Source organism: Labeo rohita, chromosome 9 (assembly GCF_022985175.1).
Source record: "Labeo rohita strain BAU-BD-2019 chromosome 9, IGBB_LRoh.1.0, whole genome shotgun sequence".
Classification (NCBI taxonomy): domain Eukaryota; kingdom Metazoa; phylum Chordata; class Actinopteri; order Cypriniformes; family Cyprinidae; genus Labeo; species Labeo rohita.
The window spans coordinates 41,753,703-41,825,578 of record NC_066877.1 but is presented as its reverse complement, the minus strand read 5'-3'; the positions used below and the strand labels follow the sequence as shown (position 1 = coordinate 41,825,578).

Sequence of the window (71,876 nt, the reverse complement as noted above, 5' to 3'; positions counted from 1 at the left end):
TCCTGCATGTTAGTTAATAAGTATACTGTGCAGCTCTAGTGTATTGTTATACCTTTAACATATATTAAAAAAAAATCTTTAATATGTTTTCACTTTCTTTTTATCAACAGCCAGAGTATGCACTTATTGAAAGTGCAGCAAGGAACTTGCTATCTCTCATAACAGGCACACTTGGTCAGGAACAACACTGAACCTGCACCTGTTGTTCCTAAACAAATGTGCCTGTTATGAGAGATAACAAGTTCACGTATTAATGCATGATCATTCATGTACTGTTATTGTAAAGTGTTACCTGCTGAATGTTCTGTGCAGCAACAAAAAATCGTATATGGACAAATTACATAAAAGTATATTTTTTATATCCCGCGATCCAGCATAGGTACGGTGAATGGATAAATGTTAAAAAGGCCTAGCTTAAATGTTTAGCCATGCCAAGCCATTAACTGATCAGTAGCGTTAACAACTTTAAAGCAGATATTGTGAATTTTACTGACATTGTGGTAGAGTCAGCATTGTGAAAACATCAAATGGTTAATTATAAATATAGTAAGACAGAAACTCACCTGTTCCCCACTCATATTCCTCTGGGACATAAGGGTAAACCATATAAACACGTAGTTTGAGGTCTCGGGAGAATAGAGTAAATTGACCGATAGTGCCATCTGCTGTTTTGGAAGAGGAAGTTGCTCCATTGCATTTGTGAGAAAATACGTTGGGCGCATTTGTGAGAAAATCTGTCTGCACACGTGTGAGAAAGCCAATTTTTCTTCATAAAAAAAAAAAATATATATTTGCAACACACAATGCATATATTTGTTATACCTCTGCATTTTCTCTCAAATTGACTTGTGTTTGTGCATATTACTTTTTGTTTGTTTGAAAGTCAATTTTTTCTTTGCAAAGCATATTGTGTTTGTTTGCAAAACACTGGATTTGTTTGTTTAATTTTGGCACATAAATAACTCCATACTTCAGCTTCTTCTTCATAATTTCTTTGTCTCTGTTATGATTGTCTGTTTGCAGTTTCATTTCCCATTTTCTACATTTAGACAAAGTAGCAAGAATCTAAGGGATTCGCCTTGATTCTCTGGTTTTCATTCTTTTAATTTAACCCCATGCTTTTTTGATGTCATTAGGCTCCCAAAGACCGCCCTTTTGCACCCTAATTTTATATTTCGCAACTATTTCTTGTTCTGCTTCTGTGATCTTAAAGCGCTCTTTTAGATGTTGTGTCAGCTTTCCAATTATCTCATCTAGCTTAACATCTGCCTCTTCCATAACTGAAGAAATAAATTAATTGAGTAATATATGAATAAATGATAAATACTTAAATAATCAAATAAATAATTAAATATGAATTATGTGGATGACTAATGATTGTAAAATGATTATGAATAATTATGTAAATAAATGATTATAAATGAAATTAAAAACAAACATAAAATTTAAACACAACACAATAATTTGCATGGAAGGATCTAAGGATGCTTCGAAGACAATAAGGGAACAATAAGACAGTAGCGTATTGTTTTTTGTTCCCCCCTCACCCATAGATACAGCAGTGTCACAGTGAGGGCCGGATTGTGAGTGGAGGATGTGTTCATCACACTGAAACTAAGCTCACAGGGAGGGACTTTTGCCTGCTCTCATTCACCTCGACTGAAGTTTGTTCCTCTGTCATCGACAAACATGGAGCTGTATCTGGCCATTCTTACCCTCACTGTTTTTCTCTCAACTGATGCTCAATGTAAGTTCACACTTTGTATATTAAACTATTTACACAGAGTTCTGATATGAAAAGCCTTTGCAAGGATGTATGATTTCATGAAGTGCACTAATTCCTAAGTAAGCAATATACACTACCGGTCAAGTTTGGCATCAGTATGATTTTTAATGTTGTTGTTGTTTTTAAAGAAGTTTCTTATGCTCATCATGATGCATTCATTTTATTAAAAAAATCTGTGTGAATATGTTGAAAATGTAATTGATTGCAGTGATCAAAGCTGAATTATCAGCATCATTACTGCAGTCTTCAGTGTCACGTGATCCTTCAGAAATCATTCTATTCCACCTTAATCTTCAATGTGGAAGTAAGCCTATGTGTGAGACTTTCAGTTCATTAGTCGCTATAGGGAAATTATGAGAAGAATAACAACATGCAGTAAACGGTGAAACAGTTTGAACTACAAACCAGTGTGTTTGTAATTAAGATAATACATTAAAATAATATGGTAGCCAGGGGCGTAGCAGCCATTTTAAAAGTGTGGGAGGGGAAAACTGTCAGGTGACGTGACCCTCAAAAGCAAAATAATATCATAACGTGGAAATATGATTGGGTGATTTGTGTCATCGCGACATAACACATACTTACAGTGTGTGTTTGAAAAAAGGACATAGCCTAAATTGTTTACCCCAGACCACCAAAGACCAAATAAGTGAATGAATGAAAGTAATCAAAAAGAGCCACAGCGGATTTGAAGCTCATGGCAGACGTGCCCAGAGATTCGCAGGTTTCTAACAGTGAGGCTGTTACGCCCCTGATGGTAAGACATACCAGCAAATATCAAGCAGGAAAAACGGTTGTATGAGTCACTGTCATAATCTCTTTGTGTAGTGTCATTGTTGGACATCCCATACACTTGCGTTTGTTACGGAGAGACCGAGGCGAGAAGCAGGTGGACCCATACGCAAAGCTTTACTGAACAAAGACACAGTCAAAACAGCAGGCAGGGTCGAACGTCGGCAAACAGGTATATTCGGGCAAGACGCAAGAGTAATCCGTAAGGCAGGCGAGGGTCGATCAGCGGCCAACATAATCCAAAGGACGAGGCAAACGGGTGTCCAAAAAGACAAACCAGAGTTCATTTGAGGGGCAAACAGAGTCAACCAGGCAAAGGGTTCAATCCACGACAGGAAGTCGTGAGAAGTCCAGGGCAGGCTGAAGGCAGACAAGACAATATAACCAGGCTAGAAAACAAAACTGGGAGAAACTAACTAGAAACACAACTGAACTAGACTAATAATGAACAAGGTGGCTCTGTACGACAGCTAACACAAAGAGAGTGCTAAATGCAATGCAATACTCAGCCACTAGGGAGGAAGTACAAGGCTTATATAGTGTGCTTGATTGGTTACAGCTGTGTGTGTGTGTGTGTGTGTCATCAGCGCAATGAATGATGGGAAATGTAGTCCGGGGTGTGGTGCAACAGTCTGTGTAATGTGAAATGTACAGGCGACCTCTGGTGGCGAGTGGACTGGCGTTCAGGACCAGATTCATGACAGCATTATACGAAGAGAGATGTTTTCTTTTCTTTTTTTTGTGTTCATCTGATAAATGAAAGTCATATATATATGGGATGGATTGAGGGTGGAAAAGATAGTTTCCTTTTAATCCATTTCCCTGTATTGTGTGTGTTCCGCTGTGCTGTGCTGCATTTTATTAGTTGTTGTTGCGCTAGATATATGTGTTTGACCTGTGCCACTGCATTTTGTTTCGTTTTCTGCATCTGTCAGAACAAGCACTTCTACTTTTTTTAACACTTGAGTACAATTTAAAGTTGCACTTTTTTTACTTTCACTCAAGTATGTTTTTGGCCAGATACTTGTACAGAGTATCTGTACTTTCATTTGAGTAAAATATTTGAGTATGTTTTACACCTCTGGCTGTTTTATCATACTCTGTGCATTCATCACTTGTCTAATAAAACACATAACACAAATAAAGTGCCTTTGGTATTTTTGTGTTTTCCACAAAATAAAACTGAAATCAAGGGTTTATAACGTCATTGGAACGTGATGCAATGACAAGGGTCGAGCCACTACTTAAAATTGCTATTTCTTTTTTTGAAATTTTTTATTTTGATGTAGCAGCATAAACAACTGTACATTATTTCAAACAAATGTAGTTACATTCTTCTCTGCCATTCAATTTTCCTTTTTTAACAAAAAACAAAACAAAATAAATTAAAAATAAACCAAAACTAAATACATAAATAAAAATAAAATGACATCATTTTAATAACAATGGCCATTTGTACAATTTGGGGAAGGTCAAATATAAACTTAATCAAACTCCATGCTAAATAATGTTAAGTGTTTACTCTTAGTCTGTGATAGGGACTGCATGAGAAAAAGTCTGCTGGTGTCCGACATGGAAAAGGCATACAATGGAGGTTACAGTATTTTTATTCAGACGGGAAGGGTCGTTTGTTTTAAACCTCCACAAAGTCCGGCCATAATGGTCGTACATATTCAACCCACTTGGACCAGACTTTTCTGAACACATTCTTCTGAAGTCGAAGGGAAAATGTAATCCTTTCCATAACATAAATATTGTTTACTATATCCATCCACTCTTGTATTGTGGGGGGTTCAGGAAGCAACCAACGCCTTGTAAGCGCTTTCTTAGCAGCAGATGTTAAAATGCCAAATAGGTATCTCTCAGGACATTTTGTCTGAGGATTAGCATTTCCTAAAAACAATGTGGAAAAATGCAAAGGCAGTGTAATATTAAGTATGCTTTCCTCTGTCCCACACTGTCTCCAACATTTGGTGTCCCCTCCATCAATATGCGTTTTCTGATAAGGCACTTCCACCCAAACTCCCGCCATATGTGAGAGTTAATTTACATACATCAACCCACTCCTCATTTGATATCAAAAAATGACCTTCTTTTTCACATTTTTCTTTAATGTATTCTGTAGAGTGAGTGTTTTTTATCCTAAGTCCTTCATAAAATTTAGAAATGACACCTTTTTTAAAATCACCTTGGTAAGCACCTATAAAAATCTTAAGTATTGGGTCATCAAAGTCTGTTTTATTTTTGATGTTGTTTTCAAAATGATTACGTAGCTGGAGATATTTATAAAAATCAGCTTTCTCAAGACAATATTCTTTCTTCACACTTTCCAAAGTCTTTCAAATCTCCCTTTTCCGTAAGAGCATAGAATGTTGTTATTCCGTTTGAAATCCAAGATTTAAATCTATAATCCATTCTGTTTGGCTTAAATTCAGGGTCATAAGCACACCATTGAATTATTTGTAACTACGATCCAGTTTATATTCTTCTTTTATTGTATTCCAGATTTTTAATTTGGTTTTAATCCATGAGTTTTGCACCTTATCTATAAATCCTCTCAAGTCTTTATGTGCCAATATTGCTAGAATTGGGGGATCATTCATTATTAAAAGTTCAATATCTTTCCACCTAGCTTGATATGTTGGATTACTTATGTTAATTAAACATTTAGTCTGGGCCGCATTAAAAAAATCCCTAAAGTGGGGTAATCCCATACCTCCTTCCTCCATTGGAAGCTGTAATGTTTTGAATTTTATCCTAGGTTTTTCCCTTGCCAAATAAATCTGGAAATTATCTTATTTAATTCAGACCAATGTTTTAAGGTAATTTCTATGGGAAGTGCTTGAAATAGATAGAGATATCGTGGAAGGATGTTCATCTTTATCGAGTCAATTCTATGACTAAGGCCAAGGAAAGAGATGGCATTCCATCTATGTATATCATCTCTGATTTTTGTTAAAAGTGGGTCAAAATTGACCTCTGTTAGTGTTGAAATGTCTTTCATTAAATATATTCCTAAATATTTCAGTGAATTCTGATCCCAACTGAGATGGAATTTATCTCTAACATGTTTTGGAGGTGTATAATTAAAAGTCAGAGTTTGCATTTTTTGTATATTTAATTTGTATCCTGCATATTTGCCAATTTTTTCTAGAAGATTCATTCATTCAGGAAATGAGTTAGTGGGCATACTTAAATCAAAATATCATCCACATATTATACCAATTTGTGGTCTTCTCCATTTATACAGATACCTTTGATGTTTTTAGTCTGTCTTATCCACTGTGCAAGGGGCTCTATGTAGAGCGCAAAAAGCAGTGGAGAGATCGGGCACCCCGTCTTGATCCACATTCTAATATAATGGTATCTGAAAGGTAGCCATTTATTTTTATCCTGGCAGATGGTTTATTATATAGCGTACGGATGCCTCTAACAGAAGTTTCATGCATGCCAAATCTTTCAAGAGCTTTATATAAGAAAGGCCAACTTACGGAATCAAAAGCCTTTTCCGCATCTAAACTATTCAAAATAGAACTCCTTTCTACCAGTGGAAATCTTTACCACCACTTTTTATTAATCCAGTATATTTTTTTCTGAATAAAAAAGTATTGATTTATTTCAAAAAGAAAACCGTAAATAAAACAAAAACATACTGATCCCAAACTTTTGAATGAAATTGTATATTGTTACGAAAGATTTCTAAAGGCTCTTCTTCATAACACTTTATTTTAAGGTATCCTTGTAACACATGACATATACTTACTATAAATGATGTAATAATAATAACTATAAATAATATTATTAACAATATAGTTATTAATAATAACTATAAATGATGCATATTTTGCATGTCTCTCTTAGTTAACGCACCAGAGTCTTTGTTGAAAAAAAAAACAGCATATGCTGGTAGGTAGGTTTTGATGCTGGTTGGTCCTATGCTGGTTTATGCTAGTCCTTCAACAGGGTGGTTGACTGTCCACACCATTATAGATTTACTTTGATCACTATATTAGTTTTGATCAGTCAAACAGCTGATAACTAGTTAACTATCAATGGTTGATTATATTCATTTAGCATATTGGTTGTTAAAAACAGCTGTATAGAACATCTTCACATTTAGAAAATACTGGTTCTTTAAATAATTAACAAAAAAGAGGTTTTAAAACACATTAGTTATGCAGTTTATTTGTCTGTTTATTTATAATTTGTCTTTTGATGTTTCTTCCATTTCAGTAGAGCATGACGATTTCTTAATTACTGGATGTTCTGAAACAGAAAAAGAATCTATGTATGCATCTGATGAAGAGGAGATTTGGCATGCTGACTTCAATCAAAAGACAGGAGTAGTTACATTACCTGATTTTGCAGATCCTATAAGCTTTCCAGGATTTTATGAAGGAAGTGTTGCAAACCTTGAAGCATGCAAAGCCAATTTGGCTTCACTCATTAAAGTTTACAAGAGCCCACCAGAGGAAATGGGTACGACATGAATTTGCACTGTAAAGCTACACTGTAAAGTACAGTTTGGCACGAGTTTAGAAATTATGCAGTAAAACATTTAACAGAAATTAAATGAGCTACATGTTATGTATCCAGTTTGATCAATGTTTTGGTTAAACATTAGATTTAGCTCATAATTGTGTTTGAGGTCAGATTTATTACTGCAGAGTTCAACACAGTCACGTGTGTTCACAGAACCCCCTGAGACATCCATCTATACAAGGAACGATGTGCAGCTGACTGTTGAAAACACCCTCATCTGTCACGTGACAGGCTTCTTTCCTCCACCTGTCAATGTCTCGTTCGCTAAGAACAATGTCATTGTGACTGAAGGAGTGAATCTGACTCAGTACCGACCGAGGAGCGATGGATCCTTCCACGTGTTCGCTTATCTGAAGATCACTCCTGAAGAGGGAGACGTTTACAGCTGCACAGTGAACCACCGAGCGCTCCAGGGCCAACCGCAGACTAAAATATGGAGTAAGAGCCATGTTCAAAAGAAATCAAATTAGATGTTATTTTCTATGATTGATGTATGTATAAAAAACAACAGTATTGATTCTGTGATGAATGAAATACCAAGCGCTGAGAGGAATTTTACAATGAAAAGCTGTTCTAACACTCATAGTCATATTTATACTCTAATCACCAGGCGTCCCGGTGGCAGCTGCTGTCCTGCCCAGTGTGGGTCCGGCGGTCTTCTGTGGAGTGGGATTGACTCTGGGGCTGCTGGGAGTCGCTACTGGACTCTTCTTCCTCATTAAAGCAACTACAACTGACACGCCAGATATGGCCAAAAACATCAAACATTTAATGCAGTGGACCCAATCAAAGAAAGTTTCTCCACGATTCTGAAGACAATAATACAGTGCATCATTTTTGCTTTTAAAGCCTTTTTGCTTACACATTACATTTGCATTTCTTCAAAAGTAATCTAAAGAAATCATAATCTTGATACTGAGTAACTTAATAATAACATAAGACACTTTTGCTGCCTTAATGCTAAATGTAGCTGATTTTGTCATGGAGTGAAATGTTTAATTTTTTGTACTTAAAATTATGGCAATAAAAATTTAACATGTTTGAGAAACTTTTATAATTATATTTTTTATGTTTTGTGGAATACATTTCAAATAAAGATTTGAATGTCTTGCCAAGACAGAACTGCTTGTGGTTCCATCAAACCCATTGCTTCATCACAAATTCACCATCCGGTTAGGCACATAAACCATAGCTCCTTCAAAAATAGCTAGAAACCTTGGAGTTTTTCAGACTACATTGCTAAACGTGTCTAGACCTGCAGATTTGCTTTATTCACCATCAGGAGGATCAGGGGTCTCATTTATAAAACTGTAGTTTTCATTCTCAAAGTGTACACACGCACAAAAGCTAGGTTTTGCATACGCACAAAAGTTTTCAGATTTATAAAACCATGCGTACGCCAGAACCTGTGCAAAAATCACTTAATAAATTCCAGTCAGGGGAAGATTGTGCATACGTGCATCTCCACCCCGTCTCCTCCCCGAAATCATCATATATGGAGCTTACAATGCCTAGTTTTACTATGCATAACCTCATTTGCATATTATTTCCATGTATATTCCCATCCATGTGACCCCATGTTTAACACCATCAAAGGTACAAGACATTAGGAAAATATAAGATACGGACTATAAATGCAATTTGTACCATACACAAATTTTTTTTTATTGCCAAAAATCACCCAGTATCCTTATGTTTTAGAACACATAAGCCTATATCAAAATATCCATTAAAACAAAACGGTTTATAATGGTTCTGATAAATATTTTAGAATAGAGTTGATCTCATTTTTTTCCATTGGCCAAGTAGTAGCCTATTTAAATTGTTTTAAAAAATTAAAATCAATTTAAATATATGCAGTCTTTGCTGATAAGGTGAACATCATTTAGCTATTTTTATTGGAATCAGACAGGCCTATATTTATTGCAGGTGTAGGCTACTGTCTGACTTGGCACATCACTGACCTCAAACCTCAGAGTTTGTCTGTTTTGCTATTGCAGGAGATTTTAAAGTTAAGAATGTCATCGATGACATTGCACCAATGAAAGTCAGTAAGACGACTGGCAGACAAAAATCATCTTGGAGAAAATCAACAGCAGTACAGAGTATGAAAAGACAATGCAGAAAAGCAAGCAGATGTGGCAGAAGACGAAACTTGAAATTCACTATAGCATCTATAAAGACAGCCTTCAAGCTGAATGAGTAATGTGGAACTAGCTATAGCAAGACAGAAGTTCTTCTTAAACCTTATAAACAGTAACCTAAACAACACTCGAACTCTTTTTGCTACTGTTGAGAGACTAACAAACCCCCCAAGTCAGATTCCCAGTGAAATGCTCTCCGACAGCAAATGCAATGAGTTTGCTTCCTTCTTTTCCGAGACGATCAGTAATATCAGAAAGTTGATTAGCACATCCTCAAGTTATGCAGAGGTTAGACAGATTCAACCTCAGTTTCAAAAAGCAGTCACTTTGTCTGTTTTTGAAGCAATTGATAGCAAAACTTTGGAAGAAATAGTACAGCACCTTAAATCCTCAACCTGTAACCTTGACACACTTCCCACATCTTTTTTCAAAAGTGTGTTTAACTGTTTAGAAGCAGATCTCTTAAAAGTGGTAAACACCTCACTTCTTTCTGGGACTTTTCCAAACTCCCTGAAAACTGCAGTTGTTAAGCCTCTTCTGAAAAAGAGAAATCTTGATAACATCACATTGAGCAACTATAGACCAATATCTAATCTTCCTTTTATAGGCAAGATTATTGAAAGTGGTAGTTATTGGTAGTTTTCAATCAGTTGAACATCTATTTAAACTCAAATGGATACCTGGACAATTTTCAATCTGGTTTCTGACCGCATCACAGTACAGAGACAGCGCTCATTAAGATAATAAATGATATTTGCCTAAATTCTGATTCTGGCAAAATATCAGTGCTGCGTTTGACACTGTCGATCATAGCATTCTTCTAGAGAGACTGGAAAACTGGGTCGGGGTTTCTGGGATGGCTCTCAGTTGGTTCAGGTCATACTTAGAAGGTAGAGGTTATTATGTGAGTATAGGAGAGCATCAGTCTAAGTGGACGTCCATGACATGCGGAATCCCTCAAGGCTCAATTCTAGCGCTGCTCTTGTTTAGCCTGTATATGCTCCCACTAAGTCAAATAATGAGAAAGAACCAAATTGCCTATCACAGCTATGCTGATGATACCCAGATTTACCTAGCCTTATCACCAAATGACTACAGCCCCATTGATTCTCTCTGCCAATGCATTGATGAAATTAACAGTTGGATGAACTTTCTTTAGTTAAACAAGGAGAAAACTGAAGTCATAGCATATGGAAACAAAGATGAAGTTCTTAGGGCAAATGCTTACCTTGACTCTAGGGGTCAAACAACTAAAAATCAAGTCAGGAATCTTGATGTGATTCTGGAGTCAGACCTTAGTTTCAGTAATCATGTCAAAGCAGTAACTAAATCAGCATACTTTCATCTCAAAAACATTGCAAGAATTAGATGTTTTGTTTCCAGTCAAGACTTGGAGAAACTTGTTCATGCCTTTATCACAAGCAGGGTGGATTATTGTAATGATCTCCTCACTGGCCTTCCCAAGAAGACCATTAGACAGCTGCAGCTCATCCAGAATGCTGTTGCCAGGATTCTGACTAGAACCAGAAAATCTGAGCATATCACACCAGTCCTCAGGTCCCTACACTGGCTTCCAGTTATATTTAGAATTGATTTTAAAGTACTTTTACTCATTTATAAATCACTCAATGGCCTAGGACCTAAATACATTGCAGATATGCTCACTGAATATAAACCTAACAGACCACTCAGATCATTAGGATCGAGTCAGTTAGAAATACCAAGGGTTCACACAAAACAAGGGGAATCCGCTTTTAGCTATTATGCTGCCCGCAGTTGGAATCAGCTTCCAGAAGAGATCAAATGTGCTTAAACATTAGCTACATTTAAATCTAGACTCAAAACTCATCTGTTTAGCTGTGCATTTACTGAATGAGCAACATGAGATCTGCAGTTTTGTTTAAAGATAAACTATTGTGCACCTACTAAAACAAAGCATGCCACATGAAAAGGGCATCCACTACAAATATGTCTAAATATAATTTAACTTCTTTGAAATGACTATATGTCATTTCTGCTTATCCTCATTAATGAGAATGTAGCGAATTAGCTCAAAAGGTAAATGTGTATAAATAATTACAATTAAATATGATTAATTACAATTATTTATATCAGCTGCCAGTAGTAACTGTAGCAGAATTAAATTTCCATCAACTAATCTGTTCATCCAGTGAACATTCAGAAATGACATGAAAATATCTTTCCTACAGTACTAAAGCATTAGAGCATGCAGTTTGAATTGGAATCGTAAATAAGAGATTAAATTTACAAGCAGTGACAGAATCAAAACTATAATCTGTGCACCAAAAGATTCATGACAGGGGTGCCCAACCCTGTTCCTGGAGATCTACCTTCCTGCAGAGTTTAGTTCCAACCCTGATCAAACACACCTCCCTGTAATTATTAAGTGCTCCTTCAGATCCTAATTAGTTGCTTCGGGTGTGTTTGATCAGGGTTGGAGCTGAACTCTGCAAGAAGGTAGATCTCCAGGAACAGGGTTCAGCACCCCTGATTTATTAACTAAGCACTAACTTGGCACAAACTAACCTAAACAAACATACAATCAATCATACATGGGGGAAGGCCAAGTGAGATTAATGAAGCCATTAGAGAAACCAAGAAAATGCAGCTATGGAAAAAGGAGTCAGTTAACTTTTGAGTGAAGGGGGAAGAACAATGGTGCAGTAGAGTTTAGACACAACTCGAACAAGCTCCGGGAAATTTTTGAGAATGAGATTAGAAGATTATTTTACCAGTAGCAAATCAGAATCAGAATCAGAATCAGAATTAGCTTTATTCGCCAAGTGTGCGCAAACACACAAGGAATTTGTTGTGGTTTTTTAAGGTGCTCCTGGTACATACATACATACATACATATATACAGTACATACATATCTGACATGAGAACAGAGAAAACATTTAAATAAAATAAAAATAAAAACTTAAAATAAATAATAATGTGTATAAATCTGGAACAGAAGATTTATGTACAGATTTGTGCATTATTTACTCTATATACAGCTGTATAAAGAAGAGATGTGCATATGTATTTACATAATAATACTACAGAAAGAGACAATAATTAGAAATGAAGAAAAAAATACAAAAAATGAATTGTAGAACCCAGGTAATGATTCATGTTTATCTGTTTAAGGTGGAGATGGCATTTGGGAAAAAGCTGTTTTTATGTCTAGATGTTTTAGTGCTCAGGAATCTGTAGTGTCTGCCTGAGGGGAGAAGTGCAAACAGGTTGTGTCCGGGGTGAGAAGGGTCTTGGGTGATGTTTCCTACCCGTTTCTTCACTCTGGAGATGTATAAGTCCTGAAGGTTGGGCAGGTGCACACCAATGATCTTTTCTGCTGTCCTAACAGTCTGTTGCAGTCTTCTTATATCTGATTTACTGGCTGCCCCAAACCAGACAGTTATAGAAGAGCACAGAACTGACTCAATGACAGCAGAGTAAAACTGTGTCATCAGTGCCTGTGGTAGATTGAACTATTTCAGTTGACGAAGAAAGTACAACCTCTGCTGGGCTTTTTTCACAAATGAGTCAATGTGAATGTCCCACTTCACGTCCTGGGAGATGTTAGTTCCTAGGAACTTGAATGAGTCCACTGCAGCCACAGTGCTGTTCATGATGGTGAGAGGGGTGAGTGCAGGGGAGTTTCTCCTGAAGTCCACCGTCATCTCTACAGTTTTGAACGTGTTGAGCTCCAGGTTGTTGTGACTGCACCAGAGAGACAGCTGCTCAGCCTCCTGTCTGTAAGCAGATTTGTCGTCATCCTGGATGAGACCGATAACTGTGGTGTCATCTGCAAACTTCAGAAGTTTGACAGAGGAGTCTTTAGAGGTGCAGTCATTTGTGTAGAGGGAGAAGAGCAGTGGGGAGAGGACGCAGCCCTGGGGAGCTCCAGTGCTGATGGTGCGGGTGCCGGATGTGAGTTTTCCCAGCCTCACCAGCTGCTGCCTGTCTGTCAGGAAGCTGGTGATCCACTGACAGATGGAGGTGGGTACAGAGAGCTGTGACAATTTATTCTGAAGGATATCTGGAATGATGGTGTTGAAAGCAGAGCTGAAGTCCACAAACAAGATCCTTGCATAGGTCCCTGGTTTGTCCAGATGTTGAAGGATGTAGTGCAATCCCATATTGACTGCATCATCCACAATCCTGTTTTCTCAGTAAGCAAACTGCAGGGGGTCCAGCAAGGGTCCAGTAATGTCCTTCAAGTAGGCCAACACCACTCTCTTGAATGACTTCATGACCACAGATGTTAAAGCAACAGGTCTGTAGTCATTAAGTCCTGTGGTTTTTGGTTTCTTAGGTACAGGGATGATGGTGGAATATTTGAAGCAGGATGGGACTATACACAGCTCCAGGGATCTGTTGAAGATCAATGTGAAGATGGATGATAGCTGGACAGCTCAGGCTTGATGCTTGATGCAAATCCAAGAAAGCGTAAAAATCGACAAAAACTGGGACAGTCGAGGCTGGAACGGACGGAACAAGCTACCATGGAGGCCTGCACCTCAGCTGACGAAATGGAGCCAAACTTGTTAATGGCAATGGAAAAGATGACTGGCAATGGAAAATATAATGAGTGCCATAGACGCTAAAATTAGCATGGTCCTGGAAGCGATACATCACCAAACAGTCCAACTTCAAACGAGTCAGTGAATTGGTGACACGGAAGAGAGGATCGCTGCTGTTGAGACCCTGACTTCATCTGTGGATGTAAAAACAGTGGCCTTGGAGAAACAGGTCCGTGACTTGGAAGACCATATCGATAACCTGGAAAACCATGGGCACAGATGCAACGTTCGATTTGTCGGATTACCTGAAGGGACTGAGGGCACCAACCCGGTTAAATTCTTTGAAAATTGGATTCCTGATCATCAAGCTGGATCAGGTGCTTCGATCGCTAGCACCGAAACCGGGTCTGAATCAACGCTGAATCAACAATGTAATCAGACTTTAGCCATTAATATGTTTTTAAGATACTGAAAAAAGCACAAATGTGAGGGCATGTCAAAACTTCTCCAGGGCCCCAAAACACCCTCAGACCCCAGAGGGTTAAGGGTTCTGTTCAGGGACACAGCATTTCTTTGATGAATGTGTACTGCTCTCCAGCACACCCATCAGATTTCCTTACAATAAATTTTTCTAGAATTCGCAGCAATGAATAGTGAATATTCTATAGTAGGGGGGATTTCAATTGTATGTTAAACCCTATTATGGATAGATTTCTCCAAAGAATATCCCCACTCTCCCCACAAGCAAAATCTTTAAATACAATTTGCAGGGAATTGTAGATGTCTGGAGATTTTTCCATCCCCTGAGTAAAGAGTTTACCTATTTTTCAGCACCTCAGGTGTCACGCAAGAAAAGATTAGTTATTTATTCCAAAGACCTCACTGGACATTATATCTGATAATCGTATTGGGAAAATAGTTATATCAGACCATGCTTGTGTTACAATAACTGTGAATTTGAAAGGAGATTTTGGACAGATCAGACACTGGAGATTTAATTGTACCATTTTGAAGGACAACAATTTCACATCTTACTTTAGCAATGAGTTTAGATATTTTTTTGATATAAACCAAAAATCCCAAAAGCCCATCTCTTTTATGGGAGACAAGTAAGGCCTATGCCAGAGGTTTAATTATCTAATTTTCTGTTAATATGAAACAGAAAAAAACAAGAAAAACAGGAAGTGCTGGAAAAAGATTTAGCGGAGAAAGAGAAAGTGTATTTTAAAACTCCTTCTCCCATATTATTGAATGAGATTACAGCTCTCAGATCCACCTTGGATTTCCTTTTTAACACAGAATGCTGAGAAAAAAGTTATATATGTTAAGCAAAAGTATTATGAACATGGAGACAAACCAGGGAAGTACTTGGCATATCTAACCAAGAAGAGGTCTGTCTCTCAGTACATTACATCTATCACTGACTCCAGTGGTAATCAGTATTATGATAACAAAAGAATTAATATTTGTTTTAAAGACTTTTACACTGATCTTTATATCTCAGAATGAACTAATACTTCATTAAGGGCAATGGATGTTTTTTTTCTAGTATTAATCTACCAACAATTACAGACGAGCAAAGATATATTCTTAATGCTCCTATTACTCGAGAGGAGATGTTAAATGCAATAAAGACACTAGAAAATGGGAAAGCCCCAGGACTTGATGGTCTTAATAGCAAGTTTTATAAAGAGTTTAATGATGTGTTATTAGAGCCAATGTTTGAGATGTTAGAAGATTTACTGTTAGGTAAAGGTTTGCCTCAAACATTGCAAGATGCAAATATATCAGTTATCCTTAAAAAGGGGAAACCCCCAGAATCCTGTTCATCATACAGACCTATAGCCTTGTTGAATGTCGATTGCAAAATACTGGCTAAAATTTTGGCTGTTCGTTTGGAAGGCATATTACCAAAAATTATTAAAGCGGATCAAACCGGCTTTATAAAAAGACGAAATTCATGTGATAATGTTAGGTGTTTTCTAAATATAATTCAGGTGTTTAAGCAAAGAGGGGTGGATGGCTTGGTTCTTTCATTAGACGCAGAAAAGGCCTTTGACCGCATAGAATGGCCTTATTTGTTTTCAGTACTGATTAGGTTTGGAATAGGAGACAATTTTGTAAAATGGATCAGAATATTGTATGATTGTCCAGGGGCTGCGGTCGTTACTAACTGGCTTAGATCGGATAGTTTTATTACACACAGGGGGACTAGGCAGGGTTGCCCCCGGTTCCCCCTCCTCTTTGCAATGGCACTAGAGCCACTGGCCAAGGCTATCAGATCGTCTTCAGCTGTTCAAGGTTTGGCTATAGGTTCTCCACAGCATAAAATCAGTCTTTATGCTGATGATGTTTTGTTAATTTTATCCTCACCTGAGTTATTAATACCTCTTCTCAACATTATTACTCAATTCAGTTTGTTTTCTGGATACAAATGTCACGGAGGCAAGACAGGAAATGAAAGATCGAGGAAGGGTCCCTGTGTAGCGTGGCGGAGAGCTCGAACGCGGATGTGCACGAACAAGCAGGTTAACCACGCAGTTTATCTGAGAACGCTCCAACAAAGGAGTTGAGATACCCACCAGGAAATCCGCGTTCTCACACGCACACAGACAAATACACTGTGTACACTGTGGGTGATCTTGAAGGGGCCAATGTAACGAGGGGTGAGTTTTCTGGAGTCCGTTCGAAGGTTAATGTTCCGGGTGGAAAGGTAAACCCTGTCACCTACGTGGAACAATCGTCCCGGAGGGTGTCGGCGGCGGTGCTGCGTGATGTAGCGTCGATTGGTCTTAAGAATGGCAGCCCGAGCGTGGTTCCAGAGCCGCCGACACCGGCGGACCAACTGTTGGGCCGACGGGACTTCAACCTCCGGCTCCTGATGTTCGAATATGGGAGGTTGAAACCCGTAGCATACCTCGAATGGGCTTAGGCCGGTGGAGGTGGAGGTGTGGAGGTTGTTTGATAGTTCGGCCCAGACGAGGTAGCTGGCCCAGGAGCGCTGGTGTTCACTGGCAAAACATCGGAGGAAGCGCTCCAGTTGTTGGTTGGCCCGCTCCGTCTGGCCGTTAGTCTGAGGGTGGAAACCGGACGAGAGACTGGAGGTGGTACCGACCAGACGGCAGAAGGCCTGCCAGAACTTGGCCGTGAACTGGGGCCCTCTGTCCAAGACGATGTCCTTGGGGAACCCATGCAGGCGGACTACATGTTCGAGAATTAATTCTGCGGTGGTTTTAGCAGAGGGGAGTCCGGCGAGAGCCACCAGGTGCACAGCCTTGGAGAAACGATCCACAATGGTGAGGATGGTGTTCTTTCCCTGGGAGTCGGGGAGTCCAGTGACGAAATCGAGGGAGCGTTTGGGTGACGTCCAGGGGCGTTTGGGTGCGGGGAGGGGCTGCAACTCCCCAGTGGAGGGCGCGTTGGGGTTCTTAGAGCGGGCACAGGTGTTGCAGGCCTGGACGTACTCCTGTACGTCCTTCCTCAGCGTCCTCCACCAGAAAGCCCGGCCGATGAAATTGATGGTTCTCTGGACTCCCTGGTGCCCGGCCAATGTGGAGTCATGTCCCCACTGGAGCACCTCCTGTCGAAGGATGTTGGGGACGAAGAGGCGTCCAGCGGGCGTGTCCGGTGGTGGTGGTTCTTGGCCGTGCGCCTGGCGTACTCTCTCTTCTAACCCCCACCGGATAGGAGCCATGATGATCTGGGGGGGTAAGACAGGCACGGGTTCGGAAGTGATGGTGTCATGTTGGTGTTGTCGGGAGAGAGCATCGGCTTTAGAGTTCTTGGATCCGGGGCGGAATGATAGGTGGAAGTTGAAGTGTTCAAACAAAAGAGCCCACCGCGCCTGTCTTGGGTTCAACTGCTTCGTCTGACGAATGACTGTGAGGTTCTGGTGATCGGTCGGATAAATCGCCTATAGAAATTGGCGAACCCCAGAAACCGCTGTAACTGTTTAAGCGACGTGGGTAGGGGCCACGCACGCACAGCCTCCAGCTTCTGGGGATCCATGGCCACACCCTGGGCAGAGATGACAAAACCAAGGAATGTGGTGGTGTGCTGGTGGAAAGCACATTTCTCCAACTTATAGAACAACTGGTGGGCCAGCAACCTCTGTAGCACTGCTCGGACATGCTGGGTATGCTCCTCTTGGGTCTTCGAATAGATTAAGATGTCATCAAGATAGGCGTAACACCATTTACCCAGCATGTCCCGGAGAACGTCGTTGATGAAGTGTTGGAAAGCAGCTGGACTATTGCAGAGGCCGAAGGGCATAACGAGGGTCTCGTAGTGACCGGTGGGGGTTATGAATGCCGTCTTCCACTCATCACCCTCCCTGATGCGTACCAGGTTGTAAGCGCTCCGTAAATCCAACTTCGTGAAGAAGTGGGCACCAGAGAGGGCGTCCAGGGCGGTGTTGGTAAGAGATCGGAGGCCTAGGACTCCCCCGAACACGTCCCAACCTTGGCCCGGAGACAGAGCTTCTGACAGGTCGCACCCCAGTGAATGATACGGTTGGAGGTCCAGGAAATGAGAGGGTCATGAGTGATGAGCCAGGAATGTCCAAGGATGATGGGTGGTGCAGGAAGCTTGGTGACATAGAGGTGGATGTTCTCGGAGTGTGAGCCGATGATCAGAGTTAACTCTTGAGTGCGATGAGTGATGGGGCTAAAGCTGAGGGGGCGACCGTCGAGGGCGGTGACGTTCAAAGGTTGGGATAACGCCTCGGTTACAATCCCCAACTGGGCAGCGTAAGCCTGATCGATGAAGTTCCCAGCCGCACCCGAATCAACGAATGCGGTGGTCTCGATCCGTTGGTGGCCCATGAGGATTGATACCTGTAGCAGCAGCCGGGAAATGAAGGACTTAGGGTTGGTTTTCGCAGCGGTGGGATCAGATGAAGACCTCCCCCTCTTCACCTGGTCTGTCCGTTTCCCGGCCGAAGAGGGCAGATAGCTCGGTGATGGTCCGGGGAGGCACAATAGGCACACACGCACACAGGTCCCTCGCGGTAGCGTCTAGCCCTCTCTGCCGCTGACAGGGAGGTGCGCCCTATTTGCATGGGTTCCCCGGCTCCGGTCGAGTGGGCCTCTGAGGCGACTGGTGGAGGTGGTGGAGACGCAGCGACAGCATGGGAGGCAGATGGTTCTGGAGTCTTCTGATAAGCGGTGGATCCTGTGAAGGAACGGAAAACAGATTTAGTGGAATGATTCATCCGCTGATCCACCCGGAGGGCCAGCTGGATCATGCCCTCCAGGGTGTCAGGGAGCTCCCGCACAGCCAATTCGTCTTTGAGACGGGTGGAGAGTCCTTCATAATAGGCTGTGCGGAGAGCTGCGTTTGACCAAGTTGTCTGTACGGCAAGGGTGCGAAATTCAGTAGTGTATCTGCTGACGCTGCGACTCCCTTGCTTGAGGTGGTAGAGACGTGAGTCGACCTCCACCTCGCTCTCAGGATGCTGGAAGACGGTTCTGAGTTCGGTGGTAAATATCGGATACGAGTGTGCGATGTCCCCATCGGCCTTCAGAACCACCGTAGCCCACTCGGCTGCCTGCCCCGTGAGGAGGGACGTGAGGAGAGCGATCCTGCTGCGGTCAGTGGGGTAACATGATGGCTGAAACTCAAAAACCAGACTGAGATTAGTGAGGAAAACATCACATTTGGTCCCGGACCCATCCCATTTGTCCGGGAGCGAAATCTTAGGATGACTGGCAGGGGGAGGTTGGCGGATTGGTTTGGCAGGAGGAGCCTGAGCAGCGGCCAGGTCATCATGGTCTGCCTGCAGGGCGGTGAGATCTGAACGGAGGCCCTCGCACTCCGCCCGAAGATCTGCGGTCTCTGTGCACAGTGCGGTAATCTCCGTCCGGAAATGCACCAGCTTTTGCCGCAGACTCATAATTTCCACAGCCTGCTGCCGGATCACTCCCACCAGCTGTTCCAAATCCGCCGGGACCATCTCGGGACCAGACATTCTGTCACGGAGGCAAGACAGGAAATGAAAGATCAAGGAAGGGTCCCTGTGTAGCGTGGCGGAGAGCTCGAACGCGGATGTGCACGAACAAGCAGGTTAACCACGCAGTTTATCTGAGAACGCTCCAACAAAGGAGTTGAGATTCCCACCAGGAAATCCGCGTTCTCACACGCACACAGACAAATACACAAAAGCTCCGAAGAGCGGTACTCACGTGAGTTGAGACGATGTAAGATTAGACGACCTTCAAAAGAGTCCCGCATGAACTCAATGTCTGGTGCCAACCAACCTTTACTTCCTGTTTATATACTCACAGAGATTACTTCTGGGACCTCGTGACCTCACGTGATCCGGTGCGTGTGACAACAAAATTAATCTGAAGTAAGTCTGAAGCCATGCCTCTTGGTAGCTTAAGTGATATGCCAAGTACTATATCTCCATTTCCCTTTAAATGGTCTGCTACAGTATTTAGGTACCTGGGAATCTTTGTGACCCCCAACTTTAGCCAGATGCATAAAATGAATTTCACGCCCTTGTTTGAGAAAATAAAACAAGATCTTGATCATTGGAACTACCTTCCAGTTTCATGGCTGGGTAGGATATCATTAGTTGAGATGAACGTTCTGCCTAGGTTGCTTTATCCCATTCAGCTGATCCCAGTTGTGTTTTCTAAAAGGGTCCTAAAAGAGTCCTAAAAGATTTGAATGGATGGTTGAGCTCTTGTAAAACTGAAGATGTCAGTTTTACAATTGCCAGGATCTAAAGGGGGTTTAGATCTACCCAATATTAGATCATTTCAGTTAGGTGCCCATTTGAGAAATATTTCTAACTGGATAACAAAAGATGTCTCCTCAGTATGGTTAGATATTGAAACAAGTTTATCTAAATATTCATTACAAGACCTATTGTAAGTTTTAAAACAATTAAAGAAAGTTGTGTTAATCCTGTTACTCTTAATACACTTAGAGCTTGGCGGCTAGATAGACGCCTGGAGGGTAAATCTAAATTTACCTCTATATTCTCTCCAATATTACATAATCCAGATTTCCAACCAGGAATAATGGATATTGGCTTCAGGCTGTGGTGTGATAAGGGCATTATTAGGCTTCAAGATTTGTTTATTGTTAATAATTTAATGTCATTTCAACAAATAATGGATAACTACAAGTTATTAAAGTCAGATTTTTTCCGATTTTTACAAACTCCTGATGGTTTCAAAGTTTGGGCTTGCGATCATGTTCTTCTGGGTTTGAGTGATGAACTCCAAAAATGTTAATCGGACTTGGTGGTGATTGGGAGTTTCTTCCCAGGTGGAAATTAAAGAAGAGCAAAGCGCTGAGAGAGAGAGACCCAGCTGAAATCCTGGGATCTTTGGGGAATGGAAAGACAAGGCTGCAAGGCCAGGCACAAGCCTAGGGGTCCCGAAGAGTTCTAGCTCAACCTCCTCATCCTCTTAGGATCTAAAAGAACCACAGACTGACTGAGGCAGGTCACTCATGTGAGAGCTTTATCTCATATCGAGGTCACACCTCTGGGGAGGGGGTTAGAGAACCAATGGTGACTTTAATTTTTGGAGGGAAAGTTTATGACTTTTTGTCTTAGAACATGATATTTTGCATATGTAATTTGATTGGGTGTTCATGCAAAAACTACTAAAGATTCTTAGCACTAATATGTTACATGGGTATCAACATGTAATATACACACTCATTTGGATAATCAGAATACGATCGATAGGTGAGGTTATATTAACTAGTAATCTATCATAACACATGCATAAAACAGTATACAATACAAAAGACAATATACAAGAACAGTAACAATATACACAATGACCTGAGGTGTGTGTAGTGAATGTGTTTGTTCACAGAAAGGTTTATCTAATAATTAATGAAAGAAATCATTTCCTATAGCAGTATGTGTCTGTTTTAGAGAGACTTCAGTAGGGGGAAAATTCTCTCTACATACTTTTAGGTCATAAAGGTCGTAAAGTCTGGCCAAGGTGTCCTGGTTGCCATAATAACTAGGGGCCTGGTGGGCCATCGGAGACATCCCGGAACCCAGTGTGGTGGATTGGGTGTGGGAGTCTGTGATTATTTGTTAATTTCATGAATAACTGAGTTGGTAAATCTACACTCTAAAAAATGCTGCGTTGTTTTTTCAACCCAAATGCTGGGTTGAGACCGCTGGGTAAGAATTTGGGTTAAAACTGGTCTTAGGTGAAGGACGATTTTCGGCAAGTAAAGATTAAAAATGTAAAGTCATTATTCATTATGTCTGTCCAGGAGTATTTTGAGATTTAATGGAACGCGGGAAAAGTCGGAAAAGAGATTTTATTGGAAAATACGCTGACACGGTTTTTGCCTCAGAAGTAGTCATAACGGCCTCTTCTACTGAACGGAAGAGATAGCTTTAATACAACGTCTGTGAGTTTCATATGTCATATTTACACAAGATTTAGGTGTTAATAGAGGGTTATTAACAGATTTACATGGTAATTCGTAAACTTTTTTTCCCGCGATTAAACTGAAAGTAGTTTCCTAAAGAAAACGGCGTTGCGTAATGAAGACTAGCTTAATTATTTTAAGGCTGATTAAGTTTTAATTGTTGAAAGTAATGTTTTTCATGTAATATTTCAGACTTGTTGTGAGACTGTGTGTGAGAGGAGGCGATCGGCTCAGCTTCTTCAGAAGAGAGGGAAAGACTGTATAAGGCAAGTAATGGTCATAATTTCTGTATTATCATTTTGGACTATTATTAAAAGAATGTTTACTTTTTTGTAGATGTTGAAAGCCAGAGACTCATTACTGTGAGTTATTTTTAGAAAATACTTGTTTCTGTTGTCTCCTGCCTGTTTACTTCACATTTTGATGCAACAACAGTATGATGACAAATTTTATTTAAACAATTGACGTCCTTTTTTGCAGAACTCAAACCAACTTTGAGGCTAACACCACAGAAGCCTACTTGTGTGAGGAGGCTGATTTTCTGAGCTTCTTCATAAGAGAGGGAAAAATGGTTTAAGGCAAGTAAAGGTCATAATTCCATATTATAATTTTTTTTGACTAGTTGCAAAATAATGTTCACTTTTTTGTAGATGTTGAAAGCCAGAGACAGGAGAGCTCCATTCTTTCAGGATTGATGTGAGTTATTTTAGAAAATACATGTTTCTGTTGACTCCTGCCTGTTTACTTCACATTTTGATGCAACAACAGTATGATGACTTGTTCGCATTTTAATTAAACCACTGATGTCTGTGTTTTTAATTGCAGAACCTAAACCAACTTTGGAGTTAATGACACAGAAGCCTGCTTGTGTGAGAAGGTGATCTTCTCAGCTTCTTCATAAGAGAGGGAAAGATGGTTTAAGGCAAGTAAAGGTCATAATTTCATGTTATCTTTATTTTTTTTTGGACTAAGTGTAAAAGAATATTTTATGTAGATGTTAAAAGGCCAGAGACATGAGAGAGCTTCATTCTTTTAAGATTGATGGGAGTTATTTTTTAGAAAATAAATGTTACCGTTGTCTGCTATTGTAGTATTCTAGAGCACTGTGGTAGACAAAGACAATAAACCACCACACAATATGGCTGAAACTATAAAACAGTCTAGTTACCTATCCTTACAGAATTGGATGCACCTCTGTTTGAAAATGGTTACATTGCTGTTTTAAATGTTTTTCTCTTTTAGGCCACTGATGAAGAGCAGGTGGTGACTGGCATGAATGCTGGACAAAGAGGAGAAATGGTCTTTCCCCCAAACTGATGCAACAGTGGTTTTAAAGGAGGAGGCCACCCTGGATAATGTCAAAGATGTCACACACCTTTGCTGAGCTGAAGAGGCTTCATGACTACATCAATTATTTTAAGAGATAATGAAAATTGGCAGTGATGCATGTTCTGTATGCGATCATGGACTATGAAACAAACTGTAAGTGTATAGTCTGTAAAAACAAAATGTCAAATGCTTGTTCTGTGTTGTTCAGTAGAAATGGAGTTCACACTCATTCATACACATGCTCACAATACTTCACATATTTGCTTGTGTTAAATGTTATAATATCAGTGTTAATTTTGTGGTTTATTAGTGCACTGTCATGCCATAATAGTTTGTGTAAAAAAAAAAGAAACTATTAACTAATCGTACAATTATTGTAAAGTAGTGTTTTTGTATAGTATTGTATAGTTTTATACAATACACAAAATTTACCAAAAAAGTAAAATTTTGTCATAAAAGTTATAGTCAGCAAATGTTCAGTGCTTCATTTATAAACTCTGTACCTGCTAATACCATACTTTTTCTGCATTTCTTTTCACATGCATGTAACTTTTGAATGTTTTCTCTTGTTGTAGTTTTTAAAAAACATTTATTTTTTGATAGTAATTCTGTGTGTGTTAAAGTGATTTTATAATGAACAAGATTTGTAGATTTAATGCCTAGCTCAATTTTGGGTTCATTTTAGCCTAGCAGTGTAGTAATTTTAAACCATAAAAAAGCAACCCAGCATGCTGGGTCAATAATTCAACCCAAATCGCTGGGTCAAAACAACCCAGTGTTAGGTTCATCCCTTTTTGACCCAGCGCTGGGTTGCCAAAATAACCCAAATTGGGTTGTTTTTAACCCAGCGTTTTTTGAATGTGGAATTAACAGTTGTGTGTCTGATTGGCCCAAATGCTACAAGAGTGAAATATTTAATGTAAATGTGAATATCAAAATGAAAACGGAATTTAAAATCGTTTATTACTTTTCTCGCTCCAGGAAAAAGAGTTTGTATGCATGGTCTAGAATGTTTGTACGATGTACGTTTTTTATACATATACTTCATGTCCATTTTGTGCATATGCAGCGTTCAGCGTCCTAGGTGTTTGAGCCAACAACACTATGCATTGCTGTGGGAGTCCTTTTGAAGATTGAGGGAAGCCCTGCCCACACCTTTGGACACAATATTGAGGAGCTGATGGACATCTTTAAAGAGGACTTGATAGACTGGGTTGGAGAGGTCCTGTCCAGCTCCCCTTTGTTTCCTGAACCTCTGCTGGTTCTGTCCAGCTCCACTGCATCTCCCCACCCACCCAGCCTCCTCCTAAACCAGCCAGTTCCTCAGCCTTGTCTCTGCTGGTGCCTGTCTGTCCCTCAGCTCACCCTCAGTCTGAGCCATCTGGGCACTCTGATCTGCCTCGGGACCTCCAGGCTTCAGCTCGACCTAGGCGTGAGACCTCCAGGTCCTGGACATCACCTTGGTCCCCTGACCCATAGTCTCCGTCTTGGCTCCTAGCTCCCTTGTCGCCAGTCATCGCACCAGCTCCACCAGGCTCCCTCGTCCCTCTAGCTCCACCTTGTTCAGTCATCGACCATCTGCTGCCTCGGGATCCCACTCCAGCTTCGCCTCGTCACACAGTCCCTCTGGCTCTGTCAGGCTCCTCTGTCGCTCCGGCTCCACTGTGGCCTTCCAGTTCCCTGGTCTTGAGTTGGTTGTTGTTTTGATGTTTATCTCCTGAATTATTCTGCCTGTGGATTTACTAAAAGACTTTCTTGTCCATTTAAACTCTGGCGTTGTGTGCTTTTAATAGCAAAACGTGACAGTCTCTTATTGCATCTACTAATGATTATACATGAATATACTTTTTCATTGATGCAAATATGTTAAAAACAATGCATTGTGATAGAAATGCCAAGTTAATTCATATATTATAGAGTTGTTTGGGGTGTGGGTAAATTTAAACACAATCTGCAGTGACGTCATAATCATGTTGGATTGTGGTCTATGGAGCGGCCTGAAGTGCGTGTCTAAAAGGGAAGTGAGTGCGTGTCTAAAAGGGAAGTGAAATGAAACTATATTAAATTATAGGAATTAGCTACTGCGGTTCCCAGATGACTATATTTCCCCTAGTTTTCCCCTAAAAAAATACAGAAAAAGTGTTTGTGTCCTCCAAAGTTGGAGAGGTTTTTGAAACTTGCAGGTTTTAATGGACAAGAAAGTCTTTTAGCCATCTCCAGTTTAAACAGATAAACATGAACATTACCTGGGTTCTACAATTCATTTCTGTATTTCTTTCTCCATTTCTAATTATTGTCTCTTTCTGTAGTATTATTATGTAGACTTCTGTAGTATTATTATGTAAATACTCATGCACATCTCTTATTTATATAGCTGTATATAGAGAAAATAATGCACAAATCTGTACATAAATCATCTGTTCCAGATTCATACATTATTATTTATTTTTAAGTTTTTATTTTATTTAAATGTTGTATGTATGTATGTATGTATGTACCAGGAGCACCTTAAAAAACCACAACAAATTCCTCGTGTGTTTGCGCACAGTTGGCGAATAAAGCTAATTCTGATTCTGATTCTGATTTTTTCAGGAATGTAAATTAAAAGGTCATTGTGTTTAATTTGTTTGATCTAACCATTGTTTACATTTTTTGAAGCGTGATTTCAGAATGAAAGCAGGATGTGGCTTAGCAACATGTGACACATATGCAAAGAGTGGTGGATTGGACAGTTATTTTAGACCTTCACCTCTTCAACATGAACAGAGTATTGGCTGCACTTAGTTTTTATAGTCAGAGCGAGTGAAAATGTCTCTGCCAAATCTCTGGAGTTTCCATCACATTCTCATGCTGTCTGCATTCACCAGCACAGGTGAGAGAAATTGTCTACATTAAGAGCCATTGAATAAATTAGCATTATTATGTAGTAGTAGTGGTGGTGTGGATATATTGGTGTTTTTGGTATTTCACAGTGTTGGTAAGATTTAACAGCAGCCTTTTCTTAGACACTGTTAGTTATGATGGTTCTCTGCTAGTGGACCCTCCAATGTAGTAATATTCCCCCATATTTTATTAATATTAACATGACATGATGCTTTAGAAAGGACATCTCATTAAAAACATTAACTGGCTGATGTGTCCAAATGCTTGTTTTTGTTTTATTGTTTCTCTAGCTAATGGATATTATAATTACCAATGGACACAGTGCATCTACAGCTCCAGTGATTTCAGTGACATGGTGTTCTTGGATGGCTATTACTTCAATAAATATCTGTACTTACAGTTCAACAGCACCGTGGGAAAGTTTGTGGGGTTTACTGAGTTTGGAGTGAGATATGCAGAGATCTGGAACAAAAATCCAGCGATCTTGCAGCATTATAGGGCTGAAGTTGATAGATTCTGTAAACCTAATGCTGTACTGTACAAAAAGGATATCCATGATAAAGCAGGTATGTGACTCAAGATTTAAAAATAACTCTTGTTTTAAATAGTTTTGTTGTTTTTAAAAGAAAATAATTTGCTAAAATAAAACACATTTTAAAATTGTGTATTGCATGTAATCACAATATATATTGTAAGGTGTAATTTTGGATGTGACTCTTTCTGGTTCAGTGGCGCCAGTTGTGAAGCTGAGTTTAGTGAAGCAGGGCGACAGCAGACACCCATCACTGCTGATGTGCAGTGCGTATGACTTCTACCCTGAGAAAATCAAAGTGTCCTGGCTGAGGGACGGTGTAGTGGTGACTTCTGACGTGACCTCAACTGAGAAGATGCCCAATGGAGACTGGTACTACCAGATTCACACTGAGCTGGAATACATTCCCAAAGCCGGAGAGAAGATCTCCTGTATGGTGGAGCATGCCGGCTTTGAGAAACCCATGATCTATGATTGGAGTAAGAGAGAAGATTCTGACATACCAATACAGCATTTATTACAAAATAAAATAAAATATAGAAATTGTCAAACTTCACCCAGCTAAACAAAATATACAAAATGTATATTGGACGGTAAATACTGTGGTGATAGAGTGATGTGTGTTCCTCACAGACCCTCCTCTCCCTGAGTTTGAGTGGAACACGCCGCTGTTATTCACTGCTGGAGTTGCTGCACTGATGCTGGGAATCATCATAGCGGCTGCTGGATTCATTTACTACAAGTCAAAATAAACAGGTCTGTGAGATGAGAGCAAATCATTGACATACATCTATTCCAGTTCTGGAACAATACAATATAAATGTCATGGCATGTTATTTTGAAATGAATTACTCTTTTTTTATTTTAATAGATGAGATCATAGTACTACAATAATGATGGTAAGTTTACATTCGATTCCATTTACAGTTTTCCATCCAATTTCCATACTGAATATTCAACCCCATTAACATATAATAATCACACTGAATTGCAGGTCCTCATCCTGACTGAAAGATGCCTCATAATGGAGAAACACACTCTTCATGACACAACTAACACATGCAGTGTGTTTCAAAATAACCTTTAGGATGAAAATAGAAGCGTAGCATCATGTCTGATGCGTTTCTGTCTGATATTTCAGCCTCTTTAGGCAGTATTAGTAATGATGTGAATGACTGAAGGAATTACATACCGTCAGGGGTTTCCCGCCATCACAAACACCTCAGTCACCTCAGTGACCAATCACAACACTCACCCGCTCACAGTACCTGACTACTGATCACCCACACCTGCACCCACTAATCAGGACTCCCATATATACACACACAGATCTCAGTCTCTCATCGTCTGGTCTACCTTTCACTTCATTGGGCTACCAGACTACCTACCTGCTACTTACCAGCGAATGCTTACCTTCAGCTCCTCCACCGCTCCTGTGTTCCCGAACTCCACCGTTGTCACATCCTGGCAAAGCTGCAAGACAAACAAACTATTTACATTGAACTTTACTTACCTGCTTCCAGTCATTTATGCTCATCATCTGCATCTGTTCAATAAACATACCTATTTTAACTATTCACCCGTTTCCGGCTCAATCTGTGACACATACACTCGCTCTTCTTTCTCACGGTTGTCCTCTTCCTCTCTGATCATGTCTTCTTATAATTGCCCTTTGCATTACATCAGTTTCCTCCATCTACCCATATACACTCTCTCCTCCTCCTGTCATCTCCTTCTTCATCTTTCATTCTTTCTCTCCCCTCTCCTCCTCATCCTCTTCCGATTCCATACCTTCCTTGGTAACACTTTATTTAGATAATCTTTTGTAGACATTCTACTAACAGTAAGTAACTTTGTAACTGCATGTCAACTAGTCATTAGAGTATTAGTAGACTGTCTGCTTAATATCTTCTAACACTCTTCCAGACTTCGCAAGTAAATGTCAACTTATTCTACTAACCCTAAACCTAACCTAACAGTCTGCTCCGAGAGTCAGTAGACATGTAGTTGCAAATGAATGAGAATTAGTTGACATGTTGTAGCAAAGTTACTTATAGTTAGTAGAATGTCTAAAGTGGACTATCAAAATAAAGTGTAACTCCTTCCTTTTCCCACTCCACCTCCTCTTACTCTCACACCTCTTCTTTTTCTCCTTCTCATTCTTGTTTTTCTACACTGTATTGAGTGCTGTATTGACAGGTCTGTTTGCTCTGGGAAGCCACAGGTGATCCTCTTATGTATAGTAGCATTTTATAGCTGTCTAATCAATTCAGTAAATGGCATTTTCTGTGCTGTGTGTGTGTGTGTGTTACGTATTTAGCTGATACCAACCATCTGCAATTGTGAATATGAAAAATTACGTTGTGTTTGCTGTGCTAAGTCTGTAAAACAAAAGCAGATGCAAGTAAAATATCAATGTTTTGTGTGCTGAGAGTAAACCAGTGTGACATTCTCTAATTATATCCAGTTATATCTAACATTTTAAGCTCTATATTCTGTGAACATGTTTTAAATGGTCGGATTTGAAATAGTCATCAGCAACTTGAAATTAATTTTCTTCTTATTAGGGAAGACTCATTGTGATGATGTTTGTTATTATTTATGATGGCCATCTATAATGACTCTTGTGGTCTGACAGCAGGTTTGGCTGTCTAAGGAGAGGTCTGTTAGCTCCAGCCCTGCTGCCACAGAGGTGGGAGGGTCTGTTTTGTACTTCTGGGTGTTGCAGAGATCATGCATGCATGCATGTATGCGTGCATTGCGCATAGCGCATAGTCATTCGGATTGATTACCATAGTAAAACAATACTTTTACTACAAATACCATGGTGAAGCAATATGGCTACTAAAAGAATATGTAGTTGAGTGCAGAAGTGAACAGGAGAAATCTTACCTCACGCTGATACTACAGTAGCCAGTCCTAACAGTTGTGATCTGACTCTTGATTTTATTATTGTTATTTTTTTATTTCGATGCTGGGAGCCAAACATATCAAAAATGCGCAGTAAGAGCGTCTATGGTAGTTCACATTGGCCAAAACACACACAGAATCACGTTGTGGAAAAAAATATCGTCGCAATCACAGACATTCGCATTCGTACGGAATTAGTTTTCTCAGAGGATCAGTGAATTATTGCTCCGGAAATATTACAGAGATTGTGCGAGAAAAGCACAGAGGTGGCAGATTCAGACGGGATTAAAATCGCAAAGTACGTCTGTGAAACACACGTTTCTCTAACGACACCCTGTAAAACTAGTCCCCTCCGAATAGAGCTTTAGACTTAGTCTAGTACAGAATTGAATAGGCTGATTTCCTGGAGAAAGACTAAAACTACTTCAGGACTAAACTGAGGCTTAAACATGTGCTGAAACATGCAGAAAAAAGACAGCACTCATTACTCCTGATTAGACCGCATGTAAAGCAAGGCATCGCCATCATAAGTCACCAATGGAAGACATATGGGATACATTTACCTATACTGTGCATCACAGTCAGTATTTTGTTGATCCAGAATCAGGAAGTCAACAGTTAGACCACAACAGTCACAACAGTTTAAAAGAGCATTTCAGTTTTTAGGGAACACAAAGGGGAAACAGAACTCCATATGTAGCATCTAACTACTATTTTCACATAGTGTAAATGTACAGTGTAAAGGTAAATATTGGGGAGAAATAATGTACAGTATTGTAATGTAGTCTTTGGATCACGTCACTCAAGGTGTGTTTATGAGTACATCATCAGATGACACTTCTCCCCACTCTTAGTTTGGGGACACTAGCTAAGAACTTTTCTTTTTCAAGAGCGATTAAAGAGCAGACGGCTCCGATACTGTTTCACTTTTTTAGTACTTTGATGTCATACACTGATCAATCTGTGCAGTGCCACTTCAAATCGAACAAGCCTATAAATCCAGATGATAAGTGCAAATGGCTGATTCATTAAAGAATGAGGCAGTTGTTTTAAATATTTAGGTTTGTTTGACTTGATGTGGCACTGCCCAGACCAGTCTTCTTTAGACTGAAAGCAGTGCAGGCCGCTCAGAAGTGTTGTCTGGCCTAAGACAATAGCTGTGTTTCCATCCACCTATTTTTATGTGCATTTTGGAATAGCACATAAAAAAACTCTGAATGTAAACGCAAAGATGCGCATAAATTCTAAAAATGCGCAATAAAAATTGTGCAGAAACTATGATGGAAACACTTTTATACCAAATAAATTCCTCCATGCGCATTAAAAACGCACGGTGGAATGGGATAACTTGACTAACCAGCGGACCCATCTCGTTGCACAGCATCAGAAATGTTTTTTGGTCATTCTGAAATGCCTGAACAAAGTCTGTCATCAAAGTATTTCTGTATAATTGTCCTACACGATTGTGTTCCCAAACAGCTGGCATCTGCCTCCGAAAGCAGTGACTGCAATTCTGTTTGTTGTTTGCTACACCGGTTTCGTCACTTGCGCAGCATGGTACCGAACCCACCATTGTTTTAATAATTATTTTTTTATATAGTAATGAAAATAATTTAGTTCAGTTAGAGTACAAATGAAAACCTGAACACGTCTGCTCAATGCAGTGTCCCGAACAACATTCGCATCACAGATCTGTGGCAGAAGCCTGATTTCATTTATCACATGAGGAGAGTGAGTTGAATATGGTGAGAAAGGCAAGACGTTCGTGAAAGATTTAGTTTCAAAACGAAATACAAAAGCGCCCGTTTTAAAAACATTTTGTTGCCGTTTATCTAAAAGGTGATTTTGGAAGCTCATTGGAAGAACATTAATTTCTTATTTATTTGGTTCCACCGTGTTTGCCGATTTTAAGTATTTTTTTTATAATTAAACTTTGTGGATGTTATTTAACAGTTATTTCACATTAGGCCTACACCATGGTGTATTTTTATTCGTTTTGTTTATAAATGAATAATTTTATGTTTAATATAAGTGAGTTTGTCACATCCGCCACATCCCTACTGCTTGCCCTGAGGTGCAAGCATTTCATATATAATTATGAAAATTATTATTTTCAGGGGCTTCTCCTAAGTTTCTTGATATTCAGTGCAAGTTTATCGGGAAGCGATGATTTTGTTCTCTTTGTCTCGTTGGATGAAATTTTATGCACAAATGTTTTATGCTATATTTCAATTTTGAGCATAAGTTAAATTTGCATTTTTGGATGGAAACATTGCTAGCGTCAATGTGTCATGAATCTGGTCGGTGACCTTCGGTCCGCTCACCACCAGATGTCACTCTCACTCCATCATATCACACAGACTGTTGCATTGCACCCCGGACTACTACTCCCATCATCCATCGCGCTGATTGAGTCAGCACCTGTGGCCAATCAGGCGCGCTATAAAAGCCCCGGACTTTCCCTCTGTAGATCACAGAGTATTGTGGTTATTGTTGTGGTTTATGTAAGTTTCCTAGTTTCCTTGTTTCCTAGTTCCCTAGTTCCTGAGTTCCCTGTGTTTAGCTTTCTTACCTGGCCATCTCGTCTCATCTGTCTCGCCGCCTGCCTTCTGAACTCTCACTTGTTTCATGGATTATTCCCCCGCCTTGCCCCCCACGGATTACGTTCGCCCCGGATCGACCCACGCCTGCCTCTCGGACTATTCTTGTGTCTCGCTCCATATATACCTGTTTGTTATTGTTTTGACCCTGCCTGTTTTCACTATGCCTCTGTCTCGTCCTAAGAATAAAAGCTTGCATTTGGATCCACTCGCCTCTCGCCTCTCTCCGCACGTTGCACAACGCCACTGTGACATATGGCATCAAAGTACCGCAAGAAGTGATGACAGCACAGCTGTTTCACAATTGTCCTGATTTAGGGCGATATGGCAAAAATATCATATCACTTTTTTTCCCCAGGAAAATCACAACTCACAATTTTTATTACAATTCTTTTTCACGTTAGTTTACTATTTCGCAAGTGACAGAGCAGTACAGCCACACTTTTTTACCTCTTTTAGTGACTATTTGAAGTGAAATTTAATTCTTTAGTTTGCCCCACAGCCCATTAGATTACATGGAGAGAGCAGGGTTTATGACATATACTGTAACCAGCCACCTGGGGGCAATTCAAACGTTTTGCCTTCAGTTTTCAAGACTTGTGCAGCACACTTGGTACATTCTACCAACTTTAGTCCCACTAATGCACATATGTGGGCATTTTAAACAAAACAATTAACTTTTCATGCCATCTCCATCTCATAAATCATGTTTATTAAGAGATTATTTTTACTGCAATCACTTTTTTAAATTAATTTGTTTATATAGGTTTACCTTTTTCATACAGACCCTTTACATTTAGCTGCATAACCTATTTAAATATTTTTTTTATGGAACAACTCAAATGTCAAACTTACAGACTTTTAGTGATTCTGATTGATACTAATTCTGTAGGTGCTGGATTCTTCCTTCTCACTTGTATGTGATTATTGCTAACAACTCAGGCTGCACTGTCAACTTAACAAGACAACAAACAGACAAATAAGTTTTGCTTATTTGTATATGAATCTTTATGGCTTTTTTTTTTTTTTACTTTGTTTGGCCTTTTTATGCCTTTTATTGTGATAGCACAGTAAAGAAATGACAAGAAAGAGCTGGGAGGAGAGAGGGGAGCAAGATCGGCAAAGGACCTTGAGCACAGTTGTGCTATATGTTGACGCACTAACCATGAGGCTATTGGTGCCGACATGGTGTTTTGTCTTATTAAAATGCACTTAACTAACTGGAGGAAATTGTAAAATGAGTAAAAAAAAACAGCATCCTATTCCTTTTATCTAAAATGAAAATCCTCATACAATAAATACAATTATTATCTCCTTAGATTACATTCATGAAGTTGTAGCAAACACATAATTCATCATACTACACAAGCCATATGTGTTCAGTATGTTCTCAATTTATTTACTTCAAACTTGTTTCTGTCGTGATGACACCCTTTCAAAATGTCACATACATCAAAGGTTTGTTGAAACATAAACCAACAACAACAACAATCACTTCTAACTGAAAAACTTAAAGGTGTTAAAAGTGTAATTGCACTAATTGGTTAGTATTAGAAATAACAAGTCACACAGGTGTTTGGTCCTTTTGGATATACAGTGGGTACGGAAAGTATTCAGACCCCCTTAAATTTTTCACTGTTTGTTATTGTTACGGAAGCAGACGGACAACTGAGGTAAGTGAAAGTAACAATGTTTATTTACAGCTGAGCACAGATGAAGAATGACGTGAAGGAAGAGGTGAGTATCACAGTTCAGGTATGACAAGTTCTTGAATGGATTACTACGAGCTGATTGGAATATGTCTTCTCTGCAGGAACGAAGGGAGGTGAGCTGGAGAACGGAGAGAAAACACACACACCAGTGGTTGACAGCTGTCGAACTTACGACACACACACCACTGACTGGATGACGCTGGACTGGACGGACTGGAATGAAACAGAGAGAAAGGTAAGTATCTTCAGGTAGGTAGAAGTTTGTGAACTCAGGGAGAGCGTCACAATGAGTCCGCTTCGTATGAACGAGCTCGGACAAGGAGAGGTGCGTGGTGTGTGCTTTTATGTGTGTGGTGATTACGTGCAGGTGTGTGTAATCAGAACTCTGGTGACTGTGATCGCTGCGTGTGAGTGGTTGTAGAGCCTGGCCAATCCGTGACATTAACCCCCTCCCCAGGGCCCGCTCCTGAGGGCCGAGACCTCCGGCGCCGTGGTGGTCTACCTCATCCACGAGGTGCAGGGAATTCAGGATGATTGGCGTGGAAATCTTCCATGAGAGTGGGATCCAGGATGTCGACTCTGGGGACCCACGATCTCTCCTCTGGGCCGTATCCTTCCCAGTCGACCAGGTACTCCAATTGACCACCACGACGTCGGGATTGCAGGATTTCTCTGACCGAGTAAATGGAGCCTTCTTCCAGCATCAAGGGGGGGAGGGGGTTCCTCTTCGTGGCCAGGCTCTGTGGAAGGAATCAGAGGTTGATGAAAAGGTTTGAGAAGAGAGATATGAAATGTGGGGTGAATCCTATATTGAGGTGGCAATTGGAGTTTGAAGGTGACTGGGTTGACCTGTTCCAAGATGGTGAAGGGGCCAACAAATCTGGGACTAAGTTTTCTAGAGGGCAGGCGCAGACGGATGTCTCGGGTGGAGAGCCAAACCTTTTGTCCAGGAGTATAGACGTGACCTGGGATCCTTCTCCGGTCTGCAACAATCTTGGATCTGCGCACTGCCCTCTGCAGGTGATGGTGAGCTGCGTCCCAGACTCTCTCGCTCTCCCGAAACCAGTAATCCACTGCGGGTACCTCTGATGGTTCACCATTCCAGGGGAAGAGTGGGGGTTGGAATCCGAGAACACACTGGAATGGTGTGAGTCCTGTGGCCGGTTGCCGCAGTGAATTCTGGGCGTATTCCAGAAACTGGTTCCAGGAGTCCTGGTGACTGTGACAGAAGATTCTGAGGAACCGCCCCACCTCTTGAATCTTCCTCTCCGTCTGGCCGTTGGTTTGAGGATGGTATCCAGAGGAGAGGCTAACGGTCACACCTAGGAGCTTGAAAAAAAGCTTTCCATACTCTGGAGATGAATTGTGGTCCTCTGTCTGAAACAATGTTCTCTGGAATACCGTAATAGCGGAAGACATGATTGAAAAGGATTTCAGCTGTCTCCAGGGCAGTGGGGAGTCCTTTGAGAGGTAGAAGACAGCAGAATTTTGAAAAAAACAATCTATGATGACTAGAATGCAGGTATTTCCATCAGAAGAAGGGAGATCTGTCATGAAGTCGACTCCTAGGTGTGACCAGGGGCGGTTCGGGACAGGCAAAGGATGGAGTTTCCCTGCAGGTAAGTGTCGGGGAAATGGCACATTCCTTGCAACCTTGAACATACCTTCTCACATCCCTTGCCATGGATGGCCACCAGAAGCGATCGGATAGCAGCGAGAGGGTATTGTTGACCCCTGGATGCCCAGTGCCCAGGGAGGTGTGCATGGAGTGAATCAAATCTACCCGTTGAGTCTGTGGAACAAACTGACGACCCGGTGGACAGCCCGGCGGAGGTCTGGGTGCTGGAGTGGCGACAATGGGAGGAGCAGACCATTCAATGGGGTTGACTATGATATGTTCTGGTATGATATTGGCAGGGTTTTCTGATGTCTCTGGATGATCATGAAGTCTGGATAAAGCATCCGCACGGATGTTCTTGGATCCTGGACGATATGTGATGGAGAAGTTGAATCTGGAGAAGAATAATGACCAGCGAGCTTGACGTGGACAGAGTCGTTTGGCGTCTCGAAGATATTGTAAATTCTTATGATCTGTTATTACCTGGAAGGGATGGATAGCGCCCTCCAGCCAATGCCGCCACTCCTCCAGGGCAAGTTTAATGGCTAGGAGTTCTCGGTTGCCGACGTCGTAATTCCTCTCTGCCGGGCTGAGCTTCCGAGAGAAATAGGCGCATGGATGGAGTAATTTGGGAGTCCCATGATACTGGGAGAGGACGGCTCCAACGCCAGTGGTCGAGGCGTCCACTTCCACCACGAAAGGGAGGTCAGGGTCAGGATGAGTCAGGAGTGGAGCTTGAGTAAAGGCTGACTTAAGGGAATGGAAGGCTTCGGCCGCTTCGGGAGTCCATAAGAGAGTCCTGGGTTTTCCACTGAGAAGGTTGGTGAGAGGAGTAGTGATGATGCTATAGTCCTGGATGAAACGTCTGTAGAAATTGGAGAATCCGAGAAATCTTTGCAATTCTTTGATTGTAGTGGGTTCTGGCCAGGAAACAACTGCAGAGACCTTCCTCTCATCCATGCGTACCCCCTGATGATCTATACAATATCCCAGGAACTTGACGGATGGAAGATGGAATGAGCATTTTTCAGCCTTGAGATAGAGCTGGTGCTCTCTGAGTTTCTTAAGGACCTCCGCAACGTGGTGTCGATGTTCTGCTTCACTCTGGGAGTAGATTAATATGTCGTCTATGTAGACAACAACGAAGTGGTGAAGGAACTCCCGGAGTACTTCATGAATGAAGTTTTGGAATACGGAGGGGGCGTTGACCAAACCGTAGGGCATGACCAGATACTCATAATGGCCGGTAGGGGTCACAAAGGTGGTCTTCCATTCATCCCCCTCACGTATTCTCACCAGGTTGTAGGCGCTGCGGAGGTCCAACTTGGTGAATATCCTTGCGGATCGGAGTTGTTCGAGGGCCGCAGGGACGAGAGGAAGGGGATAACGGAATTTGATTGTGCCTTGATTGAGGGTCCGGTAATCGATACATGGCCTCAGCCCTCCATCCTTCTTCGCCACAAAGAAAAAACTGGATGCTGCAGGAGAAGTGGAAGGACGTATGTACCCCTGACTCAGAGCCTCTTGGATGTACTCCTCCATGGCCTTAGTCTCCGGAAGCGACAACGGGTAGATTTTACCTCTGGGCATTGGAGCATCCGGAATCAGGTCAATGGCGCAGTCCCATGGCCGATGTGGTGGTAGCTGGGAAGCTCTCTTGGGGCAGAAGACATCCTTATAGGAAGTGTAAATATCTGGAATCTGAACAGATTGTTTCTCGATGGGACTTTCAATAGATGTGGTATAGACTGGCAGAGATCGCTGGATCGGTTGAGGGAGCTCAGGGAAACATCCTGTGGTGCATCCTTCACCCCATTTTAAGACTTCACCGAAGCCCCAAGAGATGATGGGATCATGCTTCACCAGCCACGGGCACCCTAAGATGATGTCCACGGTGGCACCCTCCAGAACCAGAAATTGAATATCCTCTTTGTGTAACAGTCCAATCTGAAGATGAATGGGCTCACATTCACTGTTATGGGTTGAATCTGGTAGGTCCTTGACGAGGCCTCGGTACGGAGCTGTAGCTGGCGACAGAGGTTCCCTGAGATGAAGTTTCCTGCTGACCCGAAGTCGATGAGAGCGGTGACTGCAACAGAAGAAGACGGGGTGGTTAACTGTACATTGGTAGTGAGGGGATGCATATTTTCGATGTCCGAATGGATGCCACTCACCGAGGTGCGAACTGGACGGAGCGGGCAGTTCAGCCGAACATGCCCGCTAGCTCCACAGTACATATACAGACCCCAGGTCAGCCTCCTCTGTCGCTCAGCGGAGGTGAGTTTACCAGATTCGATGATCATAGGTTCTAGTTCTGAAGGGTTGACTGGCTCGGATGGACGGAGGAGTGCAGTAGAGACTGTTTCTTGGTTAGACTGATAAAATTTTATACGATCAGAACAGCGAAGAGATTGTTGAATAAATTTTTCTAACCCAATATTGTCATCCAAAGCCGCCAACTGCAATCTGAGTTTTGGTTCCAAACCAAGCCGGTAAGTGGTCAGGAGGGATAGCTCGTTCCACCCACTGGCAGCCGCTAGAGTGCGAAAACGAAGAGAATATTCGTGGGTAGTCATAGTTCCTTGTTTCAGATGGTATAATTGCTCACCAGCGGATACTTTCTCATCAGCGTGACTGAAAACCTCCTTGAAATGAGCGATGAATGCCTGGATGAAACGAGTCGGTGGACCAGCTTGGTGCCAGATAGTTTCGGCCCATCGGAGAGCTGGTCCGGTAAGCAGTGACGTGATCAAGGTGATTTGAGACTGATCTGTGGGGTATAAAGCAGGTTGCATAGTGAATATGAGTGAACATTGTAATAGAAATCCGTTGCACTCCTCCGCCCCGCCAGAGTAGGGCGCCGGACGGGCCATGGGACTGGATGGAATGGTGGCCGAAGAAGTGCTGGGTGCTGGTGGTGCGTCGGGAGGTGGTGTGGATGGCATGGTGGTAGGAGACCTCAACAAAACCTTCCGCAGCGAGTCCACCAGTTCCTGGAACGGATCGGGATTGCTCATGCTGTTACTGTTGTTAGGTCCAGGCTTACTGTTACGGAAGCAGACGGACAACTGAGGTAAGTGAAAGTAACAATGTTTATTTACAGCTGAGCACAGATGAAGAATGACGTGAAGGAAGAGGTGAGTATCACAGTTCAGGTATGACAAGTTCTTGAATGGATTACTACGAGCTGATTGGAATATGTCTCCTCTGCAGGAACGAAGGGAGGTGAGCTGGAGAACGGAGAGAACACACACACACCGGTGGTTGACAGCTGTCGAACTTACGACACACACACCACTGACTGGATGACGCTGGACTGGACGGACTGGAATGAAACAGAGAGAAAGGTAAGTATCTTCAGGTAGGTAGAAGTTTGTGAACTCAGGGAGAGCGTCACAATGAGTCCGCTTCGTATGAACGAGCTCGGACAAGGAGAGGTGCGTGGTGTGTGCTTTTATGTGTGTGGTGATTACGTGCAGGTGTGTGTAATCAGAACTCTGGTGACTGTGATCGCTGCGTGTGAGTGGTTGTAGAGCCTGGCCAATCCGTGACAGTTATATTGCAGCCATTTGCTAAAATCATTTAAGTTCATTTTTTTCCTCATTAATGTACACACAGCACCCCATATTGACAGAAAAACACAGAATTGTTGACATTTTTGCAGATTTATTAAAAAAGAAAAACTGAAATATCACATGGTCCTAAGTATTCAGACCCTTTGCTGTGACACTCATATATTTAACTCAGGTGCTGTCCATTTCTTCTGATCATCCTTGAGATGGTTCTACACCTTCATTTGAGTCCAGCTGTGTTTGATTATACTGATTGGACTTGATTAGGAAAGCCACACACCTGTCTATATAAGACCTTACAGCTCACAGTGCATGTCAGAGTAAATGAGAATCATGAGGTCAAAGGAACTGCCTGAAGAGCTCAGAGACAGAATTGTGGCAAGGCACAGATCTGGCCAAGGTTACAAAAAAATTTCTGCTGCACTTAAGGTTCCTTAGAGCACAGTGGCCTCCATAATCCTTAAATGGAAGACGTTTGGGACGACCAGAACCCTTCCTAGAGCTGGCCGTCCGGCCAAACTGAGCTATCGGGGGAGAAGAGCCTTGGTGAGAGAGGTAAAGAAGAACCCAAAGATCACTGTGGCTGAGCTCCAGAGATGCAGTCGGGAGATGGGAGAAAGTTGTAGAAAGTCAACCATCACTGCAGCTCTCCACCAGTCGGGGCTTTATGGCAGAGTGGCCCGACGGAAGCCTCTCCTCAGTGCAAGACACATGAAAGCCCGCATGGAGTTTGCTAAAAAAACACCTGAAGGACTCCAAGATGGTGAGAAATAAGATTCTCTGGTCTGATGAGACCAAGATAGAACTTTTTGGCCTTAATTCTAAGCGGTATGTGTGGAGAAAACCAGGCACTGCTCATGACCTGTCCAATACAGTCCCAACAGTGAAGCATGGTGGTGGCAGCATCATGCCGTGGGGGTGTTTTTCAGCTGCAGGGACAGGACGACTGGATGCAATCGAGGGAAAGATGAATGCGGCCAAGTACAGGGATATCCTGGACGAAAACCTTCTCCAGAGTGCTCAGGACCTCAGACTGGGCCAAAGGCTTACCTTCCAACAAGACAATGACCCTAAGCACACAGCTAAAATAACGAAGGAGTGGCTTCACAACAACTGTTCTTGAATGGCCCAGCCGGAGCCCTGACTTAAACCCAATTGAGCATCTCTGGAGAGACCTAAAAATGGCTGTCCACCAACGTTTACCATCCAACCTGACAGAACTGGAGAGGATCTGCAAGGAGGAATTGCAGAGGATCCCCAAATCCAGGTGTGAAAAACTTGTTACATCTTTCCCAAAAAGACTCATGGCTGTATTAGATCAAAAGGGTGCTTCTACTAAATAATAAGCAAAGGGTCTGATATTTCAGTTTTTCTTTTTTAATAAATCTGCAAAAATGCCAACAATTCTGTGTTTTTCTGTCAATATGGGGTGCTGTGTGTACATTAATGAGGAAAAAAAATGAACTTAAATTATTTTAGCAAATGGCTGCAATATGACAAAGAGTGAAAAATTTAAGGGGGTCTGAATACTTTCCGTACCCACTGTATAAAGACCAAACATTACCAAGTGCAACACAAAACAAAATGGACAACGCAACGATTAACGTGAAGGACAGCAATGATAAAGTTTTTACTTTTTCTGTTTTCAGTTTTCCAAGGACACTGCAGAAAGGATGAAAAATGGTGAGTAAACAGCAGAATTGTAAAATAAGTACTAGTTATAAATGATTTGTGTGAGTGTTTTGAGTATTTCCCCAGATCAAAAGTTCCTCTCCTCTGTAATGGAGAAAGTAACAGCAATTGAAACAAAACAAGGTACTCACTTTTGATGAACAAACACTGGACAGACTAAAGCTCCCACCAGTACTCACTTTTGATGGTCCAACTGCAGTGCTTTTCTGGATGCAAAATAATATGAAATAAAGTTATCCAAAAAAAACCCCACACTATGTCTTTGAAACTTTTCTAGAAAAAACAAAACAAAAAACAAAACAAAACAAAACAAAACAAAACAAAAAAAGCGATCTGTTCCTCAAAAACAGGTTTTCAATTTTTTTTTATTATTGTGTTGTAACCTTTTATAAAAGCAGAAAGGTACAAGAGGCCGTCCTGTATTGTGAATAATTCACGGCTGAAAGGCATTGTTAGGCACATTGTGAAGCGGAGTACCTTATTGCTTACTTAGTTCCTGTTACTTGACACATTAACAGACATTATCAAATGAAACCTAATTGTTGAGTAGATGGTATTTGTATATTGTTGCTTATTGCACATGAGATGCAAAACAAAAAAAATTCACACTTCCTAGCTGTAATGTGCTAAACAAGATGACTGGATCTACACCAGTGTATTCTGCAAACATTTGTTGCATTCATAGCTTAACTATTAAATGGTTTGAACAATAAGTATTCATGTTCATACTCATATTTAAGCACATTGCGGTAGGCATGAACAGTAATGCTTTACACCTGTAAAAACATACATTTGCCTCAAACAAATATTTCACAGAGACTGCAGTTACAACTGAAGTTACAATATTGCAATTATGGTGTGTACTTATAAAATAAAAAAAAAACAAAACATGTAAGTACACAGTTATAACTACAGAATTGAACATGCAGGTATTTTAAATGTAAGTACAATGTAAGATCATGAAAGTACAACATAAGTACATTCAAGTGCTATATCAAGTGCTTTGAAAGTATTATAAAAGTACATAGTTGTTAAGGCTAGCAATAAGACAATAAGGGAACAATAAGGCAGTAGCGTATTGTTTTTTGCTCCCCCCCCTCACCCATAGATACAGCAGTGTCACAGTGAGGGCCGGATTGTGAGTGGAGGATGTGTTCATCACACTGAAACTAAGCTCACAGGGAGGGACTTTTGCCTGCTCTCATTCACCTCGACTGAAGTTTGTTCCTCTGTCATCGACAAACATGGAGCTGTATCTGGCCATTCTTACCCTCACTGTTTTTCTCTCAACTGATGCTCAATGTAAGTTCACACTTTGTATATTAAACTATTTACACAGAGTTCTGATATGAAAAGCCTTTGCAAGGATGTATGATTTCATAAAGTGCACTAACTCCTTAAGTAAGCAATATACACTACCGGTCAAGTTTGTCATCAGTATGATTTTTAATGTTGTTGTTTTTAAAGAAGTTTCTTACGCTCATCATGATGCATTCATTTGATTAAAAAAATCTGTGTGAATATGTTCTAAAATGTAATTGATTGCGGTGATCAAAGCTGAATTATCAGCATCATTACTGCAGTCTTCAGTGTCACGTGATCCTTCAGAAATCATTCTAATCCACCTTAATCTTAAATGTGGAAGTAAGCCTATGTGTGAGACTTTCAGTTCATTAGTCGCTATAGGGAAATTATGAGAAGAATAACAACATGCAGTAAACGGTGAAACAGTTTGAACTACAAACCAGTGTGTTTGTAATTAAGATAATACATTAAAATAATATGGTAGCCAGGGGCGTAGCAGCCATTTTAAAAGTGTGGGAGGGGAAAACTGTCAGGTGACGTGACCCTCAAAAGCAAAATAATATCATAACGTGGAAATATGATTGGGTGATTTGTGTCATCACGACATAACACATACTTACAGTGTGTGTTTGAAAAAAGGACATAGCCTAAATTGTTTACCCCAGACCACCAAAGACCAAATAAGTGAATGAATGAAAGTAATCAAAAAGAGCCACAGTGGATTTGAAGCTCATGGCAGACGTGCCCAGAGATTCGCAGGTTTCTAACAGTGAGGCTGTTACGCCCCTGATGGTAAGACATACCAGCAAATATCAAGCAGCAAAACGAGCTGTTTTGTACAGCTAAAAATAGCTGGAACGGATGAGACTGGAAGCCAGACCCATTAAATTTACAAATGGTTGTGCCAAAAATTTTCTCATCATGTACTGACCCTCGTGTCATCCCAGATGTTTCTCCAATTAACACAAGCACGTTTTTAGTCTGCATGCAAGGGAACAGGACCACTTCAGAAACCACACAAAGTGAATATGACGGTCAAGTTTAAAATATTAGTGTTTGTATTTTTCTTACATTTTCTTACACACTACTATGTGTAGTTTCTGGGCATCATTTTTGGACATCCCATACACTTGCGTTATACAAAGAGTGTTTTTTTTTTTCATGTTGTTTGAACATTAATGTATGTAGTCAGTGTATGTACAAATCTACCCTATAATGATAAAAATCCGTGCAGTGGTTTTTAATTAATCTGTAAAAATAATATCCCCTTTTTCAAATTGAGCCGTTCTCAGATGCCTGTCGTTGTGCCGTCACACCAACAGAGGCCACTCCCATGATAGTTGATTGACATGAGCGTCTTACCTCAGACCAGCTGTAACAGTCCGACCTCCATTGTTTGGATGTAAGTTAGACAAGAATATCTCTAATTGAGTGATTGAGGTGTTGTGTTGCTGGATGTAATAATGAACATAGTGGTCGTCATTTACTCCTGACATCTGAGCCGCTGAAGATGCAGTGGATTACGTTTGTTTGTGAAGGGAATGCGCCTCCCAAGCTACATATATCCGTCTATGTTCACGCAAATCATTCATGATCCAGCTTCACTTACAGCAGAAGTGAGTATAAGGGTTTTTTTATTAATCTTTGCGATCGCCTTTCCTAATAATGTGCTAGTTAGCAAGTTTAGCGGCTAAACGCATTTAAAGCAGCCTCGACCAGAATAGGATGTTTTTTGCAGAGCTGGTTTTGACAAGGTAAAAAGGGTGTTGTTTTACACTGTCATTGAGAATTTTTACCCAAAGTATGTTATAGACTTTTCATTAAGACCCTAAAGAATCATATCAACTTGTGGAAAATGGGCATCCGATGACCGTTTTAATAGTTGTTGTTGCACTAGATATATGTGTTTGACCTGTGTAATTGCATTTTGTTTAATTTTCTCCCTTTAACCAAAATTCAGTGTCTGTTTAAAAAAGCACATAACACAGTTAAAGCATCTTTTGTATTTCCATGTTTTCTACAAAGTAAATAATTTTCTGCAAAGGTTTATAACATCATTGGAACATGATGCAATGACAAGGGTCAATGTTTAATAAAAAAACATCTTGCATATTGTGCCTTTAAGAAGCATTCATCCAAAATAGATATTTTCTAACAGTGTAAATCTGTACTATCACTTCTTAATAATCTAACACATACATTTTTGCCGAATAAAGAATTATTCATTTATTTCAAAATGAAAACAATAAATAAAACAAGAACATACTGACCCCAAACTTTTGAATGGTAGTGTATATTGTTACAGAAGATTTCTAAATGCTCTTCTTCATTACACTATATTTTAAGGTGGCCTCGTTACACGTTAAATGTATTTACATGTAATTATGCATCATTTACTGTTACTTCCTATTATAATAGGAAGTAACCCTAAACCAAACTGTAATCTTAACCCTTAATATTACTCAGTACTTAAATGTATAATTACATTGTAACAAGGGAACCTTAAAATAAAGTGTAGCCCTTTTTGCTTTTGTTCATCAAAGAATCCTAAATGATCGCAGGTTCCACAAAAATATTAAACAGCACAACTGTATATATACTTCATATTACACTGTTACATACTACACATAATGTACTGACTACGTCGTTGACTGTCCACACCATTATAGATTTATTTTGATCACCATATTAGTTTTGATCAGTCAAACAGCTGATTACTAGTTAACTACCAATGGTTGATTATATTAATTTAGCATACTGGGTGTTAATAACAGGTGTATAGACCATTTTCACATTGAGAAAATACTGGTGCTTTGAATAATTATGACCAGGTTTTGTGTTAATTCCCAGAACACATTAGTTATGTAGTTTATTTGTCTGATGTTCTTCCATTTCAGTAGAGCACAACGATTTCTCAATTACTGGATGTTCTGAAACAGAAAAAGAATCTATGACTGGATCTGACGGAGAGGAGGCATGGCATGCTGATTTTAATCAAAAGACAGGAGTAGTTACATTACCTGATTTTGCAGATCCTATAAGCTTTCCAGGATATTATGAACAAAGTGTTGTAGAACTAGAAATATGCAAACAAAACCTGGCTACACTCATTAAAGCTTACAAGAGCCCACCAGAGGAAATGGGTACGGTAAAGCTTTTTTGAAGTACACTTTTGCATGAGTTTTAAAGTTTTACAGTAATGCACATCTTTAACAGAAATTAAATGAGTTACATGTTATGCATTCAGTTTTACCAATGTTTTGGCTCATAATTGTGCTTTAATATTGAAATAAAATGTGTAAATACAAAAACAAAATGAGGTCAGATTTACTACTGCAGAGTTCAAACACAGTCACGTGTGTTCACAGAACCCCCTGAGACGTCCATCTATACAAGGAACGATGTGCAGCTGACTGTTGAAAACACCCTCATCTGTCACGTGACAGGCTTCTTTCCTCCACCTGTCATTGTCTCGTGGGCTAAGAACAATGTCATTGTGACTGAAGGAGTGAATCTGACTCAGTACCGACCGAGGAGCGATGGATCCTTCCACGTGTTCGCTTATCTGAAGATCACTCCTGAAGAGGGAGACGTTTACAGCTGCACAGTGAGCCACCGAGCGCTCCAGGGCCAACCGCAGACTAAAATATGGAGTAAGAGCCATGTTCAAAAGAAATCAAATTAGATGTTATTTTCTATGAACGATGTATGTATAAAAACAACGGTATTGATTCTGTGACAAATGAAATACCAAGCGCTGAGAGGAATTTTACAATGAAACATTCTGTTGAAACACTCACTCACATTACTCTAATCACCAGGCGTCCCGACGGCAGCTGCTGTCCTGCCCAGTGTGGGTCCGGCGGTCTTCTGTGGAGTGGGATTGACTCTGGGGCTGCTGGGAGTCGCTACTGGACTCTTCTTCCTCATTAAAGGAACAACAACTGACACGCCAGATATGGCCAAAAACATCAAACATTTAATGCAGTGGACCCAATCAAAGACGGTTTCTCCAGGATTCTGAAGACAATAATACAGTGCATCTATGTGTGATTTTAGATTGCTGGTGTTGAAGATTGATAGATACGTGAATGCAAAATCTGGTTTAACCTTGGAAGTTGAAACTTGGATTTGCTTGCTATGTAGCACTAATCATGCTTGTATTTGCACACAGCAAAATCCTCTGTGTTAAATTAACACTGCTAAGTGTTTACATAATCCACACTACAGTTAAAATAAATAAATAAATAAAAACAATTAGACACACAGACATCAAGAATCAGCGTGAGAATTACAATAGCGTTTTTGTACCATGCTGTAATTCATCCATTGCTCCCATCATGCTTTGCAGGATGAATAAATTATGCAGCCTCTCCTGTTTGCCAGATCTGGACCACAAGCAGACCACAGCAATGTCACACATCAGCCAAGAACAAAGAAGTAATTCACACTGGACCTTATCTGAGCCACCAAATCTTTAAATATTATCTATAGAGTTCTCTCAGCTTGTCTAAGCTTGTTAACAAGCAAAATCACTGAAGAGAACAGAAAAAAGAGAGAAACAGAAACTCAGGTTTCAAAAACATCTCCTGATGCACAACCTTGGACACATCATCAGTGTTGTTTCCTGGACTCACGGGGTGTTTCGGGTCTTGCAACAGACACCCTCCTCCAGGCGACCCGACCGAGGCTGATCAGACCCCGGCCTGTGTCCAAGTGGCATGCTACCGCCCCCACCGCTCTCCCCTCTTCAACCAGAGCCATCTGGATGCTTTCTCCACTGCCTCCACGTTGTTACTTATGGCTCTTCTTCGGTTGACGCCTGTTATGCCCAGTGTACCATAGGCCTTACTCAGGGTATCGCTGGCAAATCCCCGACTGCCTACTTCCACTGGCATACACCTGGTCCTCCACCCATTTATCCGACACTGCTCCACCAGCTCCTGATATTTTTCCCTCTTTCTCTCCTGAGCCTCCTATATCCTCTCCTCCCAGGGCACTGTCAGCTCTAGCAAGATTAACTGTCTTGTGGCCTCAGAGACCAAGATGATATCAGGTCTCAGTGTGGACTGGATGATGTGTTGTGGAATCTTCAGTTGCCTCTCCAGGTCAACTGACATCACCCAGTCTCGGGCTGTGGAGAGCAACCCAGCAGAGCAGCTCTTTGATGTTTTCTCTGGCCTTTGTCCTTCCTTGACGAAGTGAATGGCCTTGGCTGTGGCTTGGCGGTATCGGCTGTCCTTGATCCCCTTGCTGATTGCCTCAGCAATTGACTTAAGGACCTGATCGTGTCTCCACCAATACCGGCCCTCGCCTAGTGCCTTGGAGCAGCTGCTCAAGATGTGTTCTAGCGTCCCTGGCTTGGAACACAGCGGGCATGCAGGTGTCTCTACTCTGCCCCATGTGTACAGGTTAGATGGGCTGGGAAGAATGTCATAGACCCCTTGGATCAAGAACCTGATTCTCTGGGGGTTCCACGTCCAGATGTCCTTCCAGGTGACATTCCGCTCCATCGCCTGCTCCTACTTCATCCAGGCACCTTGCTGCCGCATGGCCACTGCTCTGCTGGTTCTCTCCTCCTCAACTGAAGCACGCACCTCCTCCTGCACCAACCTCTGCCTCTCCCTCCCGCTGGCCAAGTCGTACCGGGTTGCTGTTAGGCTCCCAAGTCCAGCTCTGCCTTGCGTTACTGACCCAAGGATGGCCTTGTGCTTCAGTCGAGTTTCAGCTTGTTGGACTGCCTCTGCTGCCCTCCACTTCCTCCCTGTCCTAACGACAATCCCTGCCCCGGACACTTTCGCATCTCTGGATCCAGAATACATCAAGTGTTCCCGTGCCCGTGCCACAATGAACTCCTCCCTGACTGAGCCAAAAGGAAGTCTGAGCTTGTTGGTCTTCCCATACAGAGCGATGTTACTTAAGCTGCGTGGCAATCCCAGCCATCTGCGTAGATAGCTGCTCACCTTCTGCTCAAAACCTTCAACCACAGTCATGGACTACAACTGACTTAAGCCTTAAATGGAATTAACTGAAAATAAATTAAATTAAATCTCTGAAGATCTCAGCAGAGGAGGATTAAACAACTCCACAAACAGCTTCACCAGCTTCATGCATTACTAACCAGATTTATTTCTGTCAGATGTCTACAGAAGAAAAAACGCATGTGTACCATTTGCTTATTATTGCTCTTTTGTTCATTTTGATTGCTTCCATTGTCCTCATTTGTAAGTCGCTTTGGATAGAAGTGTCTGCTAATGATTAAATGTAAATGTCTATGGCAGTGTATTGCTTTGATTATACAACTTTCCCTGGAAAAAGCTGTTATAAATAATACGTCACTCTAAAAAATAATTAATTACTAGTTCCTATTTGCATCTCAACTGTGTAATTAGATTACTGTACAAATGATTCTTTCCAAAAAAAGTATTTAATTACTTATTACCAGTTCGTTTCTAAACCCTATATCACAGTTAATGAATGATACAAGGACAGACATGAAACAATTCTTTTAAAATAACATATAACTACATAAACTCGTCTGGTCACACTTTAGATTAGGGTCCAATTCTCACCATTAACTATGAACTAACTACACCTTTGCCTCAATATATACTACTAATTACTGCTTATTAATACTTTGTAAAGTAGTTGTTGACAATTAATTTAAAAAATTGAGTAGGTATTGGCTAGGATTAAAGATTTAGAATAAGGTCTTGCAGAGTAAGACAGTAATACTGTTAATAGTTAATAGTGAGAACTGGACACTAAAGTGCTTCCATCATTGTTATTAACTCACCAAAGTATTTAAAGTGAGAAGGCCACATAAATGCATCCATTTTACAGTTAGACTTTAAAATTTGATGTTAAATCCACTGTTGTATTGTATTGTATATAATTGTTTACACACAGTATTTAGTTTAATTACACAAGAAGTAATTGTAATTAAATTACAGAAAAAAACTTTTTCAAGGGAAAAGTAATTCAATTACAGTATCTAATTACTTTGTAACTAATTACACCCAACACTGCATACTTATTTAATTTTGAATCGATGCAATGCAATACAATCAATGGAAAAAAATATGATGCTATGCATTTCAACATATCTTCACTCACAATCTGTCAGTGCTTATGTTGTTAAATTAGTTGTACTGCCTGTATATTTTATAGCAGAATGACATATTTTACTAAATGTATGGGTTTTATGAAAATGTCCATCTCTTTTATGAAACCCACTGTTTCCAAACACTGGATGTGTAATTATTTGGTGGAAGATGCAGCTCTGCCATGTTAATCTGTGTGACTCTTGTACCTCTGTACAGTAAGTAAGTTTTGGGAGTTCATGTTTAGTCTCCTATCCTGAAAAGTCTGACTTGCAGAGATGGACTAAAATGAACTCCCAAAACATACTGCCAGATTTTGGAAGATAAATTCTTGAATCAGAGGTACAAGAGGATGTGATGCTTGTCCTTCAAGAGTCACTCTCAACTTATCTGTCTATAAAGCCTATAAAAAAAAAAAAAAACTGTCTTCATGCATTTCACAACACGTCAGCTTGTTATTCTTAAATCAGGGGCATTTTTTAGGATTTTTTACCAAGCAAAGTCTCTGAGAACCTGACACATTGCACTTCTGAAGACTCCAGGTAGGTTGCAGTTCTGGAAAATGGTGGCGCTGGAGACTAAACGGTTCCTGATGGTGTCACACCTAATTCTTCACCTTAATTCCTAATTCTTTTGCAGTTAACACGCATCTTTTCTTCTCCACCTGTTTTTTCTGACCATGCAGGCTCAACAAGCATTTCGCTGTCCAATGGTCAAGCCTTAACATTGCAAATTCTTGTAATGCATTAGTATTGCATTCTTCTCATGGGCATTTAATAATTTGGACTTTTCAGTCTTGGTTAATTATCTTTTTTGGCTCATTTTATCTGTAAAAGAAAACATGCCTAATAATTATGCACACCTGAATATGCAGATTTTTCACTTCCAGCCTTCACTTACAAATGATTAAATACAAAATTAATAGTAGTTATTAAGATTGTTGTGGTTTGGAATTGGTAAAATGTGCTTGGTAAAAAAAAATATGACCAGATTATCAACATGCCTAATAATTATGCACACAGTGTATAGATTTGTTTGTGGTGGGGGTAAATTAAACACATTCTGCGATGACGTCATAATCGTGTTGCATTGTGGTCTATAGAGCAGCCTTAAGTGTGCATATGAAGTAGACTTGCTCTCTTTGTCAAAATCAAGGGGTTGATGGTCTGTTCGTATAAACTTCCCTTGTCAACTTCACAAAGTGAAACACTTCAAAATGGCAGTTTGGATTCACCTGGGGGCGAGTGTTTAGGGAAGTTCACCAGTGCGTGTCTAAAAGGGAAGTGGAATGCAGCCTGGGTGGTTACAGAAACTCAGTTATAGGAACTAGCTACTGCGGTTGCCAGAAAACTATACATTCCTCTAGGACCATTTCTTGGTCACATTTTAATGATTTAATAATAATGAAGTTATTATGGAGAATTACCATGGATGTAAAAAATAAAGAAAAGTGTTTTTGTCCTCCAAAACTGAAAGCTTGCATTTTTTTTTCAGGAATGTAAGTTGAAAGGTCATTGTGTTTAATCTGTTTGATCGAACCATTATTTAACTTTTTTTTTGAAGCGTGATTTTAAAGTGAAAAGAGGATATGGCTTAGCAACACCTGACACATATGCAAACAGTGGTGGATTGGACAGTTATTTTAGATATTCACATGATTCAACATGAACACAGTATTGTCTGCTGTCATTTGTGACAATCAGAGTAAGTGAACATGTTCCTGCCAAATCTCTGCAGTTTCCATCACATTCTCATGCTGTCTGTATTCACCGGCGCAGGTGAGAGAAATGAGCTATGCTAACAGACACTGAAGCATTATTGTAGCACTAGCATTATTATTGTATTAAGAGTGGTGATGGGGTGGATATATTGGTGTTTTTGGTATTTAACAGTATTGGTAAGATTTAACAGGAACAGTTTCTTAAATGCTCTTGCTTATGACTGTTCTCTGCGAGTGGACCCTCCAGTGTAGTAAAATAGAAGTACAGATATTTTAATAATATGAACATGACATGTGTTACGGTGCTGTGCTGGATGAACGAGACGAGAAACGAGATACGATACAAACAAATAACAATTTAATATAAATCTTCATAGGAACAGGCAGGAACAGAACGAGACATCCACACACTTCCAAATAACGTCAAGGACCGACAGCAAACTCAAAACACAAGCAGACTTATAAAGGGAGAGACTAATTACAAACACAGGTGTAGGGGATGACGGTAATGAGGGTTACACCAAAACAGACAGATCGACAGGGGGAGACAATGGGAGAAACCAAAAGACATAAACAGACATAAATGTGACAACATGATGTTTTAGAAAGGACATCTGATTTACAACAACTGGTTGATGCGTTCAAATGCTTGTTTTTGCTTTATTGCTTTTTTAGCTAATGGATATTACAACTCCCACTGGTCACAGTGCATCTACAGCTCCAGTGATTTCAGTGACATGGTGTACTTAATCGACTATTACTTCAATAAGTATGTGTATGTACAGTACAACAGCACTGTAGGGAAATTTGTGGGGTTTTCTGAGTTTGGAGTGAAAACTGCAGAGTACTGGAACAAAAATCCAGAGTTCTTACAGCAATTAAAAGCTGACGTTGATAGAGTCTGCAGACATAATGCTGAACTGTACAAAACAGCTATCCACGATAAAGCAGGTATGTGACTCAAGACTTGTTTTAAACATTTTTATTTTTATTTTTAAAGGAAAAAATGCTAATATAAAACATTTGTAAATTGTGTATTGCATGTAATCATAATATATACTGTAAACAGGGCTTGACATGAACTTTTTTTGCTCACCAGCCACTGTGACTAGTACTAGTGGTTTTCCAAATTTAGTAGCCAATCAGCATTTTCACTGGCCACAATTTTGTTGCTTGGAAATTGCATTTTATGACTGCAGTTACTGTGTACTAAATTTCGTTTAATTTATTTCCAGGCCATTTAAAGGTAATTTTTCCCATATTAAATGCATGCATCATCTTTCATATCAAGTTCTTATATTTAATATAATAAGACAATATAGGGCTGTTGCCAATAAAAATAAAATCAGTATTAACAAAGTGATTTAGATACATTTACAGAGACAGTTAATGAAGCTGAAATGTACACAGCAAAAAAAAAAAAAACTTTTAACTTACTTTTACTTTTAACACTCGAGTGTGGAGTCAAATAAACTCCCAGTAGAGTTCATTTAACACTGGGCTTTTTGCTGTGTAGCATGTATGTATTTCCACTGCAAAATTATAATCTAACATAAATAATGTTATGATCTTGGTGTTTTAAATCTTTTTTTTTTTTTTTAAATATACAAATATGAAATGTTGGAAAAAAAAATGCAAAGATAAACTAATTTTAAATATGAAAGTAAACCGTCAGTAGGTGGCAGCAAGTGATCATTATATTGAGCGAGTCATTGAGTCATTCATTCCAAAGATTTGTTCAGAATCGTAAAAACAAATGGGTGACTGCTGTGATCTTTGTTTGGAACTATTTTCATTAAACAAATCGAGCAAAAACAGTCAACATTGACAATATTGCACTAAAATATATATTAATATTATATATATATTATATTATCCTATATAAAATCAATGTCTAATTTGCAATCGTGGTTTTCAGAGAAAACTGGCACTTGTGTTATATTGCTTAACTAGGCTCTATGTTATAAATATAAAAACTATGTCACGATACCACATGTATGTTTCTTCTATGTGCAGTTGTGTTTATTTATTTTAGTTGTCCAGTTGGGCAAGTAAAATTCTTTCGCTTGCCCCTTCAAAAAATCACTTGTCCCACACAAGCATTGTGTCAAGCTCTTTTATTGTATATAAAATTCAACCCACCAAAGTAGCTAGTGGGAGTGACCCTGTTACCTGCTACTGCAGAAATACACCCACATTTGGTGGGTTTTAATGTCAAGCCCTGGTTGTAAGGTGTAATTTTGGATGTGGCTCTTTCTGGTTCAGTGGCTCCAGTTGTGAAGCTGAGTTTAGTGAAGCGGGGCGACAGCAGACACCCATCACTGCTGATGTGCAGTGCGTATGACTTCTACCCTGAGAAAATCAAAGTGTCCTGGCTGAGGGACGGTGTAGTGGTGACTTCTGACGTGACCTCGACTGAGAAGATGCCCAATGGAGACTGGTACTACCAGATTCACACTGAGCTGGAATACATTCCCAAAGCCGGAGAGAAGATCTCCTGTATGGTGGAGCATGCCGGCTTCGAGAAACCCATGATCTATGACTGGAGTAAGAGAGAAGATTCTGACATACCAATATACAGTAGCATCCATTACAAAATAATAGCATATATGGAAATTGTCCAGGTGTCAAATTTCAGTCTGCTAAACAAAAAAAAAAAACACAAAATGTATATTTGACGGTAAATACTGTGGTGATAGAGTGATGTGTGTTCCTCACAGACCCTCCTCTCCCTGAGTTTGAGTGGAACACGCCGCTGTTATTCACTGCTGGAGTTGCTGCACTGATGCTGGGAATCATCATAGCGGCTGCTGGATTCATTTACTACAAGTCAAAATAAACAGGTCTGCGAGTTACAGAGCAATAAGCTATAAATGCCATAGCATGTAAGTTTAAAATTAATTACTCTTTTTATTTTGATAGACGAGATCCTAGTACTACATTAATGATGGTAAGTTTACATTCCATTTTAGTAACCTTGCATTTTACTCAGCATTTCTGTGATCAGACGTTTAAATGAATTACTGAATAATCAACATGAATAATAATCTCACTGAATTGCAGGTCCTCGTTCTGACGACTGAAAGAGGCCTCGTCATGGAGAAACACACACGCTTCATGGCATGACAAAATAAGTGCGTTTCAAAATAAACCACTATCATCAGAAGCGTAGCATGTTGTCAGATGTGTTTCTGGACAATATTTCAGCATCTTTAGGCAGTATTGACAGTAATGATGTTAGAAGTTTCTTTGCTTTGTGAATTCACCAGTGACCCCCTTTATATATTTCATTTTTATAGCTGTGTGAACTATTCAGTAAATGCCATTTTCTGTGCTCTGTGTTACTGAACTGAGATATCATGAGTGCATTATTATGGTATTATAGAGTATTGTTTACTGTGTTTGGAAAAATGGAACAAACTGTTTTGTATAAAGCTACAATTGTTTTTGGAAAGTGTATGGGACACCATGCTTGACTATGCATCATGTCAATCTTTCACTTTTTAATTGTGGCCAAGTCTGTGGAGAAAAAGCAGATGATCTGTGTACTGAGAGTAAAACTTTGTGATATTCTCTAATTATATTCACTTATATGTATTTTATTAGGCTTTATATTCTGTGTCCATATGTTTTAAATTATTAGAGTCTAAACTCAAATCAAGAAATTATTATACACTGTAAAACAATTGCTGTAAAAAAGGGCCATATTCTGACAGTAAAGTCCTGTTGTTTTTTTATTACACCAGCAAAATCCTGTTAAAAAACAATGCATTCTGGGTAATATTTGTTGTTTTCAAGAAAGTGGCCTTCTGCAGTAATATGAATTAACAGGACTCAGAGTCAACACTCTTTCACATCACACCCTACACCAGGGGTCACCAGATCCGGTCCTGGAGGGCCGGTGTCCCTGCATAGTTTAGCTCCAACCCTAATCAAACACACCTGAACCAGCTAATCAAGGTCTTAATAGGTATACTTGAAACGTCCAGGCAGGTGTGTTGAGGAAAGTTGGAGGTAAACTCTGCAGGACACCGGCCCTCCAGGAACAAGTTTGGTGACCCCTGCCCTACACCCTCATTCACTATTCCCTACATGAGTTTACTAATATAGTTCACCTGACAGAGAGAATGAAAACTAATGAGTGAATTCAGCCAGTGATGACATTTGTTATAGCAAGAACAATTCTATTTAAATGGTTTTGGTTAACTATGGTGTAATAATGTAGTGGTCTGATTGACTGATCTCATTCAGTAGCTAATCTTTAAAAATATGGTTTATATACATTGCAATATGAGATGACAATCTGTTATTAAGGATTTTAAAAACCTCTTATGTTCAGATCCTTTAAATCTGCAGCATCTTTTAAACACACAGACATCAAGAATCAGTATATGAATCTCAACAATGGTGACAATCAAAAGCTTCATGCTGCAATGCATGCTGGGTTCCAGCACAGTTCACAACTCACCCATGACTTCCAGCATGCATAGCGGCATGAATAAATAATGCCTCTGAATTATCAACTTATTTTCTTTAATTCTTACTATGTGCTTTTACTTTTGCTTTGGTTGTTGAGTTTTAGTAACATGTTTTGTGATGTTCAGAGCTGACCGGTTTATTTATTTTGTTGATTGTCACCTTTGTTGAGATTCATAAACTGATTCTTGATGTGTGTTTCACAGCACAACAGCGCTTTTTATATTTATTTTTTGTGTTGTAAGTAATGTGTGTGATTTTTTATAATAGCTTGTTTGTTCTTTTGTTCTAATATGTTACTATAACAGCGCTTTAATAAGAGAAGAGGCACTGGATAAAATCTGTGAACTTGGTGTTTAAAGTTGGTTATGTCATGAACAAAAAATGAACAATATTTTCCCTTTGCTATTTTTTGCCACAACGAATGTGTTTAAAAACACATCATCATAGTAGTGATGACTGCTTTTGAAACACTGCTGCATGAAATTTCAAGTGATTTTAGTAAACAAGGCTTCATTACATCATAACTGTTTCAAAACACTTTGAAATTTCAATGGTTTGCCATTGGACAGCTATCTCTGTGAACCTGTGAATTATGTGAGTTCATTGAGATTGCCCCCCAGCAAATAACATATATCAAATCAGTTTTATCAATTTATAGTTTTTTTAATTAACTTTTTTAATGAGACATGTATTATTACATTATTTGCATTTAACATTATAACACATATTTGCATTGAGCAAAAAAAAAACAAAAAACCTAATGTTAAAAAGTCAAGGTTCAAGAGCCCAACTAAAGCAAACACAGATCTCCAGCATGGTAGTGTCAAAAAAACATCTAAACCAGGGTGTTTTGGCACCCTGGAGAAGTTTTGACATGCCCTGACATTTGTGCTTTTTTCAGTATCTTAAAAACATATTCATGGCTGAAGGTCATGAAACACATTCAGATCATTAGTTCACAAGACTTTTGAGAACTTGATGTGGTAGTCTAGAGTTTTTTCTAAAAGATAATGTGAAAATCGTCACATTCACTTGTTTACAGAAAACAATATATTGATTTAAATTTTCTAAGACATGTTTTGTGATAGAAAGGGAATATGCGAGGGAGTGACAACGGGCATGAATATTTAGTGATTCACACCTGAGAGACAAAAGGCCCTCCTCTAATGGCCCATCAATGAGACTGTGACTGTCAGGTAGAAACAATGAGAGATTCAAAGAATGGAGTTTTAGACTATTTGTATTTTATTTACAACACAGTATCATCAAAACATACAAAATGAAGGTCAAAAGCACATGATTGACCACACTGATGTTACATGTACAGAGATGTGAACAGACTTTGAGTCATTTCTGAAAACTGTTTTCTGAATTCTGTTCAACAAGTGAAACAAGTAAATTATACCTGATATTTAAGTGATTGCTGCTTTTTTCAATGGATTTAAGAAACAAAACTCATCATCAGTAGTCCAGAAATTTTTTTATGATAAAATATTAGTGTAGTTGAACATCTGACGTTGGTACAGCACACTTCATGTGGCATTCATCTGTGGTGCAGGTATCAGATCACTAGAAAACTAAACAAAACAAAAACAAACCATCTGTGAGCATGTTAATATCAGGAGCATCTGTAATATGTACATATAGTATGATTTTGTAGACATAGACTCACACATGCTTTATACTATCATAAAAAAGGCATTTTATATCTGAGAAACTATTTATTATTGTTTAGCATGTTAAACATCTACTCATAAACAGAGTATTAATAATAAACTAATATTATCCTATTGTTATATGATAAATAAATAAATAAATAAATAAATATGAATTTATAGTCATAAACACAAGCATACTTTGTGTTATACAATACAAAACCATTTTATGTCTGGGAAACTAATTTACTATTGTTAAGCACGTCATAAACATATATTCGTGAACAGAGTATATGACAGTAGTTTTGTCTAAACAATCTTAGACTCTATCATTCAGTGTTACAGTGTAAACACTATTACTTTTATATCGCATCATTATTACTCTGCTGCTTGGATTACGTTTACGTTTTGTATGCTGTTGGACTGCCTTTCCGGTTATTGACCCTCTGCCTGTTTCCACGTGTATGTTTGCTGTCGATTGTAATAAACTTCTGCATTTGGATTCGAACGCCGCCATGTTGTTCCTGAGCCAAGCCAAGTTGCAGCAGATCTTCACGAGTCAAGTCAAATTGCTGCTGTCTTCCCTGAGCCAAGTCACACCGCAATTAATCTCCATGAGCCAAGTCAAGTTGCGCCTGTCGTCCATGCGCCAAGCCAAGCCACGGTTGTTCTTCACGAGCCAAGTCAAGTTGCGGCTGTCGTCCATGAGCCAAGCCAAGCCACAGTTGATCTTCATGAACCAAGTCCGGCCACGGCAGGCCTCCCTGAGTCAAGTCCGGCCACGGCAGGCCTCCCTGAGTCAAGGCAAGAAACTGTTGTCCTACCAAAACCTCACCAGGTCCCCTTTAACCTTCCCAAATTACATCACGTCTCAGCTGAAACCCCAGAGCCCATGCTCCCAAGCCACGCAGAGCCCACGCTCCCAAGCCACGCAGAGCCCACGCTCCCAAACCACGCAGAGCCCACAGCATCAGCACCCTCAAGGTCAACAGACACCCCACTATCTACTGTGCTGCCTGTAATGGCCGTAGCCATTTTCAGTGTGTGGGCTGCACACTGTGCTCCAGAGGCCTCACCTGTCCACAAGTCTACGCTAGAGGCCTCGCCTGTCCACGAGTCTACGCCAGAGGCCTCCCCTGTCTATGAGTCTGTGCCAATGCCCCCAGAAGTGGCAGCTCCAGCTGCAGAATCTCCTAAAGGGGCGGCGTTTCCCCACGGACTCTCTGCCTGTCCTGTCACGGCCAGGAAGACCATTTATAACTTCCCTGCCACACCTGCCCAAGCATCTGCGCCCATGTCCCCAGAGGTGTCAGCGCAAGCTGTAGATCCTCCTATGGGGGCGGCGTCCCACGATGAACTCTCTGCCTGCCATGTCACAATCAAGAAGGCCAAAGAAATCATTCAAGTACACACCGCTCTGCTATGCATGTCATTAGTCCCACTGTGGATATCTCTACTTCTGTTTGCTCTGCCTGTTCTGCCTGGCCTGCAATGGCTCCCTGTTATGCCTGCTCTGCCTGCCTCGCCATGGCTTCCTGTTCTGCCTGCTCTGCCTGCCTCGCCATGGCTCCCTGTTCTACCTGCTCTGCCTGCCCCACCAAAGTTCCACTGTCTGTCATTACTCCACGGCCCAGGCCCTTCAGTGTCTCACGGTCTGCTATTGCTCCATGGTCCAGGACCTCCAGTGTTCCACTGTCTGCCACAGCTCCACGGCCCTGTTCCTCCAAGGTTCCACTGTCTGCCACAGCTCCACAGTCCAGGTCCTCCAGTGCTTCACTGTCTACCACTGCTCCATGGTCCAGGTCCTCCAGTGCTTCACTGTCTACCACTGCTCCATGGTCCAGGTCCTCCAGTGCTTCACTGTCTACCACTGCTCCATGGTCCAGGTCCTCCAGTGCTTCACTGTCTGCCACTGCTCCATGGTCCAGGTCTTTCAGTGCTTCACTGTCTGTCCCTGCTCCACGATCCAGGCCCACCTGCTCTACATGGACCTGGCCCTGAATTCTTTTTGGCGTTATCAGAAAAAACTGCCACAAAACATGCCGGCGTGTTTTTCGACAATATGTGTTAACTATCATCCAATCACATTGCTGCCTACACAGCAAAGAGCCCAGTGTTAAATTAACTCTCCCGGGAGTTTATTTGACTCCACACTCAAGAGTGTTAAAAGTAACACTGAAGCAGAATTAAAGTTAATGAGATAATTAGTGATTAATTAAGTGATGATTGACCATTATTGAAGACACTTGAGGTGAACAAGCAGAATCACCAAAAGAGAAAAATCACAATTTTGTCACCACTATAGTGGTCAGTGTTTACATTAGTTGGGCTCTTGGCTCATGTTATATGTTTTTAAAATGTATTTTTATCAGAAACTTTGTAAAACTTGTTTAATTAAGACACACAGACAAGTCAATGTACACGTGATCTTGATTGCCAGTAGAACGCACTCCACCCCAAGCTATTGCCACTCTGTCACAGACTCTGTCATCTCCCATAATCCATTACCCAGGTTCAACACCATGATGAACCATACCTCTGCCTTAGTCATTCTTCACTAAGTGTTGCTTGTGTCAGGTGCTGAGTTTCTTAGCTGTTGTGTCTGGATTACTCTTGTTTTGCTGGTAAAAGACCGTTGCCTGTTTTTGGACAACCCTTCAATAAACACTGCGTTTGGATCCTCAGCCTTCGTGTCTCGGAGCAGTTCATAACAAGAGCTCACATTATGGTACTGTAAAACAAGTCACTGTAAATGTTATCTTGAGTCTATAAATCACTTTCCTAGAATTAAGTAGGTAGGTATTCTAGCGTGTGAAAAGTTGCAAATCAGTTTCAAAATTATATGCAATGTTTACCTTCACTAGTTTTTGTGTTGAATATCTATATTAAAAGGTTGTAAACTGTTTAGTGTGCATTACACATATAGGTGTCATCTTCAATATATTCTGTATAAAACAATAATGGCAAGGTAAAAATGAAATTGATTTTGTTCTTTATGTGTTAATGCATGCACGGTTGATACAGGATGTTGTTGCATGTGTGGGGAAATAATGTTCATTATTTTGTGGATACAACAAGTTAAACTCCATCATATCAGCACAAAAATAAATGTCAACTCATTCTATAGTTAAGGCAGTAAACATTAAAACATTCCTCATTTCAATAGTATTGTATAGTATAGTAAGGCATTATATATGTGAGCATTATTTGCTGATTTTTGTTTCCGTAATCTTTCTTTCTTTCTTTCGTTAAGCTGGTAAACCTAGAATTTTTTTTTAAGATGCACATGGATACCAGAAAATGGTGTGACAAACTATATCAATTTATTTTCTGTTGTGCTCAACATTGTGCCACAAACATTGTAAATCGAGTTAAACATCTACTCAACCCAGAACATCCTATTAAATATGATTAACAATTAACTTGAACTACTTCTTCATCTGAAGCAATATAAATCAAGCCCAAAAGATAGTGAGTCACTATAAAAAGAGCCTGAGGAGTTGTGGGGATGACAGAGCAAGAGCTGGACACAAACATCAGTGAAGAATGAAGGATTTGTTATGTATCCTTGCTGTTGTTGGAAACCTTTGTGTTTGTTGTACAGCAGCAGGTGGACGGAGGACGTTGTGAGAATGAGATCAGTCAACAGCTCAGCAATGAGGACAGAAGACAGAATCCACCTGAAACAGACACTCTGAGTGATGCTTCAACTGACAGCCAACAATACTGCCATCTGAGTTTCTCTGACATCCACACAGCACTGAGAGAACTGACCGCCACAGTTACAGAGCTGAAAGTAAAAAACAGAGATTTAGAGACGCGACTGAGAGAAGAGCTGAACAAGAAAACTGACGGTATCTTACCAGAACATTCACTCTTTCATCAGTTTCTCTCAGAGGAAACACCAGTGCAATACACTGCACAGTGTAAAATTGAGTACTTACTGTGTAAATTGTGTTATCTATTATAATAAGCATTATAAATGTCACTTAACACAATCTTTATTCCTTCACAGCAATTTCAAATTTCACTCTGACTCAAATGGAGGCGCTGCAAAAGTAAAATAGAGGTGAAACATTGTGTTTGAATGATGCTAGTAATGCATTGTCAGTGTAAAACAGTAATATAAAACAGTATTGCTTATGTTTTTCAATCACAGACAGAGAGATAGCATTTTCAGCTGCAGTGTATCAACCTGGAACAGCCGGATATACTGGCCCTTTTACCACTGAAAGCACACTAATTTACAGTAATGTTTTTGCAAACATAGGAAACGCCTACAACCCAGCAATGGGTAATTATCAATGAATGAATCCTGCTCCATTCAAACCTCTCTGTGGTTGAGTTGTGTGTTAAATGATCTAAAATGTTTCAACACTATTACACTGCTTGGTAATTAAGCAATCATACAGAAAACAGCTGAATCTCTTCTTTATCCCTTGTTATTTGATTCAGGTGTTTTCAGAGCACCACTGAAAGGAGCATACATGTTCAAAATCACTGTCTTTGATCATGGTAATCCACATAATCCAACCTCTGCCTGCATTATGAAGAATGGACAGGCGGTGGCTGTAGCATATGCTCATCAGTCTCATGGTGGGGTAAGCACCTCCAATAGAGTCGTGTCGATCCTGGAGGTTGGAGATGTTGTCTTTGTGAGACTTCGGTCTAACAGCAGGATATATAACAATATTCTCAACACTTTCAGTGGTTACCTGCTGTTTTCCTTAAAGCCCTCATGAAATCAAAATTGACAAAATTTACTTTGTTAGCGTGCATTGTTTAGTGTTAAAGTGAACAATTAATCTGTGCAAATGAATGTCTTGGCAATCTTTCATCAAAATCCGATCATTTGGTTCCCAGTGGCGGAGCTAGATTTTTATACATGGGTTGGCCAGATTTCACATTGCTTCAGGGACAAAGGGGAAGGTCTTCCACTGCTACAGTATACAATCCAGTGTCTAAAGTAACAGTAGATCAAAAGCTAGTCCCTTGTCTGTTTACACAAATTACACTGGAGTATATAGAAACACACACAGAGAAACCAGTGAATAGTGGTACAAAGTACCTGAAAGCCATACTTAAGTACAATACATATCACATACTTTAAGACGTCTACTCAAGTAATATTCTAAATGGTGACTTGAACTTATACCAGAGTAATTTTCTGGCAATATATCTGTACTTTTATTTAAGTGCTAAAAAGTATTTTTTAAATCTTAAAGATACTTAGGTATTTAATCTCAGAGGGGACATCAGTGCATGTAAACTGCACAGCCCAGTGTTAAATTAACTCTGCTGGGAGTTTATTTGACTCCACACTCAAGAGTGTCAAATTAACACTGAAGCAGAGTTAAAGTTAATGAGATAATTAGTGATTAATTAAGTGATGATTGATCATTATTAAATTATTATACATTACATGATCACACCTGATGTTAACAAGCAGAATCACCAAAGGAGAAAATCAATGTTATGTCACCATTATAGTGGTCAGTGTTTACATTAGTTGGACTTTTGACACAATTTCTGAAACTTGTTTAGGCACACACAGACATCAAGAATCAGCGTATAAATGGGGGTCGACTTCCGGACGGTAGATGGAGTAGATGTGTTTGTGTGCACCTCCTGCTCTAATTGTTTCTTTTGAGCCACTCCACACGTTAATTTTACTTTTAAACGGATCATAAGGACGAAATTTATACTCTTTCGTTAACATGGCTTCAAAAGTGATTAAACAAAGCAGAAAAGAAACCAAAATGGACTCCAGTGACAGCGACTCCAGCGAGCTCAAAATGGCAGGGATTGCTATTGGATAAACAGTCTGCTATATCCTCACTCAAGACCAAGATAGACTGTGTTCAAACGGCAGTGTCGGATCATTCCTCCAAGACTGCTTCTCGAGTCCAATGCTACCGCGCTTGACGAACGCATGCTTACACTGGAAGCGACTTGTACCACTCTGTCTGACAGCAACGCGAAGTATTTAGCTAAAGTTACGGATCTCGAATCGCGCAGTCGCTGGAACAATATTCGCATTATTGGTCTGCCGGAATCTATTGAAGGACCCCGTCCTTCTTCGTTCTTTTCACAGCTTCAATTTGACATCCTGGGGAAGGATGTTTTGTCTTCTCAACCGGAGATCGACCGGACCCATAGGGCTCTCATCGGAAAACCTGTGGCTGGAGAAAAGCCGCGCACTGTCATCATCCGGCTGCACCGTTATCAGCAAAAAGAGCTGATCATCCGCGAGGCTCGAGCTAAAAGAGGCAGACTGATGTTCCAAGGTAGCCCGATCACCATATATGAGGACTATGCACCTGAATTGATGGTACAACGAACTAAATACAGAGGGGTGATGACTGAACTGTACAAATTGGGACTCAGACCAACCCAGCTCTTTCCCGCGAGGTTGTCCATCAGGACCAAAGACGAGAGTAGGATGTCATTTTCGTCGGTGTCTGAGGCTGAAGAGTACGTGGCATCAACCCGGACTGACTCTCCTTAGTAACACAGTAGTTGCGTCATTAAGTCCAAATATCTGATGTACAGCCGACTGCTTACTGTACCGATATCCTTTTCTTAAATTATTATTATTATTATTTTTTTTTTACTTTATTAATATGTCAGCTGCCTATTTCAAATACATATGTGTACTGCATAGACTGTGTTTTGGCTTCACCCAGAAGTTATAGTCACATATACTTATAAATAGAGATATACATTTAGTGGTGTATAGGTAGGTACAGTATAAATAGTGTATTTATATAGACAATGTGAATGGTAATGCGGCCATGTTGACTGAAATTTCATGTTATTTCTTTCAATTTTCATATTTCTTTCATTTATTGCCTTTTTGAGGAGAAGTTCATCTTCTTTTTGGTGCACCTAAGAGCTTTATTTAATTAGTGATCTGTATTTAAGAGATCACCATCGGTTCAATTACATTGAATTATTAGATTATATATGGGGTTCTGTAGTTATTTGTTTGGTTCTTGTATTTTTCTTTTCTTCGTTTATTAATTCTTTCTTTGCAGTAGGGTATTGTTGAAGTCATGTTCCCACCTCATGACTTCTTGATTGGTTCTTGTGCCTTTTTATTATTATTATTTATTTATTTTGTATGAGTGTGTGGGCTCTAATTTTTGGTAAAGTGGGGGAGCTTGACCTAGAGAGTGGTATTAGTTGTCAAGCCCGAGTGCTCAGTTATGTCAAGTCTTTCTGTGGGGTGGGTTTTTGCACTATGTTCTATGTTCTATTATTTTTTTTTTTCTCTCTTTTTGGACTTTTGGCTCATTCTCTTCATTCTTCTCATCTTCCTCTCTTTCAGTCAGGACCTTATCAGAATTATGTCAAATTTTTAAATCTATAAAATGGCTAGTGTTTCTACAATGACAGGCCATAGACTACATCTTGTCTCTTGGAATGTCAAGAATAATAGTGTCAAGACTGGCAAGGTACGATTGCATTTACAGCACCTAAAGGCTGATATTTCTGCAAGAAACACACTTGCAAACAGCACATTTACTCCGTATCAAGAGAGCCTGGATGGGTCACTTGTACTATTCCAAATTTTCTCAGAGAGCTTGTGGTGCTGCTATTATTATACATAGAAAGGTTATGTTTGAAGAGACCCACACAATTTCTGACCCAAATGGTCGTTTTGTGGTGGTCTCAGGTAAGCTTCATAATGTGTCAGTCATCCTAGTTTCAGTCTATGCCCCCAACTGGGATAATGATGAGTTCTTTGATAAGTTGTTTTTCAAGTCTTCCAAATGTGAATGATCATCATATAATTTTGGGGGGGATTTCAATTTAGTCCAGAATGTTTTGTTTCATAATGACGACGGATATTGTACTCTTTTAAAACAGCAACCGACTGTTTGCAAACTAGACATACTGCCTTTGATTTGACTTCAGTGAATAAAAAATCGTCTTGCCAAACTTTTTTAAAATTTCTCTTGTCTGTGTGCCACCGCCTTGATTTCTCCATTATTGCGTTTGTTAATTTGTTGACGTTAATTGACGTGGAGTGTTGCAAAGCATGCGGTGCTGCACTTTGAATTGCGCATGCACGGAAAAAAAAAAATCGAATTAATTTACATTTAATTTAAACATTTAATATCAGTTTACTCTTTTGTAGTTCAACAATAAAACAAAACAAAAATGTTATGTCAAACTACAAATGACGATCTGTGTCGAAGGCATCCCCCTCCTTTTTTACACTTCACCAGTTGCTTCAGTACATACTAATGGCTTGCATTCACCTCTTTTTCTCTTCAGCGTGGGAGTGAATCACTGAATCATTTTTATCAACTGATTTGTTCAATAAGTAAACGCTGCCCATTGCTCAGAGATGCAAAACAGTGCTGTGATCTTTGTTTGGAACTATTTTTGGCAAAATTGAGCAAAAAACAAGTAATATTATGTCTAAAATCTAAGTCATTTGTTGCTTTACTGAACTTGTAGAAAATGATTATTAAAGCCTTTCTGTATTTTTTGTAAGCTGACTTCTCTACTCATACATGGAAACTTGAACACACAGTGCCGGGTGGTAACTGGATCAGATTTCGTTATCAGATTTCATGAATTAATTACTTGTAATTACGTTATATTGCATTTGTAAAAAAAAAAAGAAAAGGAGGAATAGAGAGATTACACAGCATTTGACTAAAATCATTTCACTTGTAAGGAGTGTTTTCTCAGCATTGCAACATGTGTAATCAGCTCCTGACAAACACATTGACACGTTAATAAGTAAAACATCAGCATGTTCACAGATCTCTATCTGTTATTAGTCATATGACTTGCAGTTAAAAAAATATTTTTATTAAGTGTTTTTTAATTGATTTTACTTTCAAATTATTTAGTGTAATTTTACATCATGAGTTAATTAATTAATTAATAGCTTTTTCCTAAACCCCCACAGTTCTTTTATGAACCCAAGCTTGGGAAACCTAGATGCAATGCAGTGTTTAATACACTCTTCATACTGTTGATAACAAAGAGAGGAATATATTTTCTTAATATTTGATTAATTTATTAGGGTAGGAATTTTGGATTATAACCTGTTACTTCACCATGTTTTCTGATTATATTTTGTTTCTTAAAGGGGTAATTTTCCCATTTTCCACAAGTTGATATGATTCTTTAGGATCTTAATGAAATGTCTATAACATACTTTGGTTAAAATTTCTCAATGGTAGTGTTAGAACCGGATGAAGCAAGAGATGTCTTTTTATTCATCTTTGAGTATCTGGAAGAGCCGGACACATTCATATCAAACTGTCTTGATGAACAATGCCCCATGCCATGTTCTGTGAATAGTCTTTCAGAGCCAGGAATCTCTCTGTGTATCCTATGTATGTAGGTATGTGTACTGCATAACATACTGTTTGTCTGATCATTTAACTGTTCATTGACCTGCTCAGACTCATGATATTTCGAACATATATTTTGTTAAACACAACCAGTCAAAAGTTATTGAACAGTAAGATTTTTAATGTCTCTTTTGTCCACCAGGCCTGGATTTATTTTTATTTCAAAGTATAGCAAAAACAGTAACATTTTATATAAAATATTTTTACTATTTAAAATAACTTCTTCAATTTGAAACAGTTTCTATATTTCTATTAAAATGTAATTAATTCCATTGATTTTAAATATGACGTTTAGCATTACTCCAGTCACATGATCCTTAAGAAATCATTCTATATTCTAATTTGCTGCTCAGTATTATTATTATTATTACTATCATTATTAAGTTGAAAACAGCTGAGTAGATTTTTTTAGATTTATTTGATGAATAGAAAGTTCAAAAGAACAGCATTTATCTGAAATAGAAATCTTTTGAAACATTATGTCTTTATCATCGCTTTTCTTTAATCTAAAGCATCCTTGCAAAGTAAAAGTATTCATTTCTATAATCTATTAACTCTATAATATGCTTGTATATACACACACACACTGAGTCCAAGCTTTTGAATAGTATAGTGTATAATGTTACAAAGGCTTTTTTTATTTCAGATAAATGCTGATCTTTGGATCTTTCTATTTATCAAAGACTCCAGAAAAAATGTACTCAGCTGAGCATATTAGAATAATTTCTGAAGGATCAAGTGACACAGAAGACTGTAATGATGTAATGATACTAAAAATTTAGCTTTGATCACAGAAATATATTGCACTTTAAAATATATTAAAATTAAAAACATTTTGTGTTCTTTTGGATCAAATAAATGCAGGCTTGGTGAGCAGAAAACTCTTCTTTAAAAAAAAAAACAATAAAAATCTTACTGTGCAAAAACTTTTGGCTGGTAGTGTATATTCTTGCAACATTTTAAAGGGGTCATCAGATGCTAAGTTCACTTTTTCATGCTGTTTGAACATTAATGTGTGTTGTCAGTGTATGTACAAATCTACCCTATAATGATAAAAATCCATGCAGTGGTTTTAATTAATCTGTAAAAATAATATCCCCTTTTTCAAATCGAGTCGTTCTCAGATGACTGTCGTTGTGGCGTCACATGACAGAGGACACTCCCACGATAGTTGACTGACATGAGCGTCTTACCTCAGATCAGCTGTAACAGTCCAGTGACTTTCCATGTTCTGATGCCGGAGCAGGGATGTAAGTTAGACAAGAATATCTCCGATTGAGCGATTGAGGTGTTGTGTTGCTGGATGTAATAATGAACATAGTGGTCGTCATTTACTCCCGACATCTGAGCCGCTGAAGATGCAGTGGATTACGTTTGTTTGTGAAGGGAATGTGCATCCCGATCTACGTATATCCGTCTATGTTCACGTGAATCATTCGTGATCCAGCTTCACTTACAGCAGAAGTGAGTATAAGCTTTTTTTATGAATCTTTGCGATCGCCTTTCCTTATAACGTGCTAGTTAGCAAGTTTAGCGGTTAAATGCAGCTAAAGTAAACAAAATCGTCATTCCACAGAGAGAAGAGAGGGGCGGGGCGAGCAGAGCTCATTTGAATTTAAAGGAACAACCCCTTAGAATGAGATGATTTTTGCTGAGCTGATTTTGACAAGGTAAAAAGGGTGTTGTTTTACAAAACCATTGAGAATTTTTAATCAAAGTATATTAGAGACTTTTCATTAAGACCCTAAAGAATCATATCAACTTGTGGAAAATTGGCATCCGATGACCCCTTTAAATTGAATTATTTTTGTTAAATAATAAATATAAAATATAAATAATAAAAATAAAATATAAAAGAAGTAATGTTTTTCTTTTTATTCATCTTTAAGTATGTGGAGGACCTGGACACATTTCATATCAAGTTGTGATGAACAAGGCCTGAAGGTCAGTGTCATGTTTAAACTATCAAAGCAATCAACCTCTATTTAGCCTGTGTATGTGTAAACTATTGCATATGGAGAACTGTTGATTCTGTCATTTAAATGTTAACACTTCATGATAAGTGGAACACTTTTAAAAAACAAAACAAAAAAACTGACAATTATACAATACCAACTTTTACAATAATTTTACATACTTTTACAATACCAAAATCAAACTGTCCCCTTTAAATTTGAGACATTTAAAATTGGCCTAAAATCGATCGTAATAAATCTGAATTTATCTCATAACATAAATGAACAAGGTAAGGTTTAAAGGTTTTTATTAATAATTAGCCTAATGTAGTCAATGCAAGCCTATTACAGGCTGTCATGATGAGGAAATCTGCTCCGTATATTAGATATATTAAATATATTCGATTTAAGTTGTGTCACTTTAGCCTAGACATCCTTTACACAAATAAAACAACATGTATTAGTAAAACGAAGGACAATGGCCTATTATTTTATATAGATCCCCGAAACTACCATAAGTTGCTTCGACATACTTCAGGATTTCCCGGTATAGGGATTGGGGAATCACAAGGTGACGTTTTGATATGGGAGTGACTTTCGACGTCACGCTCGTATGCGGGCGGGGTTGTATCGCCGATGGATGTGGGCGGAGTTGGATGTCCAGCGCAGGCTGCAGCGAGTCCTACTTGTGATTTTTGCAGAGCTGATTTTGACAAGGTAAAAAGGGTGTTGTTTTACACAACCATTGAGAATTTTTAACCAAAGTATTTTATAGACTTTTCATTAAGACTCTAAAGAATCATATCAATTTGTGGAAAATGGGCATCTGATGAACCCTTTAAAAAGACAAATTCACTAATACAGTTCAAATTTAAGAGCTCCAACCCATGTTTAAGAAAACTTAAATCAGAAGCAAGTCATTGAATTGACTAAAGTGGACTCAACTCTCTTTTTATTTGTCATATACTCAGTCTAAATTACATTTACACCGGTGTTTTAGGAAGCCAAACAAATTAGAATATAATAATAACAGAAATTACAGTAAGTAAGGGATAATGGACATCCAGCCGGTTGCAATCGCATAATATTTTATAGTAAAATACTGTTGTTGGATATTACAGCTACACATTGGCTATTTTACTGTTATTTACCCTGTAATTTACAGCAAGTGGTAACAGTGCGGCCTCTGCTGGGCCTTTTTAGCAATAGCATCTATGTGAGTGTCTCACTTCAGGACCTGGGAGATGATGGTGCCAAGGAACCTGAATGACTCTACTGCAGCCACATGTTGACCATGATGGTGGATGATTTTAATAGTCTAATCTTGAAAGGTTCTGCAATCTCAAATTTAATCTTGAAAAAAATTCTGATTGTTCTTCTGTTGATACACTACACACACACACACACACACACACACACTTTTTTCTTGCAGTTTCTCTAGTGCATTTTAGAGAGCATTACATGATTTGCTGAAAGAAAAAAATGTGGTTGCTGATACTTTCACTCTCACCTTGAAAAATACTGTCATGTATAGTGCAAAGGCTGCTGTGTTTTGCTTTACTTAGCTATTTTTTTTTTTACATAAATGTAGATTCTATAAATACCCTCTGCAGTATTTTATCTTCAGAAATGAATTAAAATATTTCTCAGAATCCCTTACAAAATCAAAAAGTAAAAATGCATTAAAGCTTGATCTCATAATAATACATAATTTCCTGTGGAAATTACTTCAACCCATCAGCAAATTTCTAGAACTGATGAACTTTTAAAAAGAAAGTATTTACTATAAAGAACCAAAACCAGATGCTATTGACCTACTTATGAGATATTTCATCATTCTAACCTGCTCACATAAGCACCTATGGCATATATGGGTAGAATGTGAGAAAACCAGTTTGTACAGTCAACATTCTTCATTCTTCTACACAAGAGTCAATCATCTTTAAGGATTCTTGTGTTATCAGGTTTCTGGGCCCAGGACTGTGCAGAATCATCAAAACAGAGTGTAGTTATGTGTACATGTGTAGTTATGAGCCTTTGAGAAAATGAGAAGAATGAAAATAGTAATTAGGAAGCAGATGGTCTCTGACAGTCACATGACAGGTAAAACCAAACCACTTTATACAGTAACAGCAGTAAGTCACATTATGTCGGGCTGAACTATAGGCTATAAATGTACAATGTGTTCAAACAGGACAGCTCAGATTTTCTGATTTCCTCACACTGGTGATCTGCACACCTAAACTTTTTTCTTGTCTAAACTTGACTTTGTTTTTCCCTTCTTTTTTTCCATTGTTTTTTACATGAGGTTGCATGAGGCACCAGGTTGCACCTCAGACTGTCCAGGAGCTCAGTGATGCCCTGGTCCAGATCTGGGACAAAATACCCTAAGACACCATCTGTCATCTTATTAGGAGCATGGCCCAACATTATTAGGCATGCAGACAAGCACATGGGCGCCATACAAACTACTAAGTACCATTTTGAGTTTCTGCAATGAAAAATGCACTAGCCTGCTGCATCATTTTTGCACTTTAATTTTTGGGGTGTCTTTGAATTCAGCCCTCTGTAGGTTGATCATTTTCATTTCAATCAGTATAGATATCCAGCCTTTTCTTTCCTGAGCAGTGTTTTTAGGTATATTAACAACATATTTTAAGTTTTGATATTTGGGATATGGACATTACTATGCTTATAAGAATTATTTGTTTATTCTGCAAATACAAGGTATGTTTATGTATGTAAATAAATCCTCATTGTTTTCACACTGATATAAAAAGAGAGTGTAATTCCCCCAGATGTAATGAGACTTAACGTAAACTGCTGTTGCTTACAAGAAAGTGGTCTGGTTTTTCGTGTCATGTGATTGTGGAGAAACCACAATCTTAAACCACAAGATTGTCCACTTTTTGTAAAAACCATACTTTCATTCCTCTAATTGTTTTCAAAGGGTCAGAATGTAGTCATTCTCCATGCTGCATATACCTGCACGCCTGAAATGCTGAGAACAGAACAATCTGTTAAAGAAAAGATGATCGATTGTTCTGGTATTATAAGCCTGAATACTATTGACTGTACATGTGTTTTTCTTTTTTTCCTCACACTGGGGTCATATAGAGGTACTTATGTAAGTAGGTTAGAATAATGCAACTACATGCAGGTCTATTCTCTGATTAAATGAACCTCATAAACAGAGCAATAGAGTGTCCGTGCAGAGGTCTT

The 71,876-nt window shown here is 39.7% G+C and overlaps 4 protein-coding genes and 1 pseudogene across 5 annotated transcripts; 4 read left to right on the top strand and 1 right to left on the bottom strand.

Moving 5' to 3' along the window:
- Positions 1–1,639: 1,639 nt before the first annotated feature.
- Positions 1,640–8,220, top strand: LOC127171058 (RLA class II histocompatibility antigen, DP alpha-1 chain). The gene is made up of 4 exons (XM_051119479.1): positions 1,640–1,747; positions 6,812–7,057; positions 7,274–7,558; positions 7,731–8,220. The coding sequence occupies exons 1-4, from the start codon at positions 1,690–1,692 to the stop codon at positions 7,931–7,933; spliced, it is 792 nt and encodes a 263-aa protein (XP_050975436.1). The 5' UTR covers positions 1,640–1,689; the 3' UTR covers positions 7,934–8,220.
- Positions 8,221–26,318: 18,098 nt separating this feature from the next.
- Positions 26,319–28,530, top strand: LOC127171061 (H-2 class II histocompatibility antigen, I-E beta chain). Its single transcript, XM_051119484.1, has 6 exons — positions 26,319–26,410; positions 26,712–26,987; positions 27,151–27,432; positions 27,587–27,709; positions 27,825–27,852; positions 27,948–28,530. Exons 1-4 carry the CDS (start codon positions 26,347–26,349, stop codon positions 27,703–27,705), a joined length of 741 nt encoding a protein of 246 aa, XP_050975441.1. The 5' UTR covers positions 26,319–26,346; the 3' UTR covers positions 27,706–27,709; positions 27,825–27,852; positions 27,948–28,530.
- A 13,732-nt stretch (positions 28,531–42,262) lies between these two features.
- On the top strand, positions 42,263–47,463 carry LOC127171059 (rano class II histocompatibility antigen, B alpha chain-like). Of its 2 annotated transcripts, none has more exons than XM_051119480.1 (4): positions 42,263–42,359; positions 45,260–45,505; positions 45,731–46,015; positions 46,184–47,463. In XM_051119480.1, the coding sequence occupies exons 1-4, from the start codon at positions 42,302–42,304 to the stop codon at positions 46,384–46,386; spliced, it is 792 nt and encodes a 263-aa protein (XP_050975437.1). In that variant the 5' UTR covers positions 42,263–42,301; the 3' UTR covers positions 46,387–47,463. The 2 variants fall into 2 exon arrangements, with proteins under 2 accessions (XP_050975437.1, XP_050975438.1); XM_051119481.1 differs by having other exon boundaries at positions 42,287–42,359; positions 45,263–45,505.
- On the bottom strand, positions 47,057–48,355 carry LOC127171292 (uncharacterized; annotated as a pseudogene).
- Positions 48,356–51,152: 2,797 nt separating this feature from the next.
- LOC127171062 (H-2 class II histocompatibility antigen, E-S beta chain-like) lies at positions 51,153–54,763 on the top strand. Its single transcript, XM_051119485.1, has 6 exons — positions 51,153–51,243; positions 51,861–52,136; positions 53,451–53,732; positions 53,906–54,028; positions 54,108–54,135; positions 54,249–54,763. The coding sequence occupies exons 1-4, from the start codon at positions 51,180–51,182 to the stop codon at positions 54,022–54,024; spliced, it is 741 nt and encodes a 246-aa protein (XP_050975442.1). The 5' UTR covers positions 51,153–51,179; the 3' UTR covers positions 54,025–54,028; positions 54,108–54,135; positions 54,249–54,763.
- The last annotated feature ends 17,113 nt before the right edge of the window (positions 54,764–71,876 follow it).

Bases quoted from the DNA above. Each gene is read 5' to 3' on its own strand.
- LOC127171058 (XM_051119479.1), top strand. From the start codon at position 1,690: ATGGAGCTGTATCTGGCCATTCTTACCCTCACTGTTTTTCTCTCAACT. The intron at 7,058-7,273 runs GTACGACATGAA...GTGTGTTCACAG, and splicing joins GAGCCCACCAGAGGAAATGG to AACCCCCTGAGACATCCATC. The intron at 7,559-7,730 runs GTAAGAGCCATG...TCTAATCACCAG, and splicing joins ACCGCAGACTAAAATATGGA to GCGTCCCGGTGGCAGCTGCT.
- LOC127171061 (XM_051119484.1), top strand. From the start codon at position 26,347: ATGTCTCTGCCAAATCTCTGGAGTTTCCATCACATTCTCATGCTGTCT. The intron at 26,988-27,150 runs GTATGTGACTCA...TTTCTGGTTCAG, and splicing joins GGATATCCATGATAAAGCAG to TGGCGCCAGTTGTGAAGCTG. The intron at 27,433-27,586 runs GTAAGAGAGAAG...TGTTCCTCACAG, and splicing joins ACCCATGATCTATGATTGGA to ACCCTCCTCTCCCTGAGTTT.
- LOC127171059 (XM_051119480.1), top strand. From the start codon at position 42,302: ATGGAGCTGTATCTGGCCATTCTTACCCTCACTGTTTTTCTCTCAACT. The intron at 42,360-45,259 runs GTAAGTTCACAC...CTTCCATTTCAG, and splicing joins TCTCTCAACTGATGCTCAAT to TAGAGCACAACGATTTCTCA. The intron at 46,016-46,183 runs GTAAGAGCCATG...TCTAATCACCAG, and splicing joins ACCGCAGACTAAAATATGGA to GCGTCCCGACGGCAGCTGCT.
- LOC127171062 (XM_051119485.1), top strand. From the start codon at position 51,180: ATGTTCCTGCCAAATCTCTGCAGTTTCCATCACATTCTCATGCTGTCT. The intron at 51,244-51,860 runs GTGAGAGAAATG...TTGCTTTTTTAG, and splicing joins GTCTGTATTCACCGGCGCAG to CTAATGGATATTACAACTCC. The intron at 53,733-53,905 runs GTAAGAGAGAAG...TGTTCCTCACAG, and splicing joins ACCCATGATCTATGACTGGA to ACCCTCCTCTCCCTGAGTTT.